This window comes from Camellia sinensis, chromosome 5, assembly GCF_055761805.1.
Source record: "Camellia sinensis isolate YWXY chromosome 5, ASM5576180v1, whole genome shotgun sequence".
In the NCBI taxonomy this organism is placed as follows: Eukaryota; Viridiplantae; Streptophyta; class Magnoliopsida; order Ericales; family Theaceae; genus Camellia; species Camellia sinensis.
In genome coordinates this window covers 95,130,172-95,188,587 of record NC_138965.1, presented here as the reverse complement: position 1 = coordinate 95,188,587, position 58,416 = coordinate 95,130,172, and the positions used below count along the sequence as shown (strand labels likewise).

Below are 58,416 nucleotides of genomic sequence, written 5' to 3'. Positions count from 1 at the left end.
AGGCTGGTTGTTCAGAAATAAGCTCCGAGCAAGGAAACTTGAGGATATTGATGTGTCAAACTCTGAAGTTTTCTAGTTGCTCCAGTGTTCATCATGCAAGGAGTTGCATGATAGTCAAGGGCATCCAAGCAGGGGGTGCAGGACATCCAATCAGGGGGTGTCGGATATCTTGGTTGCGCAAGTTCAAGCATAGCAGGTATAGACATCCGAGACAGAAGCATGGAAGAGATCTGTGAGAGATAGGAGCAGTGGCTCTCTCCAAATCAGAGAGTGGTGTGAGTTGAGTTGAGGATGTAGGATTCCCTCCTCCTCTTATATCTCTGGTGTATTATCTCTAGCTTCAGGGGGTGCAAGCATCTCAGTGAGGAGATGCAGACTATGCTGAAGACATCCGAGACAGAAAGTGTGGAAGAGATCTGTAGGAGATAGGAGCAGCGGTTCTCTCCAAATCAGAGAGTGGTGTGAGTTGAGTTGAGGATGTCGGATTCCCTCCTCCTCTTGTATCTCTGGTGTTTTATCTCTAGCTTCAGGGGATACAGCGTCTCAGTGAAGAGATGCAGACTTTGTTGAATTTGGGCGTGACAAGATTAGCAGCAGTGTGTGCAGTGGATCACCTCACATGGATTGAGGGGGTGATTTGTTGAATTCACCCCATGTGAAAGGAGTGATCATCCAAGTCAAGTTTGGTTGGCAACAATGGGAAGGCAACCAACCAAAGTCCACCTTGGCGGCCACCAACCATCTTGAAGAGTCAAGGATGGAGGCTGCCCAAAGGCTCTCCCACCTACTCCCTCACCTATAAATGGAGGTTGAGAGGAGAGAGCAAAAGGTGAGCAAACCGTGAGACAACAAAGAGAGTGAGAGATGTGAGGTGGAGAGACCGTCTCCCTCGGTGTGAGCAAGGGAGACGGGTGAGTGGCTGAGTGAGGAGAGTGTGAGCTCCTCCTCTATTGTAATCTTTCTGTAATCTCCTCATTGGTATAGTGATAACCGGTTACTCTCCCGTGGACGTAGGCATTGGGCCGAACCACGTAAAATATTGTGTCTCCTTGTGTGTGGGTGTGTTTTTCTGCTTGCAATGATTTCTATAAGGTCTTGGGCGGGATCCCAGATCCCAACATATAATTGTCTCAAACTAATCACGCGATAATGGTGCTGCTATAGAGCAACTCAAAGGAGAGAACGCACAAATGTGGCGCGAGCGAGAGACTCCATCCTTACGGAATATGTTAAAAAAAGAAGCTACTGATGTCAACCAAGCACTGGTTGAAATTATAGAAGATCCATCAATGCTATTAGATTCAAAAATCTATAAATTTGGTGACAAGGATAACCTTCCAAACTATCTTCCAAATAGCTTGGTTTTAAGGCCCCGTTTGTTTTCAGAGATAGAATGGAGGGGATTGATAGTGAGAGGATTGTTAGTGAGGGGATTGATAGTGAGGGGATTAGTAGTGAGGAATTATTAAATTATTTTTATATAAAATAATAAAACAAATAAAAAAATATAAAAAATTAAAAATTATATTTTAAAAAAAATTTCCCATATATAAAAAATAAAAAGAATAAAAAAATTTCTAATCCCCTCACTATTTTTCTAATACCATCTCTACCTCCTCCTTACCAATCCCCTCTCCAAGGGTATTAGTAATACCAAGGGACTAATAGTCCCAAGGCCTTCTCCCAAAACAAACAAAGCTATTACTAATACCTTGGTATTAGCAATCCCAATACCCTCTCTTTCACCCAAAACAAACGGGGCCTAAGGGAACACGTTCTTTGAAAGAGGGTTAAAATTCCAAACACTTTTTTTTGGACCAGTTTCGAATTCATAAAATATATCAATTCCGTTAATAATTTGTGATAAAATGAACTAATGTCTACGGTTAGAGGTAATTGTTTAAACTAATAACTCAGGAACAAAATGATATTAACTTAGAAAAAACAAATGTGAATTTTTTCAAAATTCAATTGTTGCATCCAACAATTCCAAGCCACCAGATTTTGGCTAATCATGGAGTGGATTTGTAGAGGCTGAGATTTTCTACTATGAAACAAAAACCTAAAAAAATAAATGAAACACTTCACTCTGAAAAAACAAGGTGGGTGGCATACCATAGGCAAAACAAACAAATCCATTAGAATTTTTTAGGGCCGGTTAATTACACCAACACCCTCTCAACTAATACTCTCGACTATTAATGAAATATCATTTCATCTCCTTATCTATGAACTCATACACATTAACCCATTCAACAATAAAAATCGTACAGATGCCTCCATTCTAGAGGAGATGTGGAGGGATGAAATTGATAAATTTTGACAATTGAGGGTGTCAACATGTACTAATTCAGATGAGAGAGATATGGTCATATTCGCTAATAAGCCAGGGAGTCCAGGTGCAATTAACCCTTTCGGTGATATCATTAAAGGCTAACTTATCAGCTTCCCAGCTCATCCCAAATCACTTCAATTACATCACTTGGTGAATTAAAAAAAGCTAGAGTTGTTACAATAAATAATTTAGACCCACTAGATAATAACCACCATAAGTATTGTAATCTAGGCAAGTAAACAAAACTTCCTCAAGTGAACAAACATTCTAAACAACAAAATAAGGTAAGAATGAGAAAACAAAAACATTTTAAGCTCCATACAGAACCAACCAAATAGAGATCATAAATAAAATGGATCGCAGGACCTAATCCGAAATAACTTCAAAAATATCAGCTACATTAGACTCACTCTTGTCCAAAGTCAAATGATAGAACCTCTTCTGAAACATCCAACAACTCTTCGACCTCAACTTCCTTTGCCTCGTACTCCTCTTCCTCATCGCTGGCTTCTCCGTCCCTTAGCTTCTGCCTCTCCAAGTCCTCTTCTTCGTGCAATCGCTTCCACTCGTTGATCCATCTCTCCCATTCCTCTTTCAACATCTTTCGCTTCTCCCGATCCTGCTCACTCAATAGTAATGACACATCTTGGTCCTCTGCTTCATACTTCTTACTATACTTCTTCAGGTTCTTGGCAATCTCTTCCTCTTTCTCGGGGCTCAAGAAGGGTGGTGGCCTTGGGCGCCACAAAAACTGTCATAATCAACAAGAAAACCTTAGCTTAGTCAGATCATGTTATATTTGACTGCTGTGATAGTAAGATCAACATTTGGCGCGTGTTTCGTTTTCATTACAAAGGTAATCATAATTCTGCTAGCTCTATTCACATTCTATGAAGCTATCAAACAAAGATGCATGATTGATTTATAATTTTCAATACTGACATTAGGATATATTATAGATCATATGAGTTTCAAACTAAGAAGCAGCAACACAACATTTTTTAGAAAATACACTACACGTCATGCGGGGGACACAAAATATAAATTTGTGTATATTTATTTATGTTATAACTTATATATATGAATTTAGTATTCAAAGATAATACAGGCAACATAACATTAGCTCTTATATATCTACATTGTTTTTCTTTTATCATTGTATCTTAGGTTATTTTATTAAAACTTATAATTACTTGTATGGGACGGACATGTCTCTCTTAAGTGTCTGAAGTGCATTCAGCTCTAAGATAGTCGGACACATTTTGTAGGAGTGTCTTAGACGCGTCAGAAAGTGTCCAAAACACGGACACGGACACACTACCTTCTTATAAGCGTTCGTGCTTCTTAAGTTTCACACAAGAGAATAAGACCTCATAATCAGTGACGGAGTCAATAAATTAAATCAGATGGGACACTTATCAATTATAACATTAAAAATTTATACAAAAATATTTCACATAAATTTTTACGATTGACTTCAAGAAAGATAAAAAAAAAAAAAATAATGTTATTTGTAACTAGTGTATCATAGACAATATAAAAAAAATCATGGATATAAGTTTTAAAATAAATTATATAACGATAAAGTAATTTTTTATACAAAAATTTAATAAAAATTCAATATAATAGTAATATCACACCATCATTGACATGTGATTTTTTTTTTTTTTTTGAAAAACAACAAAATTTTATAAAAACGGAAAGGAGAGAGAACAAGAAGTCCTCATACAAGAAGGGAACAAAGAAGAAGAAAAAGCAAAACCAATCACAAGACTCCAAACACTAAGAATGACAAACAGCAGCCCAATCCCTAGAAATCAAAAACAAAAAAACTCCTTTAAAAGAAGGAGATACAAAAGCCCAAAAGAAGCCAAATATTCAATCCTATCCCACAAAGCCTCTACACTTGCTACTTTGTCGTCAAAAATCCGAGCATTTCTCTCCAACCATATAACCCAAAAAATAGCAAGAACAATGCCTAACCACAGTGATTTAGCTTTCTTGGTACTCCCAAACCCATGTGATATCACTAACTAATAATAAAGAAACACATAAAGGATGACTCTCACATGTCAAATGTAACTAACAATCTAATAAATCTCATATCTTCATTGAGATTAATTATATATGTATGTCAATAATGATAGACATCTCCATTATATTAAAATTTTTATAAATAATAATATGACTTATCATAATCTTTTTATTTTCAATCAAAACAACCATTATTGTTCTCATAATTTTAAAAATGTGATTGACATTTCACTCTAAATAATATTTTTATAAATTTTTTTATTTACAATATTTTCTTTATGTTTGCCACAAAAAAATAAAATAAAATAAAATAAAAAATCCAAAACCCAAGGGGGGCATGTGACCCCCCTAGACCCTCTATACCTCCGCCACTGCTCATAATAGAAGATATCTCAGACAAAAGAGGCTAAATATAACTAACTAGAGATGGAAGAATGCACAATGAGTGTTTTCGTCATCTAATTGTAATTCAATTCCATGCATCTATTTCTTGGCAGTCATTATACGTACAGTAACATCTCAATATTGTCAAGTGGCAGACCATTTGGACCAACGTTGTATTCCACCTATGAAGCACGGACACGTCCCTAAGGCTTGCGTATGAGTGTCGGATACGGACACGCGTCGGACACGCTATGGACACGTGTCTGACACTCTCCCCTACGTGTCCCCCATTTTTTTAGAATTTTTCAAAGTTGGACACGAGGTTGGACATGCGAGGACACGATTCAGACACGCAGGTGGATCGAAGAAGCCCTAGAACTATTGGAGAGGAGAAAGAGAGAGAGCCAGAGCCAGAGACAGATCGAGGGAAGAGAGAGACAGATCGAGGACAGAGAGAACAAGCCCTAACCTGTTCTTCTTCTCTCTTCTGCTTCTTTGTTCTTCTGCCTTCGTCTTCGTCTTCGCATCGTCTTCGTCTTCTATCTTCTGTCTTCTATCTTCTATCTTCTTTCGTCTCTCCTTCTGTCTCCTTCTCTTTCTTCACTTCCCTTCATCTGATTTCATTTCTCTCCACTCCACCCTTTTCTTTTTATTCTTTTTTTTTATTTTCTTTTGTTTTATTATTTATATCCATCTTTTTATTCAAATTTATAAAATAAATTATTTTTATTTAAAAAAAATCAATTTTTATTAAAAAAGTTTAGGTAATATATTTATTAATTTTATTATTATTGTAATTTTATAAGAATTAATATTTTTTAAAATTTTAGATATAAAATAAATAAATAAAATTATATATATTAAACGTGTCCCCAACATGTCGGGTCCCCAATTTTTTGAAAATTTACGTATTTACGTGTCTGTGTCGTTTCACGTGTCCGTGTCCGTGCATCATAGTATTCCACTAATATATATTAGACAGATTCTATCTGACAACATAGATTAGTTTCATAGAATCATTGAACTATTGTATTTTCTAAATCAACCAAAAACATCATAAGCCTTGGGGTTGGCTACAGGGATCAATCCTATCAAGTCAGCTCTTTGTAAAACCATATCCTTAGTAAATCCAAGGCAATCATATATTGGGGGTGTTTGTTTCAGCTTTTCAGAGCTAACTTATGACTTTTAGCTTTGAAAAAGTTATTTTAGACTGTTTGATTAAGCTTATTTCAAACAGCTTCGGATTCTAACAACTTATTTTAACTCAAAAAAACTGATTCTGAGAAGCTGCTCACCCTTTGTTTCTGATTATCAACTTCTGCCGTGGACATGTTAATTTATGGTTATACTCTTAAATTTTTTTAATTTTTATTTTTTTAAAAATAGAAAAAGACCCAAATGGAATATAGATTATTATTATTATTTTTTATGAGAAATGTAGACAAACAAAAAATAAAAATTAATTGAAAAAGCTATTTCACAGTTTATTTAACAAACACTACTCAGCAACTTAAATCTATAATCTAACCGCTACACCAAACAGATTAACAACTTCTGATTAAAGTCATAATCTATAACCTGTTAAGCTATAATCTATAAGCTGTTTTAACAGCTACACCAAACGGGGCCACTACTTTATTGACCAATACATAAACACAATTTATAATAAAACTTAAAAATAGAAAATTAGTGTGTTAAATCTTACTTGGAAGAAGTGATCCTTTAATATCCGATACAGTAGCTTTCCATGAAAAGACCAGATATTGAAACCATTTTCCATCTCATGAACTGAAGTAACTGAAGTTGCAACATACCTGCAGACACAAGTGGATAACTTAATCAAAATTAAAAAGACAAATTTATCTCAGCAAATAAAGCAAAGGATTCTATCTTCTCAAATTGAAATTCAGAAGAACATTTTATTTATCACCAAAGCAGATATGATAGGTGGGAAATTGTAAATTTCAGTAGTACGGTTATTTTAAATCAAAAGGCAATTGGTTTGACCGGCAAAACAAAATTGGAAAGTGGCTTGATCACCTCTAATTTAGGGGCTGTTTGGGACATTCTAAAAAAGGCAGCTTTTGAACCAAAAAGCCTATTTGTTATCTTAAAAAAAAAGTCAAAAAAGCAAAAAAGCCACTACAAAAACCAACCCTAAACCATGTCTTAATGTTACCCAATGTTGTCCAAAAAATACCTTCCAGTAGGATCCCATTCAATATCTGTTGCCATGAAATGCTCAGCAGTCGCCATGGTTTCAAGCTCGTCAACATTGAAGAACTCCAACTGTCCATTGAAGCCCTTCAACCCCGCAAGTATGATGAAACGGCCAGCTGGCGACCAGTAAAGAGCATTAGCTTGCTTTCCCTTTAGAGTTGTGAGCTTTGAAACACGACCGGTGTTAGAAGTGCTCCGCATCGAGTAGAAACTTATGTCGGGCCTAGGGCTATCACCATGGATAACTGCAAACCTATGGCCCTTCGGTTCCCAAGCAAATGCAATAATCTTGTCATTCTTATTCTCAAGCTCCAAAACCTCAATCGGTATGTCACGTTCTTTAATCCGGAAAAGCTCAAATCCAGTGTATGTGCTCTTCTTAGTTTTTGTATAGCGGTCAACCTTAACAGCAAGGTAATCCCCATTGCTTTGCCAATACATTTTGCAATCACTAACACTGAAAAGATTCTTCTGCCTCAACTCTTCTTTGCTTGGGATTTGAATAAGACTCACCTGTGAAAAGTATGCAAAGTAATTATACTTTCACTTTTCAAAAATATTATTAAAAAAAATTTGAAACATCTGGACTCACCCTTGCAGGTTGGTTCCCTCCACCAAGTTCAGGAACAAATAGTGCAAGAATGGGATCAGTAGGTGACCAACTAAAGTCCATCACATTTTCAACCTTTATGGATTTCTTGTCAATAAGTGTAAAGGTCTCTGTTTCATAGACTGAGATCACATTTTTACCAATTCGGGCAAAATACTTGTCATCTTTTCCACCACCCCATCTGGAAACAATAGTGATATTCATCCATAAGACAAGTGAATAATAACATCCACAAAGCACATTCAAATATATCCATAGTACTTAACGATCACCTGAAAACTGGCCAAGACACCCCAGTAACACCTCCAGTTCCACCAACTGCAAACTCATCTGCACTTCCCTTGAAATCCCTCATCACTTTTCCAGTTCTCACATCAAAAATATTTAACACCACCCTCTGAAAAATTAACTCACATTAGAGTTGCCTCAAGTGAAAATGTTTAATTGTAAAAACATAAATTAAAATAAGTAGTGGTAGAGTAGGAAATCTCACATGAGTATCACGAGGATTGCTTGGTTCATGGCTGCTGTATGTCACCAAAAAGTTCTCACCAGGAGAGAAATCAATCAATTTAACCTGCAGTTAATACCACTAAAGCCTACATATCAATCCAAAACATAACAATTTTTTTTTTAAATAAAAAAAAGGCAAACTCTTAAACATTACTAAAAGCAGAAGTGAAAAAACCTGCGGATGAGCATAACGCATAAGCCTGTTGAAGGTAGTGGCACCACCCCAAACAGCAGCACCCTGCCTATGAACTGTGGCCAAGTATGTCCCCAGAGGGGACCACTGCACAAAACTTTCTGTCCAAAACTGCCAAGAAAAGATGTATGATATCACTCTGTTTTTACAATAAAAAATATATATTTTTTATTTATTTACACATTGTAAGCAACAAAGCTATTCTCTCTTCTCATTTAGGATGGGCGATATTGTTTTTGACGGTCATAATAGGACATGCTTTTGATGAACGACACAGGCGCGGAAAGTTACTCAGTGGATAGTTAAGATTTAATGATGTTTATAATAATAATGATGGTGTCAACTCACTGAACGTTTGTAAACAGGCTCGGGCTTCAAATGTCTCGCATCATTCCACAATACTTCAGTGTCTGAGCCAGATCGAATAACAAACTGATCTCTAGCCTTCTCATCAGTAAGCCATTTCTGCAGATTTTCCTGTAAAGAAATACAAGGATATGAGGGATGCGTTTGAAAAAGAGATCATGAAAAACATTTTGCACACCAATACACACATGAAAGGGCAAAAACATAAGCAAACACGTGAGAAAAAAGGGATGCCTGAACAACCAAACAACCAACTGCCATGGAAAGGTTATCTAGTGAAAATAATATAGGATACTACAAAACAGAAGTTCCTAACAGAGTGTCATAGTTCAGTTGAAAAAAAATTAACAAAAAAGATTAAAACACAGTCCAAGCCCCTACAATCTCAGATGACTATAGACTCACCATATTCTAACAAGTGGACAAGATTTTGCTCATACTTGAAATAGAAAATTTGAAAAACCTTTCAAAGGAATAATTAGGGGCCTTTTGGTTAGATTACTTGGGTTGTTCTAATCAAGAAAACATATTTAATTAAAATTTTAAATTTCATATTAGTGTTGGGTGAGATAAAGAGCATATTATTGGACAGGAAAAATTATACCTTTGCCCTCATGATTAAGTCTCACTGACCTTTAAAACGTGACACTAAACCCCTTAAGGTCATGCTTGAGCCTCCCCCCACAAGCTAATGGGTGCCCATGGTGTTCGTAGCTTATACCCCACAATTTAGAGCATTAAAAAGACACCTGTGCCTCAAACATTTTTTCTCATTCTTGTCCCCTTCTTTCTAGTTACTGTCTTCCTCCCACCCCCACCCCTATCCCCCAATTACCACCGCACGTTATAGGCACCATACTATTTACCAGTCTCAACTAAAGCCGTAATACATACATACATACATATCTCAACCAAACCCAGTTATAAGAAATCAAAAAAAAAATTTGTTTCCTTCCTCAGCCCTCTGATGCTCACCAAAGCCCACCACTGTTGCCTGACACCACACCACCCTCTCACTTTCACTAATTTATTTTTCTTTTGTAATTTATTCTTAACCCTCACTCATTTTTTTTTTCTTCTTCTGACCCTAACATTACAAAATCACCCACAATCATGACTTCACTCCAACAACAAACACCATTATTGCTGGCTCACCACTTCCATCTCTTCCATCTTTTACCTTTCTCTCCAGGCTTGCAGCAGGTTTCAAACATTGATATTTTTTTGATGAGTGAAATATTTATATTAAACAAAAGGCACCGAGTGACTACCGCTCGTGTACACTATATAGGGGTTACAAAACAAACCAAATAACCTATACATCAATCACTCAAAACCTCTACAAAATCCAAACAGATCAAAACTACCTCAGAACCAACTATAGAAAAGAGAGAAACTTCTCTTCAATCAAAAGATAGGGCCTTCCAAGACAAAAAAGGTAGTTTTATTTGGCTCTCCCCAAATGATTGACATCAAGGATAAAGGCACCAAAAGCCATTCCATTTCCCTTCTCTTGCCCATCCTCTCTCCCCTCTAAGTATGTAACAACTCCAACAAATTCTTGAGGAACACATTGTAACAAACATCTCTAGAACCAAAGATCACAAATCTAGTCAGCCACCTCACAATGAATGAGGTGACTGACAAATTTTCGATCTTTTTTACACATACAACACCAATTTACATGAATTTGATGCTTTCATTTTCAATGGCAAGTATCTTGCCATGAGTTGCTGACAAAAATCAAAAAACGAAAACATTAACCACCACAACCACCTTAGATTAGATAGAGCCTTAGACATCCAAATGCCTCTTCATAGAGAAGAAATGTTTGTCGATCTCTACCATAACAAAGCATCTTTTGCCACGTTTTGCAACACATAAAGCAAACCAAGGTGGTTTTCCAACTTCACCTCTCAATCATTCAACTCGTGGCAGAAAGCAATATGCCAAATCACCAAACAACCATACTATTTTCAAGTAGTCCCTCCTTTGTCAACCACAATACTAACCAGAATGAGAGCAACGATGGATTCTAAAAATGGACATATGCACTATTTCCAACACAAAGATTGATTTATCATTGTCAATTAAGAAAACAAGGGGGTGGCGAGTGGTGGTGGTAGTGAACTCTAGTAGATAGTAAAAGTGAAAGGTTAGTGGATGGTGGTGACGCCTTCTAGTAGAGAGAGTGCTTCTTGGCTTTATGAATTTATCTATGTTTGGGATTGGGATGCAATGGGTGCTCCTTTTGACGTTGTTCTTTAATACAAACCCAAAACCAAACCCAACCAAACTAAGCCATGTGTCCCAATGGAATGGAGATCACTATATGAATCCTTCTTTTCCAGTCCGCTATGTCAAGGGATTGTTCTTTAATATACTTGGGAAAAAAACATATCATACAACATGTACCAATTTTAATTACTTATTTCTTTAATAAAACAGAACAGATCTACAAGTAACATCGCAATTCATTAGTATAAAGTAATTTACCACAATTTCTACTGTTGTGCAATTGATTAAAAGGAAGCAACAATAGACTTAAGAAAGATAGGCGGCACTCCTTCAGTCGTTCAATTTAAAAAATAAATGGTCATAAACTCGATCAGGTTAAACATTCAAATAAAAAATCATAACATTAAGAGAAATTGATATCTTCAATATGCGATACAGGAATTTGGGGTTCATGTAGAGTTAAGAATATTTCATGTATCACTTGAACCACAGAGAACAAACTCTGAAAAATACAGTATCTAGGAGATTGCAACGCCTAAGATCTGATTTGAAACCATCTTTCCAGATATGCATGGCCACTCTACAGCTACTGACTTATCTTACAGCTAGGATTTATAAAGCTAGATACATGCCCATAAACTTACTATCCTATAGGTAATTCATTCATATTATACCTTTAAAGTGAATCTAATGTCCAAACGGGAGGCCAATAACAAAAAGAAGAAAGACACAGAAGGATAAAAAACATAAATAAAGCCCATTAAAATGCTTACTCCTGGAGTATATGGCTTGGTTTCAGGTGGAGCCCATTCATCTGGAACTTTCAAGAACTTTTCAATGTCATCAAACATGTTTACAGCAAATATATGAAACCTGTCCAACTTGTAGTTATGTGTCTTCTCCCTCGCAAGTTCAGCTTCCTACCAAAGAAAATTAAAGTCCATATGCAAGCATTTCGTCAAGTATCAGAGTACCAAGAAAATAACTCCAAACTGACTAAGAAAAATCACATACTTGAACAGAAATAGCACGCTGTAGAAAGTATGCATGAATCAAGTGCAGGAATCACCACAAAGGCAAATTAATCACCAACCGTAATATAGCTCGTTTTACCAAGGGGATTCCAAATTTTAATATAGATTCTTTGCGCACGGGCGCGCGCACACACATAGAGAGAGAAGTTCAATTTAAAATGCATTGAACACAGTTAAATTTAGCTTAATGCCAAATATTTTTCCAGTTTGTTAGGCAAAACTAGACTAGGAAAAAATATGAGCAAGTTATGTATGATGCAAAGTTGCTTAGAAAAGACAATTTTTTTTTTCCAGGGAATTCACTCTCTACACCTTTTACAAGGCTGCATTTGATAATAACAATTTATGTATGATACATATTGCATAATATTCATGTTTCAAGACTATTTTGTGGGTCTCAAATTTATGAGTTTGTCTATTGGGAGTAGTTGATATAGTGAATACTGGGATATACCTGAGGAGTGTTATACTCAATGAAGCAATAGCCGAGGGTTTTGTGGGAGGAAGGATCGATGGGCATCCAAAGGCCATCTTCTTTGATGACTCCAATCTGACTGTAGATTTTGCGAATAACACCTTCCAGCTTCTCGAACTTCTCTTTCGGAACAACAGGTAGGTTATCCACAACTATTATGTTTCCGAACCCGCCATCGAATTCCAGTGGGTCGTCCTCATTCAGATCTTCATCATCACTAAAAACACAACAACATGGATAATGGAAATCAAAATCAAAATTATTACGATTTACGTAGAATATATATATATATATATATACATGGGGTTTAGGGTTTTGTGGTTTGGATTGTTCACCTTTTGATGCCCAAGTCCTCACCAGGAGGGAGGCGAATGGTGTCCAAATCAACTTCAGAGAGGTCGATGCCCAGTCGAGAGGCTGTCGCCCTAATTTCCTCCATTGAAGCCGCCTCCGCCATTTTTCTGTGCTTTTCTACACACACACAGAAAGAGAGAGCGAGAGCGAGAGAGAGAGAGAGAGAGAGAGAGAGAGAGAGAGAGAGTAGTTGTTTTGGCCAGAATCTACAACGAGAGAGGGAGAAAGAAAGGTTGCGTTTTTAGGGTTTTGATGAGGAGTCCTGTACTATATGGCCTATTTGGAATTATCTCTTTCATAAAAATAATAATAATAATAATAATTTAAAAATAATTTTTAGAAAAAATTATTTAGAAGTCCTATTAGGGAAACTTAATACTACACATGAAAAAACTTATGTTCTCACAAGTCTTGTATGAAGTTTGTTGACACATTTACCCTCGTTGTTAATATCATAAATAATGGTAAAATCATATATAGGAAATTGAATGTAACTATAAATTAAGTTTGCAAAACGTAACATGACACCTACATAAACGTAACGTAACGTGACCATATTAGATGAGACATTACATAAATGTAACGTGACACCGTAACGTGATACCTACATAAACATAATGTAATGTGTCACGTTCTGTTTCGCAAACTTACTAGGTTTTTGATTTTTTAAATTGAATGTAAAAATGTTACTTGTTCGTATATTTTGAAATTCACATTCACATAAATATGATCTATGGTAACATTCAATTATATAAGAAATTGAATATTACCATAGATTAAGTTTGCGAAACGTAACGTGACACCTACATAAATGTAACGTAACATGACCATATCAGATGGGATATGACATAAACGTAACGTGACGTGATACCTACATAAACGTAACGTAACGCGACGTGGCACCTACATAAACGTAACGTAACGTGTCACGTTACGTTTCGCAAATACGATCTTGTGGAATACATTCTTATCTAGATAGGACTTGAGACTCTATAAGAAATTACACAGGACTTAGTATAGTATAAGTGTCCGAAATAAGACTTATAAATAAGTCTCTATAATTTTTAACCATTTTCCTAAAGAGTGAGACTCCCACGGGGGAACCCACCATCTCAGTAAATTCTGATTGGTCTATTTATTTTTATTTTATTTTTTTATTTTTTTATCTCCCTCTCGCTGCCCGTCGCGTGTATGTGTAGGAATGGCAACGGGGCGGGGCCGGGCCGGGCCGGGGACTACCCCCCCGTCCCCGATCCCAGAAAATAATACCACCCCCGTCCCCGTCCCCGATCCCCGACGGGGACCCATAGCCCGGCCCCATCCCCGCCCCCGATCGGGGATTGGGGATCCCCGGCCCCGGAAAATCCCCGATTTTTTTTTTTTTTTTTTTTTTTGTAAAAATCTGTAAACATTAATAAACATTCTCAATCATCCTGGATGTATAAATTTTGGAATTTTTCAGTTGGAATATCAACCCCTAATAGCTTCATTTTTTTAATTAATTAAAACTCAGCCACAACAAAACAAAAAAAAGAAAGAGAATAATTATTGATAAACATCATGTAGCAAAACATCCTGTGATTGTAAAGATTGAGAACATCCATAACTAATTGAGAACATCCTGTAGCAAAAATAGTTAATCACTGATTGTAAACTAAAAATGTAAAGATTGGGTGTACATCCTGTGAATCACAACTACCTAATCACTGATTGAGAACATCCTGTAGCAAAAATCCAGCAGCCCATAAACAAAATATCTGTCCAGCAGCCCACACATAAGAAAATTCAACAAGTAGCAAAGAGAATAATTAATCCCAAGCACAACCCGCAAAGGATAGGTTACCCAAAAATTAAAATTAAAAAAAAAAATATCCATTACAACATAAAAAAGCAAATCCATTGTTTCTTCAAACCCATACAAACCACACAACTTCCATCATCTCCTTCAACTTGAATTCCTGTTAAATAACAAAAGAAAAAAAAAACAAATAATTAATATTAATAATAAAATGTAAAAAATGTGAATTAAAACAAAAAAGATGACAACTAACACAAAAGTGGCACATGACTGATCTGAATCGATCTCATCATCATCATATATAGTTGCATAGCCCACCGATTCCAATGTTGAATTTCCTAAAAAGTAAAGAATATAAATTCAATAGTGAAATTATTCCATGATAATTTAAATAATAAAAAGTGAAATAATAATATGTAAATTGGATGAAATAATACCTTTCATCTCTTCACCCCACAACCAACTTTGTGCACACATTAATGCTTCTAATGTGTTTGGATGAAGTCTACTACGATGTGGACTCACCAACCTTCCACTAGTACTAAATGCTGACTCAGAAGCAACAGTGGATACAGGAATAGCTAAAATGTCCCTAGCTATTGCCTGTAAGGTCGGATATTTTGGTCCACTAGCTTTCCACCAATTCAAAACATCAAAACCTGAAGTTCTTGGCAAAACATCATCTTCTAGATAATGGTCCAACTCTGATCTTACATTCTTCATTTTTTTACTTCTCTTTCTACTAACAAACAAATCAAATTCTGAAAGGGTCTCTGTAACAATTTCTGGATGAGCAGAAGAGTCACCACCAACATCGGTCTCCATACCAACTCGGTGCTGATACTCTTGCAACAAATCATAACAAATATGACGAACCCTATCAACTTCATCTTCAGCTTTGTCTCCATAAAGTTTTTCAAAATAAAACTCCAATACAGTCATCTTATACCTAGGATCAAGTACAACTGCAACCCCAATAACACCATGTATCACTAACCAATATTTATCAAAATTTTCCACCATTTTTGATGCCATTGTTCTGATCACTTCAATTTCACAAGAGAGCCATTGAGACAGTGTCATCCTAATCTCACATAAGGCTGGGAAACAAACATTGGCTGTGGGATACTTTGTACCAGAAAACAACTCGGTAATAGAAAAAAAAATCTTAAACCTCCCACTAATCTCTCTAGCAAACTCCCATTCTTGCTCAGTTGGCACAGTCTTATATTGGGGCTCTCTAATTTTCAACCTAGAAAAGACATCCTTATACAATAAGGCTGTCTGAAGCATCAAGTACGTTGAATTCCACCTAGTTGCACAATCAAGTCCTAATTTCTTGGTATGTGGAATACGCAATTGGTTGACTGTTTCTTCAATTTTTTCTACTCTTTTTGGTGTTGCTGTCCAATAAGCTACACTCTCTCGAATTTTCTCCACACCAACTCGTATGACATCCAATCCATCTTTCACTATCAAATTCAAAATATGCGCACATCAACGCATATGAAACAAAGTACCACCCAACAAAAGCGATGAATTACTTAACTTATCCATCAACATGGTAATCATGGCATCATTTGTGGAGCAATTATCAACAGTAACAGTCGAGATTTTTCTATCAATATTCCAATCCATCATACACTCAAGCAAAGTATCACAAAGAACGTCTTTTGTGTGTGGACATGGAACATAAATAAACCTCAAATATGATATTCATAAACAAGTATTAATAACATGCAAATTGAACTGAATAAGATTGAATTTTTAAATGATTTGCAAATTTACAAAAATATACCTCAAAATGCGACTTTGCAATGTCCATGAATCATCAATAAAGTGTGCGGTGACAGCCATGAATCCTTTCTTTTGATTGCTAGCAGTCCACATATCAGTTGTGATTGCTACCCTACTTTTATTATGCTCCACCAAACTCAATGTCTTCACCCTCTCATAATCATAAATCTTTAAAATATCACTCTTTATCGTATTTCGAGAAGGCACTTTAAACAATGGTTGAAGTGCTGCTGAATATCGTTTAAAACCAACATGGTCTACGATAGAGAGGGGATATTCATGCAAGATTATGGCATGTGACAACTCTTTCCTAGCAAAATCTTGATCAAAGATATAAGAATTCATTTTTGGAATCTCTCTACTAAAGTTGTTAGTTAACACTTTTTGCCTCATGTCCATCACTTTTTTCCTAGTACAACTCTTATGGTGATCATGCAAATGCCTAGTTCCATTTTTTGAATCACCTCCAAGATGCTTGTTACAATAATTACATATTGCCTTCCACACCCCATTGACTTGTTTTTTTTTTAAATGTTCCCACACAATACTAGGTTTTCTTTTAGTTCCTCCACAAGTAGTATTAGATTCTTCTAAATCAATAACATGTTGATTAGAGAGGGGAGACGGTGAGTTCGTAGGTGTGTTCGTAGCTGGCGATGAATGTTGTGACGCGTCACTCTCAAATGGTACTTGAGAGTTAACGGGTGCTTCAGAGTTAACTGGTGCTTCAGAGTTAACATTTGACATTTTTAACCTTTATAAAAATAATATGGATTGAATTAATATAAATAAATTAAGTACTCATGATCTTTTAAAAAAATTATGACATGATTGAAACAATTAGAAAATGCATTACAAAAGATTTATGATATAATAAGGAATTCCAAATCGACTACATTACAAAAAAAAAAACTCAACATCCAGATTAATGGACTGCTTAATTGAAAGATCAATTTTACTATTCATTAATAAGAGTTTAATTAAAATTGTGACAAAATTCCATATGAACTACTCATGAGAAATTATTTAAACTCGAGATTTTCAATCTAACACCATGAAAGACGTACACCTTAAGCCCAAGCTGCTCCGGTTCTCACATCTCAATTTTTCTTTATAAAACCCTTTATACCCTCTATTTATTACTCCCCATTTTAGCCCTTGTTATTCATCCCCACACTGTGTCCTTCTTTCCTGGACAAAGCTACAGTATAACACACTTTCTCTCCATGAGTACTCCTGCCCATCTGAACTTGTCACCTTCACATTTTCCTTTGATAGAGCTAAAAGAAGATCATCAACAACTTCAATACACCCATAATATAGCTTAAAAAACTGTTTCGTGTCCTCCTCAACCTCTCTGTCTTTATGAATAATTCACCCATAATATAAAAAAAGATCACTCATGTATTTCATGCTCATCAAGTTATACTCTACTTTCATCCCTGTCTATTTCTACTTCTGCTAAATTTAATACAACAAAATTGATGCAACTTTGAATATCACCTTTGTTCTTATCGGTTGGAACTAATGTATTTTTATCCATTCATCAACCATTTTCTTAGAATTCAAGATCTTATTAAGCAAATTGGTCAACCAAAATGTTCCATCATCACCCAAACACTCCCAAACTTCAATGATCAACAGATTATAGACAGATTAATAGACAGATTATAGACAGATTAATAGACAGATTATAAGATCATCATCTTAATAGACAGATTATCAGATCTAAACAAAAAAAACAGATTATCAGATTATCCGATAATAGAAAATAAATAAATAATGATCAACAGATTATCAAATTATCAAACAGAACTACATCATCTTAATAGACAGATTTCACATCAGGTTTGATAATCATCTTAATATAAAATAAATAAATTTAGAGACAGAAAAAAAAAAAAAAAACAGAACTATATTGTATTTTTTACAGATCTATACTCAGATCAGATCTAAACACTCAGATATATATACATATATATAATATACATATATGTAAACCTAGATCGAAATCCCTAGAGAGAGAGAGAGAGAGAGAGATACCTAAACAGAGATGGGAGGCGCGGTGGTGACGGAGGGAGGATCGTCGGTGACGGAGGAAGGATCGCCGGTGATGGAGGGCGGCGCGGCGGTGACAAATGAAACGGAGATGGACAGACGAGAGAGAGAGAGAGAAGCGGCGTGTGTTGACAGTGTTGTGTGAGAGTGAGAGTGAGAGGCTTCCTTTGAAATGTTTTCTGTCAAACCCTAACAAAACAAGCAGATGCATATATATATATCCAGGGACCAAAGGGTCATTTCACCTCGGGGACCTTGCGGGGCGGGGCCGGGGCCGGGGGTCGGGGCCGGGTCCGGTTCTGAAACACATATCCCCGTCCCCGGCCCGGATATCTTCGGGGATGAATTTTTGAATACCATCCCCGGACCACAGGGGATATTTTTCGGTGAATAACCGCCGAATTCGGGGTCGGGGGGTCGGGTCACCGTCGGGCCGGTTTCAGATTGCCATCTCTATGTATGTGGGGTATTGAGGGTCTGGATCATCACTGTCCCCTAAAATGAAATCCAACCATCTGGGCCTTTATGGGCACCCAAGTTATTGATTGGTCTTGACAAGTACAACATTATGACTAATGATATTGTAATTGATAAAGGGAATGAAATTTACTGTCCCCTAAAATGAAATCCAACCATCTGGGCCTTTATGGGCACCCAAGTTATTGATTGGTCTTGACAACTACAACATTATGACTAATGATATTGCAATTGATAAAGGGAATGAAATTTACGAATTTATGTTTAATGATTAAAACATATGAGAAGTATGATAAATTATGATTGGTAAGAAGTATAGTCACGTGATACTCCTATATCAATCAATAATTTTTTCTATAGGCATGCCCTTATGTTTTTATTTATGATAATATAAACCGTTTATTTGTTTTTTAATATAACTTGTAAGTTAATTTTTTATTTATATATTCTGAAAAGACTTGTAAAATAATAAAAGAATTATATGATTTAAATAAATTAATGAGTCAATAAATAATTTATTAATGAGTCAATAAATAATTTATTTATAGTGTTGAAAAAAATTAGATTAATTTGATGATCGCAACATTTTCATCTCATTATATCTATCCTAAAAAAATAAATAACAAGTGTGTGTTTTAAAATAAACCATATATTTTTTAGAAACAAATAAATACGATAAAATTATCGAATTAATCTATTCTTTTTTATGGATAATATAAATGGAGATCTCTATGAAATAGATAATTTAAATTATCAAAACGAAACTCGCGATAAGTACTATAAAACCCCTAAAATTCTCTCAAATGTAAATTTAATGGACTTATTCAACCCCCAATTTATTTATTTATTTATTTTTGAACCATCCATCTTATACGTTTAGTTGAAATGACCATTTATGCAAAAATTGAATATCAATAATTGTATAATTAGGTCACGTTTGTCTTTAAAAATAAATATTTTTAAAATAAACTTGTTATGTGGTTATTGATGATCGACCTATTTGTTTCTTTGTTTTTTATTTGTTTATTTATTTATTTTTTGCATAGATGATCATTTGAATAAGATATAGCAAGATCACCAAAGTGAACTCAGAGTTGGGCAACTTGACGGTCCAATCGGTTGCCAGCTGAAGAGAAGCACTTATCTTTTTTAATGTGTCATGAGTAGGAGATAGGGTGCAAATTTATCGAATGATAGAAATATTCTGTCATGTATCTATTTGTAAATATTTATTTTTTATTTTTTATTTTAAAATGATTTTTAATTTTCCCTTTAAATCCAAAACATGTTTTGTATCTTTTTTAAAAAAAAAAAAAAATGGTGTTTTAAGTTTTGGACATCTCATCATAAGGCTATTTTAGAGGTCATTTTTTTGGCAAAAATATCCCTCTATATGATGCTCAACAATTTCAATGCTTTATATAGTTTTTATTATTATTATTTTTAAATTTTAAAAATCAATTATTTTTTAGTCACATCTCCATTTTTCATAAATTTGGTATTTTTGGAATTCTCTAATAAAAATCTATCACCTAAAATAATAAAATAAGTCCTCTCCTTTGAGATTATCAAACAAGCTCTATGATGCATAGAAAATTTCAAAAAAAAAAAAAAAACAAAAACAAAAACAAGGCAAAGACAAATTTCTCTAAGCAGCTATTATCAAAGCAGTGAAATTTGTTTTCAAAATTGTGAAAATTTCAAAACAATTAAACTGTGAAATTTCACTATTTTCAAGAAAGTGAACTTTTAAATCAATAGCAAAAAATTGTAAAATTGAAAGCATATTGAAAAAATGGGGTAACTATTGTCAAATATAGAAGAAAAAATATCAAAGTGAAAGCCTTAAAATGATAAAAATTAAAATTTTCTCTTATGTAAGTAGAAAAAGTTTACTATTTTCAAAATAATTTAATTTCATTATTTTCAAAAATGTGAAGTTTTCAATTGAAGATTAAAATTTTCAAAATTGGAAGAGAATTGCGCACACTCGGCACCTATTTTCAGATTTGGAGGAAAAAATTTCAAATTGATTGTTCTAAAATGGTAAATTTAAAATTTTATCTGTTTAAAGTAGAGAAATGTCATTATTTAAAAAAAAAAAAAATTATCTGGTTTCCTAAAATGGCGAAAGAACTGTTGTGTTGTTAACAAATTTTATTTTATTTTTTATTTTTATTTTTTAAAAAAAGCACTAACTTTTTTATTTGTTATGCACCCAACCAATTTTCTCTATTTCTTGAAAGGTAAGGTAAGCATTTCAAGCTTTTGTGCTGCACTGGGAATTATTGCTTTTAAATTGTGGAACTTTTTGTTTTTTGATCAGATTTAAATTGTGGAACTTGGACATCAATTAATTACGTCTCAGGTTTCGTTTGGGAATAGACTTTTTTAATAATTTTTTGACTTTTTAGTTAAAATATGATGTAAAAAAAATTAGTATGTTTTAGATATTTTTTGATTTTTTACGAAAAAATATGCAAAAAGTAAAGGGAAAATTTTTTTTTTAATTTTTTTAATGACTTTATAACTTTTTAACTAAAATCATCACTTACCAAACGAGGCCTATATATTTCATCTTTCATGCACTCTTTATCGTTGTGCTCAACCACAGCCTATTCTATCTCCATACAACATTTGTTTTTAGGCCATGGAAGACAACCAAAGAGTCTTAGATATAGTCAAAGAACTAGTCCACCGAAAACTATCGAAAAAGATAATAATAATAATAAAACATAATCACTCTTAAAAATAGTTCTATGAATTTTTAATTCGTAATTTTTTAAAACATTTTAAATAGTTAGTGATGATAATTCTGAGAATGGAGAATTCTTTTGTGTTTTCAACATGCCTCCTTCCGTTTGCAACAATTGTTAAAATTTACATCCCCTAAGTTTGCTTAAAATATAGATTGTTTTCTATGATTTGAAAAATCATAAATATCTTCTTATTAGAATTTTTTATTTAACAAAATTAACTAAAAAAATGAAATTCATAATTGGTATCCTATACAATAATAAAATTACCTAAATTATTAATTGAAACATATTTTTAACGTCATTAAAAACTGTTAACTGACTTTATGATTATTAATAAAAGGGATGATTTGTTATGAAATTAGAAACCTCAGGGGTGGAATATAATTTTTAAAACTACAAAGATCGATTTGTATTTTAATCAAATCTCAGATGTATTTGTAATTTATCCTAAAATTAAGTATTTGAAATTTAAAACAAAAATACAAGTGTAACATTTTGTTTGAGTTGACTTGGGAGGCCCAAGGCCCAAATCCAATCACAGTCCATTGTTATGTTATGAAATTAGATCATGTTGGGTTTTGTTAATGCAAACCTAACAACAACAATTTGTAGTGTGTCATGGCCTAAAGCTTCTACTTTGGTTAGCGTTTTAGCTCATGTTAATTATGGTTTCAGACATTTTCGAGGAAATTAAGTTTAACAAGCCTAGCCCACTAGTCTTTCATTGGCCCATGAAACAAAGAACTCTTTTCACACAAATTTTACTTTGAAAAATGTTTGGGACCCTCGTAAAAGAGGACCCCATCACCCCTGTTGATGTATTAATTATTGATGTATTTGAATTTTTTTGAGAGTTGTGTCTGACAGTGACATGAATAATTCAGATCAATTTGGGGTTGTGAGAGTTGTATTTTGTGGGAGTCTCTATCATTACTGTTTTACTTTATCATTATGGCAGTTGAAGAGCACGGACAATTATTGCCATAAATATTTAGACTCAAAACACTAATCAATAATGAAGACCAAATATATGTATTTGGGTTTAACTACTTCACATTTCATTTATCTAAGGTTGATGAGTTTGTTATTTTTTTCCCTAACATTATTGCTTTGACAATATATTAATTTTGGTTCTTGCAATAAGATTAGAATAATGATAGATAAATCATTTTGTTTTAATATAAAATTGCTATACAAAATGGCGAGATTATTGTTATTTCATTTCCAATCATAAAACTCACTATTATTCTCGTAGTTTCAAAAATATTATTTTTCTACATGTAAAACATTTTTTGTAAGATTATTCTTCAAAAATAAAAAGCCTCAACTCTTTAATTGTGGCTATATTAAAATTTGAAGAAGATTGGCTTAAGATCTTCTCACAGTTCGAAGGCCAATTGTTAGCAAAATTTTCATTAGGCTCAACCGATAGGTCTCAATGCAAATTTTACCAATTAATCAAGATTTAATTACAATTGTGAAGTTGAGAAATTGTCTTTTAATAATCCCTAGAACCCTAGCGTAGCACAAATCTAGTATCTGGATGGTTTAAATTTAGGTTTTGGGTTCAAATATTTCTATTTGCATTGAATTATCCTTTCCGTTCTCTCTTCTTTGTACATACATTATTCGACAACTTGATGTACATTGTTGGGCCTATTTCCTAACACTAAGCTTTTGGGATAATTAGTAACCTAACAGTTTTAGTGTTAGTTTTTATTAATTTTAATTGTTTGTGTATGTAATATTTATATAAATAACAAATATATATATTTCATATATCTGTTGTGTTTGTGTCTGTATCCGTGCTTTATAACCCCTTCCTCTCCAAAATCAGTGGTCATGTGGCAACAATAGTCATCTCAGATACTTGTGTTATACAATATGGAGGTGATCATGATTTGCATTTATTTAGATATTTTTCATGCTCTTAGTTACGAAGCACAAGTGTAGGTATGGATACTAATAGGGGTATGTTACAGATACGTCGATACGGTTTAAAAAAAAAAGAAGATATGGGTACGATTGGAATACATTAATAAATTTTTATTTTTTATAATTTATAGTTTGAAATTCAACCTACAAATCAAAGTTTAATACAAAAACTAAAAGGAGGAATTATAGTTCAACAATATCAATATTAATATCAAAGCAAAGTTCTCATTAAACAGGAGAAATTGCAAAACAAAATTTCATTTCAAAAGCAAGATATGAGTAAAATTTGAAAACTTAAAATTTCAATTTTTACTTCTATCAACTTTATCATTGAATAATATATTTTTTATCTCTGGCTCATCAAGTAAATCATAATTCTTTAATAAATTAAGCGTATCTCCACAAATGTCTTACAACTTGGTGTACCGTGATGCACCCATCCGATACAGAGTACCCGATTACATAATAATGTATAAGAAAATATCCAATACATATTTCGAACACCCAGTACACATGCAGCCATATCAATACGTGTACCAATACTCGGTATGAATATGACAATAGTTTTGTAGTACCTGTACTTCATACGCTCTTAGCCATTATTTAACAGCATTGTCCTTGTTAATCATTTTATCGGATGAAATTGCTTATTTTGTTGCTTGTTCATAGGCCCAAATCCTCTTTAGCTCACGATTTTTTCTTTCATATTTCTGTGATATATTTTGAGAGGTCGAAACTGAAAATTCCTAGTACTACGAAATATCGTAATGAAACTGAAACCAAGAATCATTATTTCTTCTCATGAAGATAAATCTATATTCTTCTCAAGTTTATTTTTGAAGTGCTTACTCATTTGACCAGTCCAAACTCCAAATTAATCAACACCACCGTGACTACATTTTCCCACTCTCATTTTTTTAATAATTCTGTTTGTTTGGAAATTGGGGTGGCTTTTTAATTTTTTTTTTTTTGGGACTATTTTAATTGGGGTTAAAAAGTTTTGTTTGGATTGTATTTTTTGATTTTTTTGACTTTTGTGAAATGAAAAATGAAATAATTATAATTTAGATGTGACATTTTATCTTATTGACTTTTAAACTTATTTTGGCACCGTTTGGGAAGCCAAAGCTGGGCTATTTTAGCCATGTCACGACAAAAGTGACTGTTTTAGCCACATGCCGACAAAACCCTCATAATCACTTGGCTAAAACCATTGCATCGATAAATTTACGAAAATACCCCCATGAGAGAGGGCATCGCCTCAGCATTTCCCACAGACAAAAGCTTCATCACTTCCAAAGAACACGTTTTCCCAGAAAAGGAACTAATGGACGTTGAAAAAAAAAATTAAAAACATTTTTTTGGTTTTTGTTAAAATATTTTATAAAAATAAATTCAAACTCTATTTATAAAAATATTTTTTAAAATTTTAATATTTTTGTTATGTATTTAGTTATGATTTGAGTGTAGAGTTGTAAAAGTAGTATGAAGTTTCAAGTTATGTATTTGGTTATGAATTGTAAAAATAATTTACTAATAAAATTTTATTTTATGTGTTTGGTTACGATTTGAGTGCAGAGTTGTTTTTAAATTAAAAATATTAACATTTTAAATTATTTAAATTTTTTGAATATTTAAATTATTTAAATCTTTTTGTTAAAATAATTTTTTGAATATTTAAATTTTTTGCAAAATAAATTTGTTAGATTATTTACATTATTTAAATATTTAAAATAACATTAAAATTAAAATAAAAATTAAAATAAAATTCAAATTCAAATTAAATTAAATTAAATTAAATATTTAAAAGTAAATTAAAATTAAATTATTTAAAATACACATCCTAATAAAATAAAACCTCACTTTTTATCATTGTCACACCCAAACCTGGGTATGACCGGCCGTGGCCCACAGGGCCTTAGCCTAAGGCACACGTAAGCTTAAACACGCATTCAATATCACCTTGAACAATTAAACCATAGTCCAATAATAAATAACCAAAACTCAAACCAGTGACATGTCACAAGTGAAAAACAAGTCATAACCAACTTCCTAAAAATATATATATAGTAAATGGGACACAAACCGCTCACAAAATAAAATAATTCTAAATAAAACCCAACCACAATGTATGCACAAAACTCGACAAAGCAACCTAAAAGAAAATTAAATAAATGCCCTAGAGGTCCATGCAATTGAGTCCCCGCTACGCCATGAATCCACTCTAAGTCCTTCTAACACCTGGAAATGGTAAACAACTAAGTCAGCTGATAGCTCAGTGAGTAGCAACATGGATAGTAAATACAGTTTTGAAAATAAGGATAAATTCCAAAGTAAGATATATATCACAGAAACTAGATTGGCATACAGTTTGGTAAATACAATCTGTTTCAAAAAGAAGGTTCCACAATTTAACACTTAAAATACTCATGTCTCGCAAGAACATGATAAATGACATTTTCTACTTAAAACAGATTATAACATGAACACCAATAATTTTCTGGGTACCAAGAAAAACAAATAATATGCCACACATTTCTCAGGCTATAAGCCCCGTTGGATCCAATACCGAACTAAGAGTCATCCTCAGGGTGGCACCTGGGCCTTTTCTCAAAGACGATCCGATTGAAGATCACCTAGTTGTTTTTAAAGGTCTTTTCCTTACAATTGTTGAGCACTAGAGTCATCACGGCCCAACCCGGATCTGTTCCCTAGTGGCCAGAGTCACCACACACAGTGGAATAATTTCCCTGGACTAAATACACACATGGTCCCAATAATCAATACACATCAGTTTCGCAAAACATGGTAGTTCATCATTATAAACATTAGACCAAAACAAATAGTTTACAGTATGCCAAGTTCACACATGTTTCAGAAATAATTTGATTCAATTGATAATATAATAATTTATCAAAACAGTTTAGTCTTGAAACAACAATTTAATTTTCCAACAGTTCAGGGTAAGGGAACATTTATAAAAATACGTAGCATGAAACTACTCACCTGAAAACGAAATAATATAACCCTCGAATAGAGTGTAAAAGTCCAACTAGTGCCCTGAACCAAGTATAAAAAAAAAACTACACGTCACAACTAATTTAAAAATACTAAAAAAAAAAGGAACTAAGTAACCTCAACTAAAGCGCACTAACACGGCTCAACCCAACTCACCGTTACTCTTAAATATTACCTAAGTTCATGTTCTTCAAGGTTTAAAATCACCTAAGACATGGGTTCCGGTCAAAACTTAATTAATTGTGACTTTAAGACAAAACAGAATTTCAAACAAGCCTTCCCAACCTATTCGCTAAATTTGAAAATTACAAAACCCACTCCACGCTATTCGAAAAATTCCAAAAACCTCCAGATATCAACTAATATATCCTAAGTTTCAAACCCAATTGGTTTCACTTGATTTTCTTATCAAAACAATTATCCACAATTTATTATATCCAAACAGGTTGTTTTCTGCAGCACTTTAAAGAAATTGACGGTTCTCTTAATATACACGAGCAATCAATGCAAGGCCAAAATGGTACGAAACTAGACTCGTAACCGGTTCTAATGACGGTAATTTGATAATTTTTGGATTTATACCCAAAGAGAACAACACTCCCGAATTTACTGTTTCGGACTGGTTTCCTGGACAGATTTGAATACCTCAATTTATATGGATTTTGACTCCCAAAAATTATGAAAAAATTCAGATATACAATTCAGTATGTAATTAATCTACTGTAAAAATTTCAGATTAAAATTCATTCGTTTGATATGGTTTCTTGATTTCTAAAGTTTGTTGTTCTGAACAGAATTTTTTTTTTTTTTTTTTGGTATTAAGAAATACTCCATTATTAAGTTATCACTTAGATTCCTATTTCCCGAAACTCAACTGGTACAACCTTCAAACACAACACTTAACTATGCACAGCCATTTAATGTCCACTATAGCACTTTCAACAGTGGAGAACCCATCACTAGAATTCACAAAAGGAAAACCTATACCCCATGTGTTGCTTGTTCTAAAATTCCATCAACACTACTTGTTTGAGCACTAAAAATATTAATAAAATCCCAATCAACCACCATACTATTGCACTGCTTCCTCACAACAATGCTCAATCAACGAAAATATGATCATAGATAATAATGAATCAAGAAAACAGGGAAGGAAGATGGTGAAAAATGCATACCCAAGACAATGAATTCACTTGAAACCTAATGGTGTGCCTGCTTGCCACTCTCTTCCCCTCCCTTTTTGACTAACGGCTGCTGCTAACTTGGGGTGAACAAATAAGATTGTAGGGTTTTGTTTTGTTTTTATATTGTATTAGGCAACCTAGGGTTACATATGTATCTACACAAAAGGCCCCAAAATATTAACTTTTGTTTTAATTTATTTTCTCTTCCCATTAATTTAAATAAAATACAACTACTATTAGATCAAAATATGTTTACTAATTTGACACTTAATTTTATTTTATTTATTTATATATTTATTTTTTAAAATAATAAATCTTGCCTTTAAATTGAAGACTTTCACCATAAATTTATTTTAGGTTTTAAAATTAATTAAAAGACCCTCCAAATATTTAATTTACACTTTAGAATTCACCATCAAAATATTTGAGATTGTAATATTATTATTATTATTATTTACTTAATTTTTATATTCTGGTTCTCACAATCATTTCACCGAAAATTAAAATAAAAATAAAAATAAAAAACACATGAAAAAATATTTGCAAAAAAAAAAAAAAAACTTAAAATACATAAATTATTAACAATAATTTATTAATTGAGTTTTATTTTACGTGTTTGTTTACGATTTGAGTGTAAAGTTATTTTTAAATTTAAAATATTAATATTTTAAATTATTTTTATTTTTTGAATATTTAAATTTGTTTGTTAAAATAATATTTTGAATATTTAAATTATTTAAATTTTTACGAAGTAAATTTTTTGAATATTTATTTTAAATTTTTTCCAAGGTAAATTTTTTAGAATATTTACATTATTTAAATATTTAAAATACAAAAAAAAATATAAATAAAATTAAAATAAAATTTTAATTAAGTTTTGTTTTATATATTTAGTTACGATTTGAGTATAGAGTTGTTTTTAAATTAAAAATATTAACATTTTAAATTATTTAAAGAATGTAAATTAAAGAACAAGAACTAATTAATGTATAAAAAAATATAAATGACAAAAACATAAATTTAAAAAAAATAAAAAAAATTAAGCAAAAAATAAATAAAAAAATATTTTACCAAACTACGCCAAAATAAAACCCAAAATAAACAAATAAAAAATAAAAAAATTTAAGCAGAATACCCAAATCGAAACCCCAAAAAAAAAAAAAAAAAAAAAGGTAGCAAAAAACGGCAAATCAAAACCGAAAATAAGAGAAAAATAAAAAACAAATAAAAAAAAAAAACAACATTGGTGGACCGTTTGGGAAGCTGACGTGGATGCCAAAATCTTTGAATTACAGGTACATGTGGATCAAGGGCACTTTGGTAAATTAATAGGAGGCCATCTCACCAAAAAGTCAAAAAAGTCAAAAAGCCCTTCCCAAATCAGGCTTTTTAGCCCCAGGCTAAAATAGTCAAAAAAGCCAAAAAGCCAACCGACTTCCCAAACGGAGGCTTTGTATTTTTGCGACTATTTCAGCTCCAACCTCATTTTAGCCTCATGACAAATGAGGGCTGTATATAATAGTTCTGTATATATGATGAAAAAATAATTTATGCTGCTGCCATTATTAAAACTAACTGTTGGTACATGTGTGCAATTTAAATAAGTAAAAATAAAATAAAATATTTATTATATATTGTGTGTCATTCAAATTGTAAGGTCTTCTTTATCTGACCCATAATCTTATTATGTTCGAGTCCCACTCTCTTATCTATCTATTTTTATTTATATTTACTTATTTATGTTTGAACATAAAATTAGACACAACCAAACTCTTCACCGAATAGAATAGTATAGATCATCTCATCACTTTAGTGTTCTGTCAAACACCTTTACTTTGACACAAGCATTTATTTAACCAATAGTATTCCTTGCATGTAAATGAATAAGGAAAATCATTTATATGAGCCCTAGTTATGATCTATAGAGGGTTACTGTCACTAAATTCTTTTGGAAAACCAATTACTCATGTCTTTATTTAAAAACTAGAGGACTTTGCACAATGTACTGAAGTATATAATTACATTCATCTGTTTGTTGGTTATCCAGAATTTTTAATTCTAATTTATGTTTTTGCAGCCCTGCTGCAATAGAAAGTTTGTCAAAAGGTATTTTTCAAGAGGTGATCTCATAACAAATACCATTCCAGTATTGGAGCATAACTATTTTCCCCAGCTGACAGTCTTGTCTGTGGCAAACCTATTGGGCAAGACCATATGGGGTGTTCATGATGATTGCTCTGTGAGTAGTGTCTCTCAGTATAATTGGATTAATAAAATTATCGATTGAATTTATTAAGCAGAATTTCGTTGTTGTGCCTCGTGCCATGCTAGTAACTTGTCTAATTTTGAGTTCTAACTCTGATAGTTATATTAGTCTAGTTTATCATGTTTAAATTGAGATCTTTAAATTGCTTTGTCATTCACTTTAAAAGAAAATGCAAGTGTATAGAATTAATCATAGCGGTTTTTTCGTATTGTCAGGGTGGCTTTGAACCATATGCTAGCTTGGGCATTGATTGATGAATTCTCATAAGTGGTGTCCCTTCCCTAGCCTTCATTGCTGCCATATTGCTAATGGCTCATAAGCAGGATTGCAAATAATTTTTTTGAAAACTGAGCTTTGATATTTCCTTTTTCTGTGCAAATCTACTGATGAAACTTACCGTTCTGGTTGGGCTCAGTTTATGGTTTATGTAGGTCTGTTGGTGCAAAGTTTTGTATATCCTCATAGATGAGTTTTGTTGGAGGGAATTGTTTTTCTATCTAGTACATGTATGTAAGGTTTACATTTTATTTTTCACATTTTGGTAAACTGGCCTAATAAGTTTGGGTTAGTTTGTTTCATATCTTGAAAGTTTGATTTGTTACTAAATAATGCTTTAGATGGGTTTAAAATCTTGATATTTGGACACTTGTCTTGTAGCCCTGCATTAGCTTCCTTCATTTATATCATAAAAAATATGGAGAAAATCTATTGTGTGTGGCTTTAGATGCTATTTTTTTCAGATTATATTTGTTGCCTGCTTCAGTAGGTCTGCAAAATGCGCTGAGTTACTTGAGTTCGACTTGTGTTTGGCTTGTTAAAGGCTCGGTTGAGATTAACAAACCATGTTTGAACACATTTTAAACTCGTTAATTTTCTGAGCTCAGTTTGAACTTGATCTAATAAGCTTATGCGCACTATAGAACTGTATAAAAAACCAAGATAGAGCTCAGCTTGTGATTAGTTTAATTGTAGCTCGTTTGAAATTGACTCGAAAGATAAACAAAGCAAACTTGTTATCTCCTTTATATGCATTCTACAACTATAGGTGGGCACTTCATTAGTATCAGAGCCTGTGTTATGATTGTTCTTTCTTTCATTATTACACTGTATTTTATTTACATGTCATCTCTTCCAACCTCACAAGGCACAAACATGGAACATTATCTCCATTCACTATTTTATTATTTCTCCATCTTTTGTATTTTCTTTCCAATCGTACGAACTGCCAGAACTCAACTCCAAGACTTCTTTGTTCTCATAATTCTGACTTTGGGACATACAATTGTGAAGAAGCACCGTGGCGGTCACCTTCTTGTTCGTCTCTGTAATGATTGTTTTGCCACCAGATAAAAAGAAAAAAGAGTTGGATCAGCTCCGCATGCTGAAGAACAGAAAAGGGAAGGACAGCAAGGCATCACACTGTCATGGCACATTGGGCATCAAATTGAAGAATTACAAGGGTTGATTGCGCCTACTAGGATCACTTTAAAGCTATTGAAGTTGATATCAAACACATTTTTGGCAAAATTTTTTAAAGCCTGAACTGGTCATTCTCACCTACTCTCATTTTAATAATTTATTTTGTTATTTAGAGTCTATATGGCTTCAAGAGCTGCTAGTGTTGAACTAAGCAAAACTGAAAGACTTTCATGACACTAATTTTTCTACTTGGAAGCATAGGATTCAACAAATTCTGTTCCACGCCAATATTACTACCGAAAGTTTGCTAACAATCTTAGTAGATTTCTTACAAAATAGCAAAGAGTATTTTTATTTTTTCTTCCATCAAAATTGAAGACTCAGAGATGCTGAGTCAGAATGAAGAATGATTTCAGGCTTGCTGTCTCTTATCGTAGAAGCCACTAACATAGGTGCCACTTCACTCAAGGCTATCAGTTCGTCTCCGGTGTAGTAGCTGAGAGATCACTCAAAAAGTTTTCTTACTTAATCCCTCATTTTTTACTGATAATCTTTCTTCCATGGGATGGCCCTCCAAGTTTCATTCTAGAACTGTGGGAACCTGATTCAATTATGTAACCTTGCTAAGCTGTTGAAACCTTGTGATCTCATGGAGTACTCCTTTATTAGTCTTGAGAAGAAAGAATCCTCTCTTTCCAGTAGCTTAGCTGGTGTGTTGAACTCCGCTATTCTTCCTGTTCACAGAAGTAATTTAATTTAATTCATTAACCTTCAGATTAAATGCAAGGTCAATTAAGGCGCAGAAAAATGTGTTTGTGTGTGCATTACCTTCACTAAGGACCAATACTAGATCACTATCTATAACTGTGTGGATTCTGTGAGCTATTGTGACAATGGTCCGATCTCTGAACTCTTGATTGATAACCTTCTGTATCACTGTGTCAGTTGCAGAATCAACTGATGCTGTTGCTTCATCTAGAATTAGAATACTGCTTCTCTTCAGCAAAGCTCTTCCAAGGCAAATTAACTGCCTTTGTCCCACACTCCAATTTTCTCCATTTTCAATCACTGTGAGAATCATATTTAATCGTTTTTCGCTAGCAAAGATTTTCAGTTCAACCATGGATAACAGTATAAAAAGATGAATCTAACCTGTAGAATCTAGCTTCCCTTCCTTTGCACGCACCAGGCCACCTAGTTGACATTTGTTGAGGACCTAAAAGATTATAGAGTTATTTTGGGGATTACAAATTCAAATTGTAACAGCATATAAATTATATTGGATAATTCGGTTTGAGGTGGGGTTCTCTTTTTGCCTACATGTCCGCCTATTCCTGTTGTTTAATCTCATGCCAAACTTATCCTGATTCATGAGTAATTGCCATTAAACCGGCTTTTTTAGTACACAGACCAACCCCGTGGAAGTGGATGTATATCTATTTTTGTGTCCTTACTGACAAAGTAAAAATAAATTTGAGCAGATTTGCATAAATAACATAATAGCTCATTGGTGCTATGTTTACAAGGGCAATATCTACCTCCCATATGTCATTGTCAGAGTATTGTTGTAGTGGGTCAAGATTTTCTCTGACTGTACCCTCAAACATAGTTGGGTCTTGTGGTATGATACTAAGCCTTGATCTCAAATCATGAAGGCCTATCTTGGAAATATCTACATCATCAATTATAATGCTTCCCTCTCTTGGTTCAATGATCCGAAAAATGGCCTGTATGAGGGTTGATTTCCCACTCCCTGTCCTTCCTACAACACCAACTTTCTTCCTTCCTGGAAATGTGCAGGTAATGTTTTTCAATATGGATGGGAGATGCTCAGCATAACGAACCTGAAAATACAAGCATTACTTATGCATCGGCAAATATGCATATGTGTGAATGGACTTTTAATCTAAAAAGCACGGATACGGACACATACACAATACTGACATGCCGATTTGGAGATTTTCAAAGAATGTAGGACATGACACATGGGTACACGTGCAAAATATATAATTTTCTATATTTATTATATGTCATGTATATAAATATTAACTCAAATAATATTTTTGTAAAGTCTAAAAGACGATAATAGGTATAAACTGACTTTATTTTTATTGTCATTGAATTTCGTAGTTATTTTATTCAAACTTGTAATGTGTTTTTTGTGTGTCCAAGTATTGGGAAGTGTCTAGTGAGTATCGTGTCATGTTAGTGTCCGACACAACACCTTATCTTCTTAGAAGTATCTATGCTTCTACGCTTTTAATAAACAATAAATTGTAATCTTGTGGAAGTTGTTCTCATATTTGTCATATGTATGGAACTTTTTTATGTGGATAACTTTTGTGAAATTATCTGAACTTGTTCTGACATATAACATCTTGCTATATCTTACCTGCAAGTTTGTGAAACAAATTGTTCCAATTTCTGGCCAGTTGTTTGGTGGCCTGCAATCTTCAATCACCAGAGGTGCTTCACTGGTAATATTTGAGTACTGAAGAATTCTTTCAACCGATATCATTTTATTTTCTGCAGTGCATATGCACCATATAACTACAGCTTGCAGAACATTAAGATTAATTCCATATGTTACAGCCAATCCTGCAATGCCTGTAGAATATCCAAATTTCTAATAAGTTCTCTATGTGTTGCTTGCTTTTAAATGGAAACTAATGTGTGTTGATCTGAAACTAGAATGCTGATTAAGTAGAGCATCAAGTAGACTGATACTGATTAAGTAAAATATCCAATTCACCTTGACGCATGGTGTGTGTGCATTGGAGTAGCACCCACTCCTTGGTTGGTACTGTTCGGGAGATTTGTCTAAACTCCTACTTTTTAGTTTAGGTTACTTATATGCAAGGCATATATATTACCATAAGAACTCCCTGCACAAAAAATTAAAACAAAAAACAAAAAACAAAAAACAAAAAACAAAAAACTGCGATGCTCACTTGGATTGATAACTCCATCTGGAAGGGTCACAAGCAAAACCAATAAGAAGGCGAAAACAAAATTAGATAACTGGTTCAGTCTGAAAGATAGCCATTCCATTGCTGCCATATTATGGAACCATGACCTTGAGTGATTGTCAATGTGGTTGAGATTTGCATCAATGAAGCGGTCTTTTTGGCCGAAAGCACGGATTGTTGCTGCTCCAGAGAGTGATTCTGAAAAGTGGTGGAGAATTGGAGCTAGTTGTATCCCTGCTAATCGGGCTAGTTCTCTTGCAGTTGGTGTGTAATATCGCTGAAATTATCACCAACAAATATTAGATTACTGTCAATAGCATTCGAAAAATTCTTTTAAGGTCGAATCTAAAATCTACATGAACAAAATGACCGAATTTCTTGTTTCGTATATTATTTTTTCTTTTGTGGCATTTAATGTGTGCCTTTTGTGTTCTAGTGCATTTGCAGGAGGTTTTATTTTCTTTCTTGGAAATTTCGTTGTAGTAGTACTACAAGGTTTTCAAGAAATGACTCCCTTTGTTGTCTTATCATTTGTGATTTGATTTCAAGAGATCTCTATCTTTTATTTTGATGGTAAAACCAATGGAGGAAGAAACATCTTACTTGGTACCATATGCAGATTGCGGTTACTGGAATGAAGATGACAAGTATTTCCCATGCTACCTGTGACATGACAACAATTGCACCCAGAAGCTGAATTATTGAGAAAGCACACCAACCTAATCTGGTTGCCATCTCCAAGTCTAGTACACTTTGGTCTGTAGATACCTGTGAATAAAAACAATTAGATGTATTTTTTCAGGTTCTTCTGAACACAACATATAAATGTGGAAAAACCAAATCTATTAAATTATATATTAATTTTTAGCTGGTGAAAATGAATTAACAAAACTCATATCATTGGCCTGATCTTCACCTTGAAAGCTGCAAAATCAAATCTATATATTTTTTCTTTATCCTATCTAGGGTAGAGATTTGACTAAATAATTGAACTGCAGTCAGTAGAAAGCAATGGCCAATTTTTGGAATTGCAAGAATGGAGGACTAGAGCTACCTTATTCTCTACCTCAAAGGAAGTCTTTACCTTCTAGCGGGGCAGTTGTACTTTTGGACTTCTAGTATCCATTGCATTTTGTTTTTTGTTTTTTTAAATTTTTTTTTATTGTTTTTATTTGGTTTTTACATTTATTTTTAGTTAAATTTAATAATTCCAAATTATATGAATTCCTAATTAACTTGGATACCTGGGCTTGGACCCTGGTCTTTGAGGAAATCATGTTGGTCTATAACCAACTTGGATGTCCCCTTGATAACCTCTAAAATGATTTTTAATTCACTCTCTTGGTGCTGCTGGTAAGATAATAGTAACAATAAAACACGAAGTTTATTATGACTGGTGTCACCCTTTCTTGAAGGTTGGATAATACACTAATGAGTTTGTAATTGATTGTTTCTGATTTTTTTTTTTTAAAAAAAAAAAAGGAAAAAGAGAAGAAAAAGAAATGAAAATTAAATGTTTTATATGATTTTTACTTGAATGGGTGATATTATGTCCGGAAGACTTTGGATTTTCTTCACTACATTTAGCCATAGATGTTTTTGCATTTTGTGAAGGTTTCATCTGAAACTGTAGTTTTATTAACAGATTCATATTTCATTGTTAGTGACATGAATTTAAGACTTTCTTTATTTGTATGTTTGTCTTTCCAATTAAAATTGTGAACTTTCTAATCTTTACTTCCGAATTGATCTTTGACAAAGAGTTTTTTGAATTGGTAGTAAGCTTAAATAGATAGTTTTTTAAGCTTTCATGTGCTTTCGTTAGTTACTTTCGAAGTTTTATTTTTTTTGACATTGTAGATGCAAACTAGCTTCTGACCATGATTTCTAATTGCTTCAAGTTTTTCTGTTCATCCATTTTACAAAACCTGTTACTTTTTTTTTTTTTTTTTCTCTCTAGATAATGATGCTAATGCTATACTTCCAAATTCTATGATAAACATTGAATATGCTTTAGACTAGACTGAAAGTTTGCCATGATACTGATGTGCTGTACCTCCCACTCTTTTTTCTAAGAGGGTGTCGGAAACAAATTAAGTAAAACTTACTCACCCGATTTAAAATTCTTCCAGTTGGGGTTGAATCAAAGAATTCCATTGGAGCACTAAGGATACTATGAAGCATGTTGGTAAAGAGCTCTTGTGATGTCAGAATTCCTGCAATTGCCACTAGCATGGCTCGGATCAGCACACAAATTGAACTTCCAACAGCAAGAAATGTATAAACTAGCAATATAAAATTTGTCCCTGCTATTAGTTCAGCGCCACCTGTTGAACAAGCCCATGCCATCCAGTAATTACTGGCTATTTGTAAAACTTGGAACGTTGTCTGGGCCAGAATTATGATTGGAACTAAGCTGCCACCCTTCACAATAGTCAAGTAAGACCAATAAACTTTGCTTTCAATGCTTCCTTTTTCTCTCTCTTCATCTTGCACCAATCTTGCTTCCTTTTCTGTTATCTCTACACAGGGTTTGTTCTCCAAGTCGGGCTTGGTGTGTTCAAGTTCTCCAATTGATGTGAGGTCTTCACTGAATTCATCGTCAGGTATTTCATTCTGAGATTCTTTACTTGAATTTCCAACTGTTATGACAGATTCTAGAGCATGGTTATGAGCTCCAACCAAAACTTCAAATCCAATATTTTCTTTCAAAAGTTTTTCAAATGTTCCAGCTTGTGCAATTCTTCCATTTTGCATCACCTGTTGGAATTTTATTGTTATAATGTGATAGATACCCTTTCCTATAAACTGTATGTAATCATCAATTTTGCACTAGCGTCTCCAAAATAGTGAAAACGTCCTTAATTTTAGCTTATATCTTCACTAGAGATATGTTGCAAAATTTGATCATTTAGATAAACAGGAAAATTTCTTACCAATTTCCTGAAATATGAAATAGTTATCAAATATTTTAATTCATATTTTGAGAATACGTCTTCATTTTTCAAGGAAAAAAAAACACTTCGCTTTTTATTGACACTCAACTGTTATTCTCATAATATTAAACTTTCTGTATAAATATGTCTATCATGTGATCACACTAAATTTTTGAAATATTCTTTGTGTTTAAATGAATCCTTAAGTTAGTATGACCATAATTTAATGACTCAAAACTGAAAAACAGATATTTCCTATTTACCAAAATGAGGTCAGCTGTTGGGAGAAATTCGACTTGATGTGTAACGTAAAGTATGGTCTTGTCCTTGAGAATCCCTGACAGGCAGTCCTGCGCAGGGTATATAAACTAGTTAGTGTTCAAAGTCACCAAAATTTGTTGATTCAGATTCAGAGACTGTATGAGACATTCTTAGTTATTTTTATTCTCATTTTAAACTATCAACCTTAACATTTAGATTCTAGAAACTAACCTCAAAGAGTTGTCTGCCCGTATGGGCATCCAAGGCACTGAAAGGGTCATCAAGCAGATATATATCAGCATCTTGATACACTGCACGGGCAATTTGTATCCTTTGCTTCTGGCCTCCACTCATATTTATTCCTCTTTCTCCAATTTCTGTTAGGTCACTGGCAGGGAACAACTCGAAATCCTTTGTCAGAGCACAGGCATTGACTATTCTGTCATACTTGGCACTATCAAAAGGATTTCCAAAGAGAATATTCTCTCTGACATTCCCTGACATTAGCCATGGGGACTGGGGAACATAAGCCTTTGTACCACTGATTTTCACTGTCCCGGACAGTTTTGTCATCTCTCCCAATATGGATGAGAATAAACTGGACTTCCCTGATCCTACAGTGCCACAAATAGCTACCTTCATTCCCCTCTTCACTTGTAACTGTATTCCATCAAGGGTTGGGCTTCTTGATCCAGCCTCCCAACTAAATGTTCCACCATTGACTTCAACTTCAAATTCTGTTTGATCGTTTGGAACAAATTCAATGGCATCCAATTTAATTTCATCTTCTTGGAGGTAAGAAGCTACTCTATCTGCAGAGACTTTGCTTTGCGCAATTGTAGAGAGTAAATCAGGTAGATTGAATATTGGGCCTTGTAGCATTTGAAATGTGGCCAGTGCAGACAGGACGCTTCCAGCTGTGAGTGGAATCCCCGTTAACATACATGCCCCAAAAGTCAGCACAGAGATAAATGTTGGTGATCCCCAAAAGATAAAACTGGATATTGCTGACAATCTTAGTGACTTCCATAAGCAATTATATTCTGTTTTCCTCAGACTTTCTAGCTTGTGAAGATATTGATTATCCCATGCTTGAAGTTTGAGGATTTTAATGTTTCGGAGAACTTCTGAAGTGGCTTTCATTCTACCGTCTTTGGCTTCCATGATCTTAGACTGGTATGTTTTCTGCACTCTAGTAATTGGTATGTTGCAAGCCATCACTACCAAAGTTGCAGCTAGTGCCGCCAGTGAACCTAGTCCTAAATTTGAGTGTAAAATAAAGATAGCTAAGGAGATTTGTATAGGCAATTGCCAGATGGTGTTCAAGTACCACATGAAGTCGGAGATTCTTTGGACGTCCACACTCATGTAGTTGATGATCTCTCCACTGGAGTGGCCATGGCGGGATTGGCTTGATAATAGGAGGCCCTTCTTGTATATGTATGATGTCAGAGCAGCTCTCAGCCGAAGACCTAGCTGGCGAGACCCAAAGATCCATTGTCTCTCTGCTGTTGTCTCAACCATTTTGGCACCTAGAAAGCCGAGTGCTATAAGGTATCCACTCCCTAAGCCTCGAGTTTTCTTTTCATTTAGGAAGTTTACAAAGTTGTTAATAAGGTATGGGCCAACATATGATGCTATTGCACTTGTCAGTGCAAAAAATGCATTAATTGCTGCTCTTTTCCTGATAAACACAAACATCGCCTTGTAGATAGATGGGTTTGTGGTTCTGTCTCTCACCTGGACATGCTTTAGACTTTCATCAAAGGAATGGGATAGAAATCCAGCAGAGTCTCTGATGTCAACATTGGGGACTTCATTCTGGTCAAGGGGTTTCTTGATCCCAACAGCAAACAAAGGATTCAACCATGAGAAGGAAATGAGGTTGAAGAAAGTAGCTTTTTCATAGAGACAGTTCCTTTTGCTTTCTGAACCCTTCTCGGCTTTGCCATTGAGAAGTGGGTCCGTGATGCCATTCACAACATAGAAGACAATGCCAGTCTTTCCTCTAATTGAAATACTCAATAGGCTGGTCGATGTGAGAAGACCAAGCAATTCAACAAAATTGTGTACTTTAACGCGGTCATGACTTATTATTATGAAACGGGCATCAATAGCTGTACGGCCAAGAGACAGTAAGAAGCTACAAGCCCACCAGGTTCTTAGAATCCAAGGGAACATGGTGTACTTTTTATTGGGAACCTCGCTTAGAGTGAACAACGTAATTGCCCATATTATAACTTGCATGATCTGTGATGAAAGAACTGGGACTTTAGATTTGCATTGTGCCCCATTTTGGTTTTGCTGAGTCAGTAGTATCACGAGATGTATTACCAGTAGCATAATGGAGCCCGCTATGCTGACTTTGTAAGAGAGGCCATATTTTATGCCAATGGGATATTTTTCTGCGCCTGTCGACTTTTTTCTATGTTTGCATAATGAATCGTCAGTTTTCCACACAAAGTGAACTAGTAAGATTCCAAGGAACCCCAACTGCAGAAGTATGCTGGCTTCGTCCCATAAGCATGGTGAGCTTAGCTGCGGCCATCCTAGCTGTAACTTAAGGATCTTGATATCTGCCAAACATCACGGAAGAATATTAGTACAAGGCATGTCTTAAGAGGGAGGTTGATAAGTTGTCTTACAGATTTCTTGGGCAATTTGGTTGATCTGTTTGTCTACTTTATATATTTTTCTGGTTTCTGTTATCTTTTGGCCTTTACTATATCCGTGCAGTGCATACCAATCTTTGATTGCAAATTGTATGATTGATCAGGAATTTTTGCATTAACTCAACATGAAATTTCATTTCCTTCGATAGAATATTATAGCTGCAATTTGACTAATTTTGCACAATTCTGTGTTGCCTAAGGGGTGTTCCTGTTAAAATGACAGGAAGATATGTGGCTCTAGGATTGCACGGTCAGGGCAGGCTTGTTACAATGAACAAAAGTGTACTGGATGACGCGTGTTTGTATATCCAGCATATCTCCTGAAGTATTTAGCTAAGGACATCTTCCACTTCCACTTCTCTCTGCATCAAGGTTCCAAAATTATATTGTACTTACCATTTATATTTGGATAAATATTGAATACAGGAACTTTGAATATTTGGCTGAAACCCTAAATTGGCTTGATTTAGTTCTGAAACTGTGCACTTAAGCCTTACCTGTTCTTTTTTGTTTTGTTTTTTTTTGTTTAGTTTTTTTGGCAAAGGATAAGATGTTAGTCGGTTAGTAAGTTAGATTACAATGAAAGGTCCACAGTTACTCAATCGACTCAAATCTTGAACTTGTGACCTTATTGTCCACATGGACTACTGGGCCAACTGTCTGTCCTATCTTACCTTACCTGTTTTCTAGATCACATTTTTTTGTTGCTTAGGTTTCCTAATAATCTTCTTTATGTGTTATATATGTAATACATGTGTGTTGCTTATTTGTTTTGTCAAGCATTAATATGTAAATAGTGCCTATGCATTTTATGTGGTGAGAGAGTTGGTCGATCCATGTTATGGGCCTTGTTGCCTGAGAAAATGCATTTTGTGATATACAATTTTGGCGAAGTAAATTATTCATAAGCAAGTTATTTCTACGCTTTGTATTTCAGTTGCTCTTTTATAATAATAGATTATTACATAGACCCTTCTAAATATATTAAATACCTGTATCGGACACTTGGTATGTATTGGGTATATGCATGAAATGATCTATGGAATCTTGTGGACGCTATTTATGCTAGAAAATAAAAGAAGTATGTTAAGATATATGAATATTTTGTTGTGTTATCGTGTCTTTAGATATGGAAGAAGACATGGAATTAGATGAATCAAACACGACACTAGACACTACACTAAAGTGCATGTATCATGGGTGGCTCTATTTGCAGTCCAAAAGATTGGTTGGACACCCAAACTTAATAAAAAAATTTAATGATTATTATGTCCCTATTCAAAATGACTAAAAAGTATTTGATATTAAAAAAAGTACAAATCATAGTGTTTTGGATACTCCATCTCATAATTAGTCTGAATTTTTTATTCTCTCTTCTCTTCTCACTTCTTCATTTTACACTTTCATACTCAACCCTATTTCCATTGAATCTATTATTCTTACATTCTATTTTATATTGAAGTCAACAATAGACAATAAATAAAACATTTCCAAACTGTTTTTTATTTTTATTTATTTTTAATTTATATATATATATAGAGAGAGAATATAGGTTTCCTGCCCATCTTCATAATTTTTGGTCGATAGGTTTTCAAATTTTTTTTAGAAATTTAATACCGAACAGGTTATGTTTAGAAATTCAATACCGAGCAGATTATGTTTATTCGGAAATTTGTTTATAATTTTATATATATATATATATATTCGTCACTGTGTTTCCGAATTATTTGACATTGTTCAGTATTTAATATCTGAACAAATTGTCTATGTTCGGCTCTGTATTTTTGAATTTTCTAAGTTTTTCATAGTTCAATTACAAACAAAAAGAATTATTCGATATTATATTTCTAAGTAAATTACATGTTCGGAAATAAGACACAAGATATGTGTATAGCAACCATCACTTGACATGAACTTAATTAACATTGTGGTCAGTAGATATATTTATTTGTACACTAATTAATGTTAGTAACATTATTCTTTAGAATCCTACAAACCATGAAGCAAGACCTTTACAATATTGAGAATTTTTTTTTTTGGGGGGGGGGGGGGAGAGTGACTCTTGTATATTGAGACCTATATTTAGAATCATTTAGAAAAATTCTCTCTATGGTGTGCACCCTTTTAGGGGTGCATATTATATCTTTATTAGAAAAAAATGTAATTTTATTACAATATTTTGTAATATCAGTTACAAAATGTGTAATCTCATCGTAAATTGATGTAACAAAATATCTATAATTTTGTAGTTGATGTTGCAAAAGTTTGTGGCTTAGTTACGATATTTTTTATTATGCTAATTTGTGGTGAAATTATGCATTTTGCAGCTGATATTACGAAATTTTGTGGTAAAATTACAAATTTTGTGGTAAAGCCCCATAGCATTTCTCATGAAATTTAAACCATTTATTGATTTTTCCGAGTAAAATTTTGTGTAAATTTTTTTGGATATATCGTATTCTTGAATTGAATGATGCTATGCAAAACATACTTTTATATATGTATATGCTGTCTTATTTCTTGAGAACAAAAAAGAAAAAGTTTTCATAGAGAATGATATAAAACACACTCAGAGAGTAGATGTGTGGGATGTGTCTTTAGAGTAATTATTCTCTTATGGAAATTTCATGTTGTTGGTTTGCCTAATTAACAGTAGAGAGTTAAATAATTAATTGATTCGAAAAATAAAAAATAGTGAAGAAATTATAAAATATTATTGGACGGGGATATTTCAGAATTATATGATAGTTCCTTGTATGTTCCGGTGTGCAAATGAACACGTGAGACATGTTTAAAATTCTTAAAATCTCATATCTAAATTTACTTTAATAATTAAATTGTTACATGTTAATTGTTGATTTCTTTGAAATAAATCAATTAAAATTCAACTACTTACCACGTCAATACAAGTAAATTTAAAAAATATTTTAAATTTTTTTAATATTACTGGATGTGTTATTATCTTTTTTTGACACTTCATAAAGTCCCCCATTTGTGGCTATAATATATATAAAAAAAAAAAATGCCACTACTGAAAGAAATTTTATATAAAAATTATATTTATATTTTATTTTTTATAATAATTTTGTTCTCCGTCTGTATGAATCAAACTTGGAGCATATACCACAACACATTCGACAATCACTGCAGCAAACTCAAAACACAGAAGTTGTTACTACTCCCAAACAAAACTTGGAAAGAAAAAAAAATGAAAGAAAGAAAGTAGGAATTAAACAAAAAGCAAAAATTACTTACTGTAAATTTTAGCTATCAATTTACACATAAATGAGCAGCAAAAAAGTAAAATCACAGGATTTTTCTTCTTCATGTTGCATTTTCAGTTGTATTACTATGGGTATTGGTGGTAATAAACTTTAGATTGATGTGTCGTGCTAACATAATGTTTGGATAATTAGAATGAAATGAAATAGAATGAAGCGGTGATTTCATTCCTCGATATTCTTATGAAATGATTAATGATTTGTAATATATATATATTTACATATATTATTTTTTAGTAAATTAAACTTGAGAAAACTTGTTGACCTTATGGTGGAAAGATAGTTTCATTAAGCTTTATTTCAGTGAACTAAACAGAGCATATAGGGGGGGTGTAAAGAGCTTACTTGTTGACAAGCTGGAAATGAACATTGTTTCCAAGAGATTGTTACCTCTCCAGCTTAAAGCTCCAAAAAAATTCCTCCAACCTGTGTAGTGATATATATTGAGCAACAAACACCTAACATGCTTGGGATATTATTATATATTGAGTTTTTGAGATCAACATGAGCCCACCAAAAAAAAAAAAAAAAGAAAAAAAGAACAGAGAGAGAGAGAGCAAACATAATAGTGTACCATTTTTTTTTGTATGTATATGTCATGTTGTCATTTCAACAGAGAATAATGTCAAGTGATGAAAACTTGGATGGCTGGTCAACAGAGAATAATGTCAAGTGATGGAAACTTGGATGGCTGGTTGAACTCTTGGTAAAAAATGATACATCCCCTTGAATAAAGAAATTTTAATGAACTCTAATGATATGAAAAAAAAAAAAAAAAAAAACAAAACAAGACATAAATATCACTATTACAGTGGGACCCACCCCCAATTAGAGTTCTAAAATATTTTTGCTCTTGTTAAGTGTTTTTTGTAGGACAATCTTCACTGTATTTAAAAGATTTAATTCTATTGTGTACACAACAACAATAAGAATTTAAAGAAATAAAGAAAAAGGAGAGAATTTGTTTGATTACAAAAATCAAACTCGAAATAATAAATAAATAAATAAAACCACAGATTTTATTTTGTTACAAAAACAAAAATAACATCTGATTAAATAAACATAATCAAAAACATAATAAAATTAAACAATTTACTTGGTTAATTTATTTGAATAACTTTTCTGATCAAGTCCAGTGTTTAACACTGTGTCCTTAAGACAGATTCGTCTTCTCCACGGTGCTTTTAGAATTTGGACGTCTATCTCCCAGGATGAAATGATCTTACCACAAACAATAGCAGCACTACCAATTATTTGCCTTACGAACACACTAAGTGTTTACACTCTTTCTTTCAGAAATAAAATGCAGCAAGATGAAGAATATTTAAAGCAGAGGATGGAGTACGAAAATTAGAATGAAATCCAAATGGGAGGCTAGTCTATTTATAGATGTAAAGGTGGCTTTTGGTTTTGAATTGAACAGGTATGAAACCTGTTAGATTCAAATTTAAACAGATTTGAATCTGTTTATTCAAACAGATAGAAATGGGAAGGGCCCTGTTTGGATGAGCAATAAATCCAAAACAGTTTAATTCTGTTTGAAAACGGGAAGGGCTCTGTTTGGATGAGCAATAAATCCAAAACAATTTAATTCTGTTTGAAAACGGGAAGGGCCCTGTTTGGATGAACAATAAATTCAAACCAATTTAATTTAAATTCTGGATTTTATTTTACCAAAAAATAAAATTAAATTCAAATGTTTTTGGCCCAAAAAGATCAGAAGCCCAACCCAACCACACACCCGCGCCCAAGCCCAGCCCGCCCGGGGTGATTTTTGGGTCCAATGGGTCTAGCCCATAACCTCTCCCTCTAAAACACTTGGGTACCTCTTGGGGCACACCCCAAGTATCTCACCCTAAGCCTTATAAATCCTTTCAAAACTTCCCACCAAATCAATGTGGGACAAGCCAATTTACCACCTTAAGTAATTTCCACCAAAACTCCATTTCCATGGAGCACACTTTGGCTTCAATTTCCCATTCACTCGGTAATGGTTTTAAGCAACCAAATATACCACGTGAATCACAACGCGGCATAGAACGCGTTACCACTTTGACCCGAGTAAATCGACACTCGGGGCCCACCTAAAAAATAGACCGAACTTAAGAAAAAATTCTGGTTTTTACCCAGAATTTATAACCATTTCCAACATTTTTTAGTGCAGTAATGATACATAGTTTTAATATTAGATCTTTAAATAAAGTTTTAGTGAGATAGAAGAGAGAGAGTAGAGATAGAGAGAGGAATTTGTGCTTTATTTTCACATGAACACTCTCCACATCATTAAGCTGCATTAGAGCTCTCAAATATTATTCTTTTTAGTTTGTTATTTGAATTTAGTGGGGGTATGTGATAGTTAACATAGCTCAGTGATGACGGTAGGAACTAAGGGTTGGTTTGACATAAACTAAATAATACAAAAAGTCAAAAAGTCACTATCCTATTTAAGTTACATCATCTTATTTAAATCACATCACCTCTCTAACACATCACATCAAACTCAACCCAAACCCAACTTATATAAGCCAATAAGTCAAAAAGTGCAATTTTTTAGAACATCCCAAACCAACCCTAAGTTTGATCACACATTATCAGATTATATGAATAATACATATAATTTAAGGCTGAAATACCAATAAATTTTAAATAATGATTTTATGATTGTTTGGTTCTCTTTTTTATTTTATGGATTCCAATGTTCTAGTATTAATTATATAAAGGGTCAAGTATAAACGTGCATGTATTATGTATTGAGCGACAAATGTGGATTTTTTTTTATAATGTTGAAATTACTAAACGTAATATTTCAAAAAAATTATTTAGTGTATTTTTCTCAAACATAACACTCCAATGTAATACTCTAAAAACTTAATATTCTAATATAACATACTAAAAAACTTTTTAATATACTTTTCTTAGACGTAACACTCCAATGTAACAGTCAAAAAATGTAACACTTCAATGTAACACATTAAAAAACTCTTTAGTGTACGTTTTTTAAACGTAACAACGTAACATTTTAAAATAACTCTTTAGTGTACTTTTCTTAAATGTAATATTCCAAAAAAATTTCTTAGTGTATTTTTCTCAAACGTAACACTCGAATCAACGTAACACACGAAAACTCCTTAGTGTATTTTTTTTTCCTCCAAATGTAACACTCTAATATAACACTACAATGTATACCATAAAACCACACTAACAGAAACGTAAATTTCTACGCTTGACAACTAACACTTCAATCACCAATCCCTCCAAAAAGAATCTTTTACATCGCACTTTTCCATTTCCCGTCCCAAAAAAGGAATTAGAAAATTAGAAAAATAAATCACAAAAGGACATTCACTTAAATTCAAATGATACAAAATCAAATAAATATAACTTTTCAAAATGAAAGAGACTAATTGATTCATAAGAAAACTCTTAGAACTAAATATATCAATATTTCTCCATATGAGATTTATGAATAATTTTTTTTATAATTTAATTGGTTTAAAATTGTAATTTTTTTTTTTTTTTGGGTTCAAAAAATGTATTGATGTCATCTGAATGAGTTTTACAATTTTAGATTAATCAAAATATGTGTGTGACTAAAATTGAAAGTGAGTAAGTGATGGGATGATATAAAGATGAGAATGGTGTGGTATCAATTTGTGAGATTTTTTCTGATCCTTAGTGGTGGACAGCCCCTCCATTAAATGAGATGTTTGTTTAATGCTTTTTTTTTTTTTTTTTTTGGTGTCCCTTTTGTGTTTAGTTAAGGAAAAAGATAATCTTATAGAAAATTTAAACATAATTTGTCACCAAAATGATGTGGCATTTTAACAATTAACAGTCTATTTAGTGGGTTTATTTATTTATTTATGTACAAGTGATAGGACCACAGAACAACTACATCTTTCTATACTGATTTTCTATAATTTTTTCTATTTATATAGCATTACTCTTAAATTATATTGATTGTTTGTAGTGCACATAAAATTATGATTTTAAGGCCAAGTTTGGGAAGACTAAATAAGTGTACTTTTTGTCTTTTTAGACTAAAAAGTTGAGGTTGAAAATATGAATGTTTAGGTTAACTTTTTGACTTTTTATGGAAAAATGTGTAATAAAAAATTGTAAAAATTAGTTTGTAGGGGAAAATTAGAATTGAGAATTGTGCAGCCGTAATTGTTGACTTTTGGTGAATAGTAATGACTTTTTAACTTTTTGAGTAACTTTTTGACTTTTTAACTTTTTTTAAACTACCCAAACTTGGCCTAAATCTCGATCGTTATCAAATAATATCAACTACCATATTGATAAATAAAGGTATCTGAAATTTAAAATTTATTACATATTGACCTATACAATAGGTATTAACTGATATAAAGCCACAAGTATGACATTACGGACGGACATTTTTGTGGTCCAAGTTATTTAACTTTTTTAAGTTCATTAAACTTTCTTTTTTTACTTTTTGGAATTTAGATTGTAATCAATTGTAAGATTTAAAGAAAAGATCTACATGTACATGAAGTTAGAACTTCTAATCTCTTAATAAAGAACGAGAGTTTTGTGTGTTTAAAGTGTAAATAGGTGTGTGCTTAACATCACTCTCTACAAAAATTCTTAAAATAAGTTGTAAATATGCTTATGAATGCTTGGGATATCCTTAATAGCTTGAGATTAGTGGGAGGAAAAAAAGAAAGAAGCCAAATATGAGTCACTTATTTCATTAAAAATTAGACATTTTGGAATGAGAAATAGCAGAGACAATTTATCTACAATGATATGATAAGAGAGTTGCCCTTAAATAAAAAAATTGACTCTTAAGATACAATATCATTGTGAACAAAGTATAAAACTTAAATAGTAGGTATCAATATTTTTCCCTTTGAAATTCACACGACTTAAAACTGCTGATGAAAACGGCGAGAGTAATGTTAGAGATCCTAAAAATTTTATCAAATATTTCACATGAGTGTGGGACCTACACATATGGGTCTCACACCCATTTGAGACATTTAGTAAAATTTTTGGAATCTCTAACATTTTTTAAACTACAAACCTCAAGCTTGCTAATTTCTTATTTTTTATATTTTTTATAATGATGGTAGTTATTGGCTCTTTCTAAATTTGATATTCAAGGTTCTAATAAAAGGGTTGATTTGATAAAATTACATTTCAAATAATATTGGTATTATTTGATACAGTTCATATGCGTTACGTATAGTTTATTTGAATTTAAGTGTTTGTGTCCAATTGTGTGGTACGATTTTTAGAAAAGCTGTAAGCTAGAAAATGGGTATTTTTGATTTTTACTTTTTGGTTTCAACTTTTAACTTACAATAAGCTAACAAATTAACTTGAGAAAAAAAAAACTTTAATAGTGACATTATATCATCACGGACACGTCTATCACCATTTAACAAAAGAACACTAATACTTTGTTTGGATCGTAAAGTGAAAAAAAAAAAGAGATTATAATCTCTTATCTAAATAAGAAAAAAAGAAATAATTACATTTCTTCATTATCATGTTTGCTGAATAAGAAAGCAAAATAAGTGAGAGAGAGATATGAGTGAGATTTTTTTTTCCCTTCTTTTTGCATTTTAATGATTAATCCCGATATTGTAAATGTTTTATAATCATTTAACTAATTTTTACCCAATCAAACCACTTTTAATTAGAAATGAAATAGATAAAATAAAAGAGTTATTTATTTACAATTTCTTATCGTTTCTCATTGAATCATTCTATCCAAACAAAGTATAAATGAGATTGGTGAATCTCACCATACAGATATAATTATCAGACTCAACACATCATATTCACATAATGAAATTCAATTATTTCATATAATATTATAGGGGAAACATAAGTGGAGATCAAAAAAAATATTTACAAAATGATGATAAATATTATAAATATTAATAATTAAAATCATATATTTTTTTTTTGTAAATATATTTTTTTTCTGATCCAATAAATAATTTCTCCAACATTTTATTATTAAATAATGGTATCATATAGTGATGAGACGGTTTGGAGTTTTCCATTCAACCTGTGTGTCATTTTGAATGGTAGCTTAATTTTGAGTGGAAAGGTTGGGACATTGCAAGTTGTAGGAAGCTTCTATGTGTTTTGTTGCTACTACGATCATTGGGATCTATTTGGACTGGTAGATAGATAGTCCTAATCAATGTTCAATGTTCCCAAAAATAAAAGTACACATGATTTACAAAAGGCAATATCAATCATGAAAAAATTACTTGAAAATTTATTTCGAAACGCTTTGTATGAAATAAATTTAAAATTAATGTATAGTAAATTATGTTTAGAATAATTGTAATTTATAAATATATATATTTTAAAATTATAACTTTATGGTATAATTTATCCAATAGCTCGGAGTCGCAACCGACTCGCGCCCACCCGTAATAGCTCCAACCATTAATATACTCCAGATTTTTATTGTTGGAAAGGTACTCTGATATTTAAATTGATATTTAAATCGATAAAATTGTAGATGTTATTAGTTGAAAGATACTATGATTTTTAATAAAAATGTTTGAGTTTCACAATTTTTTTTTTAATAATTTGATTTATAATAATGTAGCATAATAAATGTCAACTTTTAATTTGTTATACACCCAATAATATAAAGCTTAATTTCATTGTCACTTCATTATGAGTAAATTTGTCTGTCTAAAATTATGAATTTCTAGTATTTTTAAATTTTTAATTCAATAAATATCAAATACTCTCAAAACTAGAAAATATGTAACTTTAATGTAGTAAATATATAGAGTTAAGTTACTTAGAGTGGTTTTGGGGTTATTTTAGTTATAAAAAATAAAATAAATTAAAAAATTAATAAGATAAAATGTCACATCTAAATCATTATCATTTCATTTTTTCTCTCATAAAAGTCAAAAAAGCCCATCACAAAGGAGACTTTTTAACCCAGTAATGCCACATGCACCAATTAATGTACTAACTAATGTATCAATACTAGTTATGACATTATTATTGACCCCACTCATTAATCACATTATAAATATAAAAAACCTTTTAAATTATGACACATCATCAATTAGTACACTAATTAATATATTAATTAGTGTATATAACGTTATTCTTTTTAACCACAAGTTAAAATAATAAAAAAGTTAAAAATTTAATGCACAGCCCAAACGAAAACTTAGAATGCAAGAATTCTATTCTTAGCATGAAACATTGTTGTTGTGAATTTTTTTTTTTTAATATTTTTTTTAACACGGCTTTATTTGATTTTAGGAATTTCATTGTGTTTGGATTAAAAACGAATTTGCAAAAAATTAAAAATAAGAAGAAAAATGTAAATGAAAAAAGAAACTGAATTTGCCACTTTTTTTTTTTTTTTCAAATCTTTGATATGGTAGGAATGTTGTTGAATTTGTGATAAATCAGAAATTGAAATGAGCAAAGCAGGTGTCCCAGTGGTTAGGGTCGGTACCAAGTATACAAATCAAAAGTTCACACATAATCTACCACATTATTGTGAGTGAAATTGTGGGATTTATATTGAAAAATTGCTACAGTTAGGCCTCGTTTGGCAAGAGGCTATTTTAACTAATTAGCCAAAAAATTACTAAATTAGTCAAAAAGCCAACAACTCATACCAAAAAGTCAAAGATTCTTTTTTCTCTCTACTTTTTGCACATCTTTTCGTAATTAGCCAAAAAGTCATCCCAAACATACAAGTTTTTTTTACCTACCTTTTTAGCCAAATAGCCAAAAAGTTACTAAATTAGCTTGTTCCCAAACGAGGCCTAAGTTACCAATTATTTTACCAATCACTTACATGTGTGTTGCACCTACCGACATGTGGATCCTACACAGATATGAGTTGTTGATAAAATAATTAATAATAATTGGATAAACTATTAATAGGTCCTAATAATTGGATTTAATTCCCATCAAGTCCTATTGAAAATAAGTCTTAATAAAATCGTTACTAAAAATAATTTTTTGTGATATTTTTTGCATATGTCGTTAAAAATTAATAATTAGTGACTTTTTTTGTCACGATTTTTATAAATTGTATCTAAAACTTACAATTAGTGGCGTTTCTATGTGACGACTTGCAATTAGTGGCGTTTTTATGTGACGAATTTTTCAAACTGTCGCTGAAAATTAAAAATTAGTGACATTTTTTTGTGATGATTTTTTTAAACTGTCTCTAAAACTTATAATTAGTGACATTTTTTGTGACAATTTTCAAAATGTTATTGAAAATTAATAATTAGTGACATTTTTTAATAATGTTTGATGAAAAACGTTATTAATTATCATAGGACTTATTGGATAATAAATCCACCTATTAACACCTAAATGTAAGTCTTAATAATTTACCTTGTATCCCTATCTTTTCTATTTAAATTGTAGGTTATTGGTGCATATGTTATTTGAATAATTAAAATAAAAGTTAAATTTAGAATTATTGAATCAATGAATAGTACAGCGGGTTGGGTTTAGTTTAGTTTAGCTTAATTTTTTTTTTTAACTCCATCAGTCGTCCATTACCATCATTGATTACATCCAAGGTAACACTTCTATTAATATCTTATAACTTCTAATGGTGTTGTTTTATCACCATTCAAATTTATTACACTGTTGCATGTGTATGTTAAAATTTGATTACACAATTATCTAAGATTTTTTTTTTGTTTTTTTTTTTTGAATAATCTGGGAATGAAGTTGGTAATTGAGATGATTTTATTGAAATCTACGTCTGCAAAATTGAAATTAGTCCATAGTCTCAATTGGTCACCAATCGAAAGGACATTCTGATACTACATATACAAAGATTGGTGTCCTACCACCTCTTAAAAATTCGTTCCCTGCCAATCACCATTCATCTATGAACTATGATAGACCACTTGATGGTTACTTATAATTTAATGAAAAATATTTTGGACTCTAATTTTTAAACTCTAAAGTTATTTCTAATTAGTTGGCGGTAGGTCTTATCTACTGTGATGTGATATTTTGGTCTTAATTTTTTTTTTCTTCTTTATTATGTCATTAATGTTCTATTAAAATACCAAAATTAATACTCTAAATCAATACTGTAATTTAACTAGTTTCTATCAAGAATGCTCGAATCTTGGACCACTTTCTAGAGCTTACTATGTGTTTTGTCATTTCTTTGTTGCATTCATTTGTTGAATGTTAGTTGACCACTATGGGTTATTTAAATTTTGACTACAATTTTTATTTGACAATTTTTTTTTTAATCAAATTATCAAATTTGAAGCCATTCCAAACTTATTTGACAAAGTATATTTTTTTCCCCTAGCCATAAAAACTACCTTTATTTACCTTCTCATTCCAAGTACTCATAAAACTCCATAACATCTTGTTCTACACCATGAAAGGAGTTAGGTTTGGTGGATGTTAAAAGGAGAGAAATTAACATAATGATCATGAAAAATGTTAAACAACCCAACATACAAGAGTTGGAGAAGAACGAGGATGATCCCATATGGAGATGTTTTGTCTCTAGTTGGATACGACCCCGCTACGCAGCTCGAAAACGGAGAGCTCGAATGGCTTGAATTTTTTTTTTATTCTTTTTCCTTCTCCTTCATTCTTTCTCTTCTTCCTTCCCTTTAGGTTTGTTGAAAAAAGCCTCACAGCTCTCTCTCTCTCTCTCTCTCTCTCTCTCTTTCCTTCTTTCTCTTCTTCCTTCCCTCTCTTTTTCCTTCTGGGTTTGTTAAAAAAGCCACACAGCTCTCTCTGTCTCTCTCTCCTCAAACCCAAGGCAGAAGAAGAAGAGATCAAAAAAATAATGGTTCTGTCGAAGATCAAAATTAGCACACACAAAATTAACACAGTTTGCAAAATCGAAATAAAAAAAAAAATCAAAATCATCACAGTTTGCAAAATAACCCAAAAAATCACAAAAAAATAAAAATAAAAATAAATAAATCAAAAAAAAAAAAATCAAAACAACCACAGTCGAAGATATCAAAATATAAATGAAAACAGTTGAGCCGAAGACCCATAACCGAAGATCAAGCTTCGGCCTCTCCGTCCATGGCGGATCAAGCTTCGGCCTCTCAAATATCAAGCTTCGGCTTCTCCTCTCTTCCTCCTTCTGTCTTTCTCTCGCCCCTCTCTTCCTATCTTCCTCCTTCTCTCTTTCTCTCACCTGTTTGTTTCTTTCTTGCCTATCTCTTTATCTCAAACCAGTTCAAGAAAGAAGGAAAAAGAAAAAAAAGAAAAAAAATAGTGTCAAAATGACGCCGTTTTGACACTCGGGACATTCGAGCCGTTCAACTTTCGAGCTACCACGCATTTCTCAGTTGGGTATTAATTAGAGCGACTGTTGGGCTTAATGTTGGTGGGTCCATTTTGGAGCACACCTCGATAATTTAAACGGTTCATTTTGTAAGACTTGTCATGAAGATAGTTTAGGTAAAAAATTAAGTTGATCGAATATTAATAGTTACATATTTGAATTACATCTTGAATGACAAATATGATTTTGAAAATAGACCATTTATTTATTTTTTAATATAAATACAATTTATCGATTTTTCGATCAATTTAATTTTTTGCATGGATCCTTTTTTGACAAATCCCAAAAATAAATAATTTAGATCTTTTGAAGTGGGTCTCAAAATGAGCCCATTAAACCAAACACCCCCTCTCTAGTTAGATCACCAACTGGAGAGGAGCTAAACTCTTCTGAGAGTTTATACAAAAACAATATGAAATTTTTACCACATACATCTAAAATTTTAGTTACAATACTCATTTTACTAATATTGGTCATAATCAAAACTAAATTGATTCTGTTGACTGCATATTTTGTACAAGCCAGTTACAATTCGACGCGTGGCAAAGTAAGGGTAATATGAGGAGACCATTAAAGTCTTCGATCCTGATCGTACACGTGGCAGTTGATATTGGTTGTTATGAGATCTGAGTAACAGTGGATCAACAAAGAGATGCAAGGTGATGTGGCATCAGCGGTTACTCTTATTTAAATTCAAATTTAGGAGGGAAGCTTAACTGCAAATAATGGCATAGCGGAGCTAATCTTGAGGCTACATAATCAGCGATCATGGGGGAGCAGTTCCACGGTTGGAAATACAGTTCGACTGTCATCTTTGAGCAGTATAAATAGCAGAGAAGACCCTGGAAAAAGCTCCCGGACTCAGATCTTAAAAACCAGTCTTATTTTACATACCCTGTTCTTTACATTCCAGTACTTCAAATTCTGCACTGCATTTTCATTCATAGGAGTAGTTTCAAATAGATTGTCGCTTTGAATCATTGTAAGTTTTTCATTCTAGTGAAATGCTTCAGATTTTCTTTATTTGATTGGTATTCTGTTTAAATTCTCCTAAATCAAGCCACCAGTAAAAGTCCTCTTCATTGAGGTTGAGAGAACTAAAACACAGTTGTCTGATAATTGGTTGGCAATTAAATTTCTGTAAGGACTAAATTGATCCTTGCTGGCACGCTCGCAATCACAATAATAACCTTCGAAAGCCAAAAAGCCAACATATATTTTTGGTACGCCCGGTGGGACTACATTTAAAATGGCTAGACGAAGGAGACAAGGAGAAAATGAACGCTTGGAAGAAGGCGTGGAAGGAGAGGTAGAGATACCTAATCCAGAGGATAATGTGATAACACATCCTGTGGAAACTTCTATTTTATCGGAACCTATGGTCGAACAGACCAGTACTTCAGAACAAATACCATTTGTTCGTAATATTAGACGAGACCAAGGAATTGGACTATCCACTGTCCCATCTACTCAGCCAGTGAATCCATGGGTTGGCTTAATAGATGCAATGGGGCAGCAATTAATGAACACAATGGAAAGGTGGGCAACATCCTTTTTGGATCGAATGAATAACCACCAACTAACAAACGCAAGACACATGGAGGAAATTTCGAATGTCCCTCAGCAAAGATTGGCTAGAGATAAACAGCCTATGCAAGTTCATGGACATTCTAATGGACAAACTAGTAATCAGAACCATGAAAGACCATCACCTCAGTCTTGGTACGAACCTGTTCCAAGGCCCGTTATAGGTCAAAATGTCTCAGTACTTAACAGTGAAGCCATGCAATTTGGTAGAACTGGCCCAGTACAAGCAAATGGCATAAGAATGGTTCTGAATCCCATGTTCGAAGCCATACCTGGCACAAGGGGGTTCACTAATCCCTTATTTGAATTTATACCTGGGGGGTTAGAAGGTTTTCTTACAAATGGAAGAGACACAACACCAGTTCCAGCACCTTTCACAGGTCCTTTCGTAGGACAAATTCAAAGGGGTTACCCACACCCCCAACAGCAACCTGCACCACAGGAACAACCAGTCCCAAATATACCACCTTATGGACCAAGAGGACCACAAGCACAAGTTTGTCCACCAAATCCTGTGTTTGTTCCTCCGGCGGTGATTCAGCAGGCACAAAATATGGTCTCTAGGGACCAAATTGCTAACATCGTTAGGGAGATGTGTGGACCAATGGCTCGGGGGGTCCAGACTCCTGTATACAGAAAACCCTACCCAGAATGGATAGATAGGGTACATGAATACCCAAGAAGTTTCAGGATACCAGATTTCACCCTTTTTTATAGGAATGGAAACCAGTCAACAGTAGAGCATATCGCTAGGTTCGCTGCTCAATGCGGTGAATTCACTAATAATGATTTTATGAAGCTGAGGCTGTTCCCAAATTCTCTAACTGGGGGAGCATTTGTATGGTACATTAACCTTACACCTGGCTCAATCCAAACTTGGCAACAAATGGAAGAGACATTTCATGCCCAATTTTTCCAATCGGAGCCAAGAGTTTCCATGGAAGACTTGGCAAGGTTGAGTCAAAGGCCTGAAGAAAAGGTTACTCAGTTTATTGCCAGATTTAAAAGGGCTCGAAATAAATGTAGAGTTATTTTGCCAGAGCCAGAATTCGTAAGATTGGCTCAAAATGGCTTAGAATTTTGGCTTCGAAAGAAGTTTGACTCAACAGAGTTCAGGGACTTAGTGGAACTGACTTACAAAGTATCTAGATATGAAGCATTACTAGAAGAGGAGCAAGATCAAAATAATGCATCATATAAGACATACTACAAAGATCCTAACTATGAGATTGATGTAGCAGAGATTGTGGGGAAAGAGCCTATGATCTGTGAAGCATTAATTCATAAGGATACGACAATTGACCAGCAATTTAAAAAGAAAGATCTCCACAGGAAATATTCTTTCGATTTAACTAAGGCAGATGACATTTTTGATCATTTACTTGCGGCCAACTTCCTTAAGTTACCAAAAGGGGTTAAAATTCCATCTCTTGATGAACTTAAAGGAAAAGTATATTGTAAATGGCATAATTTTTGGTCTCACTCGACTAAAAACTGTGTTGTTTTTCGAGACAGGATCCAAGAACAAATTCGGAAAGGGAGTTTGAAATTCCCAGCCAAAGCTGAAAAGGCCATGGGGATCGACAGTAATCCATTTCTAGAAATTGGAGAGGTGGCAGCCAATGTCATTATGCCAGATTTTCAGAACCTGTCTTTGAAAGAATTGGAAGAAGTCAATGTACAGATGCATGTGGCCAACCAGATAGCAATCAAGAAAGACACTAGAGATCTACCAGCTGTTGGACAAGGTTTCTCACACCAGAGGGAAGACTCTGAGGAAGAAGCATTGGATGACGATTCCTTAGAAGCAGCTGTAATGCAGAGGATGTGTCCTAGGTGCAGACTAAGCTACAAATGGTTGAAAGGAGCTACAAATGGTTGAAAGGACTCCCGACTGATGGGAAACAGTACTACAAGGATGTGCAGAGACGTCCTAAACCAACCAATGCTTACAATAAAAGGCCATATCCATCTAGCGTCAGGCAGCAGCCCTTGAGGGTTGAACCAACAGTTGATAGGATGCATTTCAAAGGCAAGAAGCCTTTATATGAATCCAGGCTAGCTAATTATTACAAAACGAAGAGCAGCCATTCTGGGAGGAGATTGGAGAGAAGTCCAGTTTACAGGATTAAAACCGGAGATTGGTCCCCTAAACTAGCCTCACGCAGGACAGAAAGTGGACACCTTCATCGAAGGCCGGAGTTAGGCCCAAAACATGAAGTCAAGACCAACCAGTGGCCTTCGCGACTAGCTTCGAGGAAAGCTTCGAAGAAAGAAGGAAGTAGTTCCATGGCAGGGTCAGTAAGTTCGTGGGTACCTGGGGTCCCAGACTGGTTTGTAATGCGGAACAAACCTAGGGAAGTGTCTACCCAGAGAGAGGTTATTGGAAACCAAGGTAGGATGGTCAGACCTCCTTTGGTGGCTCCAAACAATTGGGTCTTTCTTAAGCACCCAAAAATAAAGGAACCAGATATGGTCCCCGTGATTTCTAGATCACAAAGGAGAAAAATTCAGCGTAGATACACTCAGTACCAACGAGACCTGAAAGAAAATGGAGAGAATTCTTTATTGGCACAGACAGAAAGAAAGAAGAATCCAAAGTTAGACCCTACTCCAAAACCAACTCTACAAGGCAAAATGGGTTGCAACAGAAAACAGTTGGCCAAAGTTCATTCTGAACTAAGAGCCAGGGAGAAGTCTAGTTTAGCGGGATCAGAGAAGGCACTAATGGAAAGTGACAGCGAACCAGAGACGAAAGTTGGTTTAAGCCAAAAGAAAGAAATGGTTGAGGAAGAAATGTTCGAAGCCTTCATGGCTGAACAAACGTTCCTGGTTGAAAAACCAATCGTGACAGACCATTCAAAGGATAAAGTACTAGAAAGCGACATAGAGGATGCTTCTGGAGTGATT

General features: G+C 33.2%; 2 protein-coding genes and 1 long non-coding RNA gene across 7 annotated transcripts; all 3 read right to left on the bottom strand.

Moving 5' to 3' along the window:
* Positions 1 to 2,400: 2,400 nt before the first annotated feature.
* Positions 2,401 to 13,041, bottom strand: LOC114295115 (eukaryotic translation initiation factor 3 subunit B). The gene is made up of 11 exons (XM_028239309.2): positions 12,741 to 13,041; positions 12,385 to 12,622; positions 11,670 to 11,816; positions 8,641 to 8,769; positions 8,275 to 8,403; positions 8,080 to 8,163; positions 7,859 to 7,983; positions 7,569 to 7,767; positions 6,957 to 7,489; positions 6,462 to 6,570; positions 2,401 to 3,086 (listed from the first exon to the last, which is right to left on the bottom strand). Exons 1-11 carry the CDS (start codon positions 12,860 to 12,862, stop codon positions 2,742 to 2,744), a joined length of 2,160 nt encoding a protein of 719 aa, XP_028095110.2. The 5' UTR covers positions 12,863 to 13,041; the 3' UTR covers positions 2,401 to 2,741.
* A 12,479-nt stretch (positions 13,042 to 25,520) lies between these two features.
* Positions 25,521 to 27,915, bottom strand: LOC145790738 (uncharacterized). Its single transcript, XR_014329845.1, has 3 exons — positions 27,777 to 27,915; positions 26,590 to 26,643; positions 25,521 to 25,824 (listed from the first exon to the last, which is right to left on the bottom strand). It is a non-coding gene; the product is annotated as an uncharacterized LOC145790738 (long non-coding RNA).
* Positions 27,916 to 31,696: 3,781 nt separating this feature from the next.
* On the bottom strand, positions 31,697 to 44,138 carry LOC114295114 (putative ABC transporter C family member 15). 5 transcript variants are annotated; one of them, XM_028239306.2, is made up of 12 exons: positions 43,935 to 44,138; positions 37,868 to 40,212; positions 37,639 to 37,725; positions 36,767 to 37,199; positions 36,552 to 36,655; positions 35,043 to 35,207; positions 34,422 to 34,716; positions 33,863 to 34,077; positions 33,009 to 33,314; positions 32,623 to 32,686; positions 32,299 to 32,538; positions 31,697 to 32,204 (listed from the first exon to the last, which is right to left on the bottom strand). In XM_028239306.2, the coding sequence occupies exons 1-12, from the start codon at positions 43,957 to 43,959 to the stop codon at positions 32,077 to 32,079; spliced, it is 4,407 nt and encodes a 1,468-aa protein (XP_028095107.2). In that variant the 5' UTR covers positions 43,960 to 44,138; the 3' UTR covers positions 31,697 to 32,076. The 5 variants fall into 5 exon arrangements, 2 of the variants coding, with proteins under 2 accessions (XP_028095107.2, XP_028095106.2); XR_014329846.1 differs by having other exon boundaries at positions 33,009 to 33,256; positions 36,552 to 37,199; XM_028239305.2 differs by having other exon boundaries at positions 36,552 to 37,199.
* Between the last annotated feature and the right edge of the window lie 14,278 nt (positions 44,139 to 58,416).

Excerpts from the sequence above, each read along its gene's own strand:
- LOC114295115 (XM_028239309.2), bottom strand. The coding sequence starts at position 12,862 with ATGGCGGAGGCGGCTTCAATGGAGGAAATTAGGGCGACAGCCTCTCGA. Across the intron at positions 8,404-8,640 it reads AGCCTGTTTACAAACGTTCA|TTTTGGACAGAAAGTTTTGT; the intron begins GTGAGTTGACAC and ends TTTTCTTGGCAG. Across the intron at positions 7,768-7,858 it reads GTGTCTTGGCCAGTTTTCAG|ATGGGGTGGTGGAAAAGATG; the intron begins GTGATCGTTAAG and ends TATTGTTTCCAG.
- LOC114295114 (XM_028239305.2), bottom strand. The coding sequence starts at position 43,959 with ATGTTCATTTCCAGCTTGTCAACAA. Across the intron at positions 37,200-37,638 it reads CAACAGCTGACCTCATTTTG|GTGATGCAAAATGGAAGAAT; the intron begins GTAAATAGGAAA and ends AAATTCCAACAG. Across the intron at positions 33,315-33,862 it reads TTTGTTTCACAAACTTGCAG|GTTCGTTATGCTGAGCATCT; the intron begins GTAAGATATAGC and ends TTGTATTTTCAG.